We start from the raw sequence: 71,554 nt of genomic DNA on the forward strand, positions 1-71,554 counted from the left end.
GAATTTCTAATTCGCCATGACCATTTCGAGTGTCTGCCTGTCTGCCGGAAGCCCCGCAGTTTACAGGCCTCTTTTGTGTGTGTATGTGCGTGTGGGTGTGCGAGTTTAGAGAAACCCTTTTCTCAAATGGGACCTAGAGGAGAACTTCCACGAACCCGCAACGCGCAGAAGAGGCGGACAGGCGTCTACAATTCCAGGAGGCGGGACGACCTCTTCCTTTCAGCAGGCTCGGTATAACCAGAAGAGGAGGGGACCTCTTTCTGTACCGGTCACGTGACGTCGACGGAAGCAAGATCCCGCCCACTATTGTAGAGAGCCTATTTAAGGGGCTCCGAAATTTACTTTTGATCTCTTCATGCTCTTCTCATTTACCTTCATCTACCTTTGAATAAATCGTACAAGTTTCGCACTAGAAATCGTCTCGCCCTTGCTTGGTCGCCATGGTCTACCGGATGCCTGCAGCCCGCCGGCAACGCCACGCTACCCAATAAGTAACGTCGGTCGAGCTTCGATAGGCAGGCGCCGCTACTTCTCGGCAGCAGTACGATACGCTACCCTGCAGTACGCAACAAACTGACTGGCAGCGATTGGGATACGGAACCCTGGAGACCCCAACTTGGACGACAACTACGAGATCGTAGCCTCTTCGTCCTAGTGACAACGTTCGGAAGGAAGGTGTCTTGATTCATGACTGCATATGGTGAGTGCACGGCTTTTCTTCACTGAGATATCACTTGGCCTTTACGTATTTTTGGAAAGTACAGTGGAGTGATTTTTCTTTAACCGTTGACGGAAGTTCTGAGTACGTCAAGGTTGTTATAGAGTGAAGAGTTAGCAGCACTAAGGGCAGCCATGAACTTGAAGACACTAAAGAAGCCGGAATTGTTGAGCTTGGGCATAGAGTTGGGCATCCAAATTGCCGAATCAAAGAGAAAGCCGGAGATCATTGAGGCGATGAACTGAAGGAATGCCTAGAGAGCATCGCAGAGAAAGAGGAAGAGCGTAAGCGCCTAGAGAAAGAGGAAGAGCGTAAGCGCCTAGAGGAAAAAGAAGAGCGCGACCGTGTTGCACGTGACGCACTCGAAATGAAGCGCCTAGAGATTGAGCTCCTGAACGCCGAAAATAGTGAAAGACCTAGCACAGAGGCACGTGAAAGTGAGCGCAGAATGACAGACTTGATGGCACCCTACGCAGTAGGAGGGGACATAGGTCTTTTTCTGGTACAGCTTGAGCGCACGTGTGAGAAGGCAAAATTCGCGAGAAACACGCGGCCGCAACGCTTGCTTACGTTACTGCCACGTGAGGTAGCTGATATCATTGCCCGCATGCGGAAAGAAGAAGCAGAGGACTTCGACGAAGTCAAAGCGAACCTGCTTAAATAGTATAGGTTATCAGCAGAAGCATTCAGTTGAAAATTCAGGGAAGTCAAGAAAACCAAAAGTGAGTCATACTTAGATCTTGCATACACATTGGAGGTAAACCTGAAGGAATGGCTCAGAGAAGAGAGTGCACTCGTCGACGCCGAAAAGACAATGCTGTGCGTTGCTTTAAAACAGTTTTACTGCCGGCTGCCAGTTAACATCAAGCATTGGGTTCAGGATAGGCCAGGCGTAGACACTATCATGAGAGCGGCTAATCTCGCTGAGGAGTACGTAACTCGCCATGCAGTCGAAGGCAACGAAGCTCCTAAGAAGGAGATCAATAAATACAGACCCGACGAGCCAAAGCGATGGTCAAAGTCGAGTCGGTATAAAACAATGGAAAGGTCTGATTCGGTGAAAAATAGTGACGAGGACAGCGAGGGAGAAAAGGAACCACTCGAACGGAGTGCAGAAAGGCAGAATAAAAAACTTTCGAGGCAAAGAAACCAGTAGTTTGTTACAACTGCCAGCAAAAGGGGCACATCTCCGTGGGGTGCAGAAATCCCAAACTAGTATTGATGTCACTAAGTAGTAACGTAGAAAATCTGAACTTGCTAGAACCATACATTCGAGACCTCGTGGTAAACGCCAAACCGTGTAAGGTGCTTCGCGACTCGGTAGCCACAACGGACGTAGTGCACCCGTCGTACGTAAAGGAAGGCCAGTTCACGGGAGAATGTGCTTGGATAAGGCAAGCCGTGGAAACCTCCAGTGTTTGTCTCCCTGTGGCCAAAATTCGTATCGAAGGCCCTTTTCGAGTACTGGACACTGAAGCTGCCGTCTCGGCACATCTCCCGCCTCAGTATCCATATTTGTTTTATAACAAATCAGAGGATTTGCTGCGACGCAGGGGAATCGGGTTTAGTGAAGGGATAGTGCAAGCCTTAATTCGTTCCAAGGCAAGGGAGCTCGCGGCCAAGGCAGTGTACGAATGTCCAGTGGTGGAGGAAACCGGTTTGACGGAGGATTCGTCAACCAGCACCAAACAGGACAGGCCTATAGAAGATAATGCGGAAAGTACACAAGCTAATGAAGAGGTCAGGAAAGCAGCAGAGCCTGAAATGTCTCGGGAGGCAGAATGCAGACAAAGGTTATTGAATGTAAGCCCTGCCACATCGATTGCTGAGCAGGAAAAACATTCCACCCTGCGTAACCTAAGGCCGGACGCTAAAGAAGGTGTGGCCAAACAGGACGTGAAGTTCCTCAAAAGGGCAGGCGTCCTCTATAGAAAGTACACCAGTCGAAAGGGAGTGCAATTCGACCAACTCGTGGTGCCGCATCCCTATCGTGAGCAGCTCCTGCACCTTGTTCACGGGGGCTTTTGGACAGGGCATCTGGGCATTCGTAAAACAAAGTACCGCTTATTGCAGGAATTTTACTGGCCCGGCTGCTTTCGAGAAGTAGAAGCATTTGTAAGAAGCTGCGACACATGTCAACGCATAGACAAGCCCGGAAATAAGGCTAAAGCGCCAATGAGACTTGTTCCCATTATCACGGAGCCATTTCGCATTCTCAAAATAGACACAGTGGGACCACTTCCCGTAACGCAGTCTGGTTATCGACATATTCTTACTGCACTATGCCCCGCAACGAAATTTCCCGAGGCAGTGCCTCAAAGAACTAAGCTCGGTGGAGATCATCAGCGCGCCTTTATCTATCTTCGCGCGAGTAGGGTTTCCCGCAGAAATCCAGTCAGATCAAAGATCCGTCTTTACGAGCGCACTGACCTCGACGCTTCTGCAAAGGTGCGGTATTAAAATTATTCATAGCTCAGTGTACCACCCGCAGTCAAACGCGGTAAAGAAAGTCCATTCAGTCATGAAACGGCTTTTGCGAGCCCTTTGTTATGAACACAAAGCCGACTGGGAGAGTTGCTTACCTGCAGCAATGTTCGCGCTTCGAACTGCACCGCACGAATCAACAGGTTTTTCACCTTAAGAGCTCGTTTACGGACGCTGCCTTCGCTCCCCTCTTCGCGTTGTTCGAGAAGCCTGGGAAGGCCGGGCAGACGATCCTTCGGTTGTGGCATACGTGCTATAGCTGTTGGACCGTCTGCACGCTTCTCAGGAATTAGCAGGGCAGGAAATGCTTAAGGCACAAAGCAATGCTAAGCATTACTATGACAGGACGGCTCGCACGCGACGCTTTGAGGTGGGGGAAAAGGTAATGATCGTGAAACCCTCGTTGAAAAACAAACTGGAGGTTCAATGGGAAGGAATAGTTGACATAATTCAGAAATTATCTGAAACAAACTAGGTAATCACGGTACCGGGAAAACGAAAGACACCACCAAGTGTACCATAACAATCTACTTAAACCCTACCGGCTGAGGGAAGCCATTGTGAACATGTCCCTTAACCAACCTGAGGAAATGCCTGTTGACTTTCCAGAGTTAACAGCAGTGACGGAGACAAAAGACATTCATGAGACCATTGACAAGTTAATAGAACAGGCAGAGTTGAATCCCAATCAAAGGGCCGAACTGAGGGAACTCGTGTTTGAATTTAAAGACGTATTTTCAGACACACCGGGCAGGACCACCGCGATCGTTCACGACATCGAGTTAACCTGATCGGACCCAGTTCGTTCGAAAGCTTATTGTGTTTCACCTCGTCAACGTGAAGTCATGATCGCTGAAATAAACAAGATGTTAGAGCTAGGTGTAATCGAGCCAGGAGAGTGACTATACATCGCCTCTTATCTTAGTTGAGGTCCCAGGAAAGGAGCCGCGACCATGTATCGACTACCGCAGACTCAATTTATTCACGAAGTACCAGACTTATCCAATACCGCATATCGAGAAAAGGCTTGAGAAAGTGAGCAGCGCTAATTTCATCTCTACGCTCGATTTAGTCAGAGGGTATTGGCAGGTTCCGTTGACCGACAGGGCCAGCAGGCTTGCGGCGTTTATTTCCCCAATGGGAACCTTTCGTCCGAAAGTCCTAAGCTTTGGATTGAAGAATGCTCCGTATTGCTTCTCTAGCCTTATGGACCAGGTGCTACAAGGAATGGAGGACTTTGCACTTCCGTATCTCGATGAGATAGCAATCTTTTCTTCATCCTGGGCGGACCATATGCAACACCTGCGAACCGTGCTGCGTCGTCTACGAGAGGGCAACTTAACTGTTAAGGCTCCCGAATGCCAATTAGGGCTCGTGGAGGTAGCTTATCTAGGTGATGTAATAGGGCAAGGTCATCGTCGGCCTTCCGAGGTTAAACTGACCGCAATGGACAACTTCCCGCAACCACGCATTAAGCGGGACATCAGATCATTCCTTGGCTTGGCAGGTTATTACCAAAGATATATCCCGCGGTATTCCGAGATTGCGAGTCCTTAACGGATGCTCTCAGAAAAACAGAACCACAAACTGTAAAGTGGGATGACGCAAAAGAAAAGGCTTTTAGTATGCTGAAGAAAGCATTAACGAGTCAACCAGTGTTGAACGCATCCGACTACTCTAAGCCATTCATTCTTCAGTGTGATGCCAGTGACAGGGGTATGGGGGTGGTGCTTTGTCAAAAGAGAGATGTCGAGAACGAACACCCTGTACTGTACGCCAGTAGAAAGCTTTCAGTTGGTGAGGAAGCATACAGTGCATCAGAAAAGGAATGCGCCGGCGTAGTATGGGCGGTGCAGAAGCTAGCTTGCTATATCGCCGATTCAAGATTCACCATAGAGAATCACCACTGTCCCCTCACATGGCTGCAGTCCATGTCTACGAAAAACGGTCGTCTTTTGCGCTGGAGCTTGGCTCAACAGTACAGCTTTGATATTCGCTACAAGAAAGGTAAGCTTAACGGCAATGCCAACAGTTTGAGTCGTTGCCCATAGAGTAACGAAAGCCTCATGCTCACCCGGGTTTCCGTGGCATTTTTACGTTCGTTCAAACGTTTTTCCGAAGTGAAGACGATTGTTAGCTGATTTTAATAACCACGTCTTAACGCTTCCAAGAAATGGCTGTTTTTAGTGTTCAGGGGGGGAGGACGCGCGTAGGGAATGGGAAAGGTGTAGCGGGTTTTCTTTTTTCTTTTTTTAAGCCGGGTGTGTCTTGGGGGAAGGTGGCCTTGTGCTCGCTGCTTTGTGGTTGTGGGTCCAGCACTGTTCTGGGGTGATTGCTTGCCCACGCAGGAGACGAAAAGTTGCGAGACCTGCTTGCAAGACCTATTTCACCGGACCGGACCAGGGAGAAACGTCACAAGTGCGCCACGAGGACTGATGACCACTCCCAGGAATCTACCTGCTACGAACTAAGGGTTCGTCACCTCTAAGGGCAATTCTGCTACCAAAACGCCGATCTCTCGTACAGTGGCTGCTGGCCCCTACACGTCGGGATCTTCCTCCCCCGCCGGAGATGCTGTTAGGGTTGGCGTCTGACACCATGTGGCAAAAGGAATTTCAACCAACCATCTCACCCTGCCTCTTCGAAATAAGGCGTGACTTCGCCTGCTATTGTTGGCGTCCCGCTCCACGTGCAGAAAGAACTGTCTCTCACCTGAGCTTCTTCCACCAGGCCTCGTCGAAATCAAGCGTGACTTTCTAATTCGCCATGACCATTTCGAGTGTCTGCCTGTCTGCCGGAAGCACTGCAGTGTACAGGCCTCTTTTGTGTGTGTATGTGTGTGTGGGTGTGCGAGTTTAGAGCAACTCTTTTCTCGAATTGGACCTAGAGAAGAACTTCCACAAACCTGCAACGCGCAGAAGAGGTGGACAGGCGTCTACAATTCCAGGAGGTGGGACGACCTCTTCCTTTCAGCAGCTCGGTATAATCAGAGGAAGAGAGGCCCTCTTTCTGCGCCGGTCACGTGACGTCGACGGAAGCAAGATCCCGCCCACGATTGTAGAGAGTCTATTTAAGGGGCTCCGAAATGTACTTTTGATCACTTCATGCTCTTTTCATTTACCTTCATCTACCTTTGAATAAATCGTGCAAGTTTCGCACTAGAAATCGTCTCGCTCTTGCTTGGTCGCCATGGTCTACCGGATGCCTGCAGCCCGCCGACAACGCCACGCTACCAAATAAGTAACGTCGGTCGAGCTCCGATAGGCAGGCGCCGCTACTACTCGGCAGCAGTACGATAAGCTACCCTGGAGTACACAACACCGATGTTTACATCGACTGAAAAATTATTGGCGCTAGGGTTACAGAACACCCTCAGCGAGCTGACAGGAGCATTTTATTTCTCGCGACTACAGAGACTTGCGCGGACTCACACGGGTCGGCAGGTCCTACAAACCTTGGGATTCCAAGCTATAACACGAACCCAAGAAACTTGATCGATACCTCGTCACGTCTAGGGCAGGTATCACGTTGCCCCGATACCACGCAACTTTCACCCAAACCTACACTCCGGAAGGAGAAGATCAAGGGCCCAGTACCCGGAGAAAGCATTCAGGTTCCATACCACCGCCTGTTTTATGGACGCTGCCATGTATGGAACGAAGAAAAAGGGCGCAATGACAGTGGTATGCGACCGCCGCGGCCGCGTTACCTTCGCTGCATCCACCCGCCCCTGCACAATCATGGAAGCCGAACAGCTGGCCATCGCGTTAGCCATCCGCGAAGACCAACATGCAAAGAAACCACTGACGATCCTCACGGATTCCGAGCTGGCCTGCTGCAACTTCCCATGGGGAAGAATCGGAAGACCTGCAGCACAAATCATATAGCCCAAGTACTGAAGGAGGACGAGGAGGACATCACCACCCAAACCATCATCTGGATACCGGGCCACACTGGCATCACGGGTAACCTGCAGGCCGACAGAGCAGCTCGAGGATGTGTGCATGACCTAGCACGCATCACGCCGGCTGCAGAAGACCCGGACCCTGTCGACCTCGAGTATTCAGCCATCGTGAACTACCACAGAAGGAGTCGCTTGCAATATCCACCACCCCATCAAAATATAAAGGATGCCGCTGCCTGGCGTAGGCTCCAGACAGGCACTTACACGAACCTAGACATATTACATCGCATACACCCTACAGCCTACAGGGACGAATGCCCGTGGTGCGGGGCCACACCAACCCTATACTACATTATGTGGGAGTGCGCGCTACACAATGTTGTGCGGGACGCGAGCGCGGCTGCACATCAGCAGAAAGAAGTGAGTAATGCGTCCCTGAAGAACAAGAAACAGCTGACTTTATTTTTGTGTATGTCCAACCTCTACGGCTCGGTTGCGCACCCTCGCACCACTTCCCTTTCCCGCACACTCCGCGATAAGATTTTACCGAGTCAAAAGGGGGAAAGGGTGTCTGACTGCTGCTGTGCGACCGTGAGGCCGCCACAACATCATAGTACACCATGACACGAACACTATGAGGGAGCAATGGGAGGCACTGCTGTCCAGCTCTGCCCTCAGCGACCAGCTCAAGCTGATCCAGAGAGCTGAGAAGGTGGCAAGAGTCAGCGGAGCCCTGGACTAGGAACCCCGACCATTCGCGATTATTCAGATTATTATTTTAATAAAGTTTATCGATCTATCTATTGCGACGTGAATAAATAAAAATTCAGCGGGCAGTAAGAATGATTACTGTCTGTCGCTTGAGAAAACTCGTAACGCAGTGTTCCTGGCTCAAACCTTATGTGTTCTAATAAATTGCTAAATTAAATTCAGATGATCATGATCGGTGTGATACCGTCACGGCGCAAATAATTAATGAAACAAACAAGTGGCATTGCTCGGAAACTACGCAATTTTCATCATGTGTAAGCTCTTAAGTATGTGTGCACGCCTATAGATTCGAGTCAGGTGGACACGTTAAGCTAACCCGAAGAATATTCACATTTTAACCACGACTGTCCAAATGATATTCACTGGACACCATGTCTGTCGGTCACTGACCGTGGCTTACTTGTTTCATTTAGCTAAGAGATAGATAAGAAGTACAGATGTCGTCATCGGTCATGGCGGAGGATTAGCCGTCCTCCATGTAATTGAGAATGCCGTACCGTAAATTTTTACTTTCTTATAGCGGTAAAAAATAGAAAAACTCTGGGTGCCCTGCCACCCAAAAAGCGAAACCATCACGTCTCCGTGGCGGGCGTTTCGCCATCTTTAAACCCATGACGACATGTCTCATTCACGGAGAAAATTATTTTCGGTGCGACATCGTCATGCGTATACAGCACGTACAGAGAGAGAGAGAGTGAAAGGCAGAAGAAAGACAGGGAGGTTAACCAGAGATTATCGCCGGCTGGCTACCCTGTACCGGGGGAGGGGCAAATGGATGCGATAGGGGAAAGAGAGAAAAAGAATTTCAAAGAAACCACACACATACACACGCATACATACACACGATACAGAACTGTTTCTGTGGGCACTGTCACGCAGTCTGCGATGGCGTTCCTAGTGTTACGCAGTGTCACCGTCCAATCCTACGTGACACAGTGTGCAGTCACAATTTGTCACAAAGTCCCGTGTCTTTTAAGTAATGCAGCAGTGCCTTCATAGCGGACCGCGCTGATGTTCACGTAGGTCAGTTTTCAAGGATGTTGTTTTCCGTTATTGGGCGCTTGGCCAGTTGGTCTAGGATGGCTGAGAGCGCTGCTCTTTGCGGGGTAAAACGAGAGCACTCACAAAGAAAGTGTGCGATTGTTTCGTTGCACACGCAGAAGTCACAAAGTGGGCTGTTGGGCATTTCGATAAGAAAGGAGTACTCATTTGAAAATGCTACTCCAAGCCATAGACGGATTAGAAGGGTGCAGTTACGTCGTGGAAGGTCAGGCGGAATACGGAGCTATAAATGAGGCTCCAGGGTATGAAGGAATGCACTTGTGAATTCGGATGAATTCATTGAGGTAATGTTAATTCATGCGCAACTGCGGAAAGTTTTTTTCGCTGCGTCGGCTCCCGAAAGAGGAAATGGCAACGCAGTTGACGCCATCATGGGCAGATCGGGCAGCTGTCGTTGATGACGTTTTTGTTGTATTTTGATGTATCTTACTGGTATCACCGCAGTGGCAGCTGAACTTGTATAGGTGTGACCGAGTCATCGATGTAAACATGTACGCAGCCACTGTGCCCCTCATGTAGAAGTCTTAATGTGGCCTGCTTCAGGGCAAACGACGGCATGTTAGCTTTCTTCGCGATTCCTGGGATGGTGAGGCGTGATGCAGGTTTGTGCAGCTACCATAAAGGTGAGGATGGTCTTTCTGCAGGCATGTATTTCGATGGCAACAAGGTACGATTGCCAACAATTATACGACTGAAAGTTGTGTGTGGCCCTTCTGCAGTTAAAGCAGCAAGATGATGAGAAGGTAGTCGGGCAACGTGCCGAATATGCGCCCTGAGAGCGACGGTGGCTGAGTGCGTTGATATTGGGTGATCTCGAGCTATGACGATCATTTCCGCTGTAGACACGCACTTCGGAAGAACGAGACACGTCCTTAGGGCTTGAGCTTGTAGTCCGTGGAGTATACGCAAGTTTGTTTTGCAGGTGTTACCAAGCATAGGGAGGCTGTATCTCGCGAAACCGAGGAACGAGGCGTTATAAAGCTGCAGCATTGACCGTACCGATGTGCCCCATGACTTTCTGCCGAGAAATTTGAGATGTATTATTGTCACTAACCCACTCTTTAGATAGGTAACGTGCTGGCTCCATGGTAGGTCGCGGTCGATAATTACCCCTAAAAAGCGGTGTTTCCGTGCGTTTGCAATTGCTTGCCCATTGCCACTTTAAGAGTAAGGCTTCATTGCATTCCGAGTCAATGTAACAAGGCGGCATTTCTCTGAAGACAGCACTAAGTTATGTTTTCGCAATTTCAGTGATGTTAACGTAGCTGCCTTCTGTAGCCGTGCTCGTACATGCAGTCGCGCTGCAGCAGACGCCCAGATGCAGATGTCGTCAGCATAGATTGGTACTTGAAATGTGTTGGGCAAGCATCTGATTAGGCCAACGAGCACTAGGTTGAATAGCGTTGGGCTCAGGACTCCGCCTTGCTGTACTCCACGGAACGTTTGGTGTTGAGTCGTGGCCCCATCCTCGGCCATCACGAAGAAATGCCTGTCGGTCAAATAACTGCACAGCCACTGAAAAGTGCGGCCACCGATTCCGGCTTCAATGAGAGCCTCTATAATGGCATAATGTGCTACATTATCATAGGCGCCTTTTATGTCAAGGATTAATGCCGCAGGGAGTCGTTTCAGACGTTTCTGATGCTGAACAAACGCGACCAAATCGATGACGTTATTTATGGATGAGTGCACACGCCGGAAGCCAGCCGTAGCATCTGGGTACATGTGATTTTTCAAGTACCATTCCAGGCGCGTCAAAGTCATTCTTTCCATTATTTTCCCTATGCAACTGGCCAGAGCGATAGGGCGGTACGATGACAAATCTAACGGTGATTTACCAGGTTAAAGAAATGGAACCAAGCGTCTGCACTTCCATTCACGTGGAACCAAATCGTTCCGCCAAGACTCGTTGTAATGGTTTAGCGGCATGAGTCGCGCTTTCGGCACAATATTGCTGAGCGCCGCATAGGTAACGCCGTCCAGCCCAGGTGACAAAGAGCACCTGCAAGTCACCAGTACCGCTTCACGCTTCTCCATTGAAAACATTACATCCATGCGGCAATCCCGAGGCACAGGAGTGCCACATGGTGTGAGTGCGCGTTGGGGCTGCAAGCTGGCAAGCCTTGAGCGAAATTCTTGAGCAATGTCAACTTCTCTACGACCTTGGTGCAAAGCACGTACAAATCTCACTAGAATCCAAAGCGAGAGAGAGAAACAACTTCATTTAGTCGCCTGCAGAGCGACAGAAATTTCAGCCGATGCACATCAACGGTTTATGGTGATAAACCATTTCAAAACACCAGTGCGTGTGCAAAGTGCTGTATCTGTCATTCTTGGATGACAATCATTAAAGTGTTGTTCTAAACATTTTCCAAATTACACTTATACTGTTATAACTTTAACGCATATTTTGAGTTACCCTGCATCACAGAATCATCCTGAATGTTCTGAACGCTGCGGTGCATTATGCAGCCGCTCGGCTCGCATATATACTTATATGCAACCGCCTGCATTGACATCGCTATAGGACCTCCGCGTCCTTGAGCATTGTTATTACGTTAACATCACTGTACTTGCGAAAACAGAGCTTAGAATTGTCTTCATAGAAATGCTGTCTTGTTACATTGACTCGGAAAGCAATGAAGCGTTACTCTGTAAGTGTCAATGGGCAAGCAATCCGCATCTTTCATTTTCCTGTGCTGCTCTCTGCCGCACGCCGCTGAAAACGTTTTGGAAGGGTCCCGGAGCTTTCACCTGTTGATTTGTGTACCTGCGCCCACGCTGAGTGCGCGTCGGTTGTGCGTTTTGTGGATCGCGTATCATTATTAATGGCTTCTTCGGGACAGCATGTAGTTCCTGAAGCCTTGTAGCACTCAATGACTACTGGGTGAGCAGGCCTCAGTGCGCTGTCCTGCAAACAGTGCGGCCGATAAAGGCACGCTGAGTTCCGTTTGGTGGCACAGCTGCCTTGCAATTTGTCACTGATTTCTGCACTTGGAGATCACTTTTTGTATTCTTTTTACACATTATTTAGACGTTTCGCATATTCAAAAAGTCTTCGAGCGCAGCCTTCTGCATCGGATTTATTCAAGCGGTGCACTTGTTTACATTGACATCTACAGCCACAGGTCGTTGTTACCGTCACATATTGTGGAAAAGGTCCATCGCTGATATGAAATAGTGTCAAAATGTAGAAAAACATGCATATCTGCGCATATGTGCCATGTTGTTACACCCTGAGACGAGTCAATATGAGCGGCCGAACCACTTAAACAACGGCAACTGTGATTCAGATACATATACTCGTATTACGGACTGTCAATTAACTAATTCTCGCTTTTCTTTAACTCCATCATACTTACAGTTTTAGCGTGCCATAGAGCATTATTAGAGAAAACTGTGCTCGCATAAGTGCTCATTTGTAGACCATGTTGTTCTCTCACGAAAACGCGCGGATGCCATCGCTCCCACGGCGTTGGTATAAATGAGCGAGGCGGTTGTTTATGCTACTGTATACCGAATACACCGTTTCTTGTTTGCAGCATGAGGCAGAGGCAAACAGTGCATCTCTAAAATTGAGAAATGTGTCCGCAAAGCAACACATACAGGCCCACCCATATACGTAGCGAATGCGGCCGACAGCCTACAGGTACGGTGACGTAGAGATGTTGGCACAGCGCTGTGTCACCGCTTATTGTGTGCGCGCCGTGCGAAGTGAAGTGTAGCTGATTTCAAATCGCTAAGGCCAGAATTGAACTATAAAAGCAGTTTCGTTCGACCTAACTGCTTACATTTCAGTTCAGGTCCGCCGGTAGCGAGTGCACGAACTCGACGGCGCCACGTTAACCTTCGTCGAACAGGATCGACATTGGCTCAAACTTCGTGCGCACGGCTTGAGAGGGTTAAATCTTGTGCATTTCAACTTAATAGGCGTGCTTGACTTATTTCGGGCACGATTAATTAGATATACAAGCGAAGACGCTGTCGCTATTGTGTTGTCGGTTCGACGGCAGATCGCGCGGGGTTAGGTCGAACGATGGTCGGCACGCTGATTTTGCCGGTGCCTTGGAGAAGAAATCCTGTCGCAGTGCAACTCGCGCTCGTCGGTTGCGTCCTTGTCGACCTGGTATGATAAAAAGGTTTCAGTGACGCACAATATAGTCGGTCAATCATTGGAGTGAGCGTCTTGTCGGTCTCGTATTAACTCAGTGTTGCCAGGCCTTACGAGTACGTGCAGTCAGGAACGCAATGCGAACACCACCAAGTGAGGACCGACGCTGCGAAAAGACTTCGTCAGCAACGGGATGTACTTAATGTCGCACTAGTGTAACGCACGGGTTTTTCGTAAAATTAGCGAACCATTCATGAAAGGCGGCAACTACCTGGCTCACGGTGCAGTCCGGAGGACGATGCCCTGGCCGCATTCTCTTTTAAAGTGGAGTTACGGTCTGACGCTACGCATGTTTTCGGCACCGCACCGACGTCGAGCTACCAGTAGAGTTTCAACGTGGTACACGGCACGAGTGTTTGCAGCAGCGCGCGTCCGAGCACTTTTTTTTTTCCTGGGGACTAATTCGCTAGGGCAGGGCGCAAGCGCTGTCGCGCCATGAAAGAGGCGGATTGCAAGCCTTTTCTCTCGCTCACCTATGGCATCCCTTTGCCCCTCCCCCAGTAAAGGTTGCCAACCAGAGATAATCTCTGGTTAACCTACCTGTCTTTGCCTTACTCTCTCTCGTTACTGAGCAACGAACAGAGACAAAAACGCATAACGTGAAATAGCTGAAGAGCTAAACAGACAAAGCGAAGGAACGCACACACGTGCGGTACTTTCAACATGTTTATTTTTCTCGAAGATGGTGTTCGTCTGGGTCCCTTTCTTTAAACATCGAGGGCAGCGCAAGCTAGGCAGACGCCTAAACGGAGAGTAGTACACACAGCAAGGGAGTATCTGGATCGTCCCCGCTTTTGCATGCATCCCGGCCACGCCGCGCACGCTCGGCCGCATTGGCTCGGAGCGTATAAGAAGGGCCGCCGTCCGCCGCTGTGGACACAGGGGATCTCGTCAGCGCACCAGCAGCAGCAAGCAAGCATGTGGAAGGTGAGATGAGCGTCCTCCCGTCGTAGCACGGGCACTCGCACGGCGGCTTTATGAGTCATGGTCTGCGAAACAGCTTCCGACTCTTCGGAGGTCTCGAGCTTTGCGGACGGAGCTTGTCCCGAGATTTAGGCAAAGGATGTCTGAATATTATTATCAATAATATAATTAGTGGTAGTAGTAGTAGACTTTCGAGGTCATCGGGTAGATAATTGATAAAGTGGGCTAATTTCAAACCTCCAGCGATGCGCGGATGCTCAGAGCATCGGGAAGTGGGCGCGCTTTACTTTCGTTTAAATGAACACTATATATACGTGCCTTGTTGGGGCAGTGAGTATAACTTGCAATAAGACACCAAATATGTAAAGAACTTTGTTTAATCCCTTGTTTGCATTGCTTTTGAGTCAACACTTTTAGCGAGCTCATGTTCAGATTCTACACCAGATCTGCAGTAACTCCTTTCCTGTCATATAGCAAGAAAGCCTGCAACGTGCGCCGCAGTCCTGTAGACAGCGCCGCGCGCGATATTTATTAACTTTTAGGTCCAACGCTATTAACTACAAAGCCCGTTCATCTATCGTGAGTGCCGCCGTTAATTGTCGATTTAGAACGCCTCAAAACCCGCTCCGGAACTCTCCTGTTTCGCGCTGTAATCATAACGCAATGCGTGCTGGCAACCATACGTGACGTATTAAATCAAGATAGAAGCACAGTGCCGGCTCTGGCACGTTTACGTTCTACAGTAAGTGCCCATCAGTGTCTGCATTTTGAGTTACATGGTCAAATGAATTAGGAAACCAACTTCTTGGCTCAAGACACGTTCGTTTCGGATTTTGACTAAATCCTCAAAATCCCGATCGCAGAAAGGTTCGACTTCAATATATACTATGCATTTTTAACGGCTCGATAACGGAGACCACACAAAACACGACACACAAAAGATCCATTATCACCTGTTTAATCAAAATTTAAAAAATAAATATTAAAACTTTTACGTGCCAAAACCACGATGTGATTATGACGCACGCCGTAGTGAGGGACTCCGGAAATTTTGACCACCTGCAAATCTTTAACGTGCGCCTAAATCTAAGCACACGGGTGTTTTTGCATTTCGCCCCATCGAAATGGTGCCGCCCGAGATTCGATCAAGCGACCTCGTGCTTAGCAGCCCAACACCATAGCCACAAAGCAACCACGGCGGTTAATAATCAAAGGAAGACGTCAGAAGTGTGAAAAGTACTCGCGCATGCGCAATACATAAAGGATGTCCCACGCAGTGGCGTAGCTAGGTCGTCTGGCACCCGGGGCCCTAAGCTCTTCTGTCACCCCCCCCCCCCCTCGGGTGTAGTCGAGGAAGGCGAGGATATCGACAATTTTCGGGTGTCTTCAGACGTATATGACACCCCCCCCCCTCCTCCTGGCCCCGTGCACCCGGGGCCCACGGCCCCCCGGCCCCCCCTGTTGCTACGGCACTGGTCCCACGTAACTTGATTGTGCCAAACTTTAAAAATATGCGAATGCCACGTAGTCGTACAGAAGCAACATAATGTTGTTTGCCGTCGTTTGGAGATACTCAGATTATTTCCTGCATTCCATATAATTACATAATGAGTCTTAAGTAATCAAGGTCTCCAATATTATAATTAGCTTAAAAGTGTCAATTATAAAATTGTAGAGCCGCATGAAAAACTCCCGGTACGTCCTTGTGTTGCTCAATAAGTGCATAAAAGTGTCTTTCCAAGCGTGAAGGAAGCCCGTGAATACACGAAAAAGTGCCCCGCGACTGGCCGCTCGAGGCACTTTGCGTGTATTCATGGGTTTCTCTCATACTTGGAAAAGCACCTTTATGTACCACGTATTGAGAAACACAAAGACGCATCGGAAGTTTTTCTTCTAAGACTTTACGCTGAGCTGCCCCTTTGCAGCTGAGTGTAAAGGAACAGCAGGCCTCACGTTAACACTTTAATAATGGTATTCCATTGCATACGATACTTGTGTACGGGGCCCTCGCTGAGAGAGGGGCTTTCGACGCTATGCGCAGGCAGCGATCTCATCCGCCCTCTTCTTCGCCGTCCTGGCCAACGCCGGTACTCTCCGCGGTGGATACGGTGGCGGTGCTGTCGGCGGTCTCGGAGCAGTCGGCGTTGGAACCGCAGTCGGCTACGCCGGACGTGGCTACCTCGCCGGTGGCGGTGGAGGATACTATGGAGGAGTAAGTGGCCAAATAAATGGCGGACCACAGTGATTACACCACGGCATGTTCCGCCAAAACGTCATATAGGCCTTTAGTGTAACACATCTATTTCTCACCCCCCCCCCCTTTTTTTTGTGATCGCCGTTCCTGAGCGAGACAACAAGCCGTCGAATAAATGAACTCTCGCTAAAGAGACAATGACACAGGCTAACTTTGTCATGGAGCCATAATTTACCACATGAGTAATAATTAGTGGTAGCCATGCTTGTGGTATTATGCAGTTTGTGTGAGAAAGTGCGTTTGAATTTTATATGAATTTTCTGAGACACCCTGTGTAATCTCTCACCTGCACATTCATCGTGCCACGAGTACACATTATTGTCCGAACTGACAAAGATTCTTGTTAGTAAGTGCTCTTTCCCATTGGATGTCCGCCTTCGCGGACATGTCCAGCATCACAACAGGCCCTAACAACTCTATAGCGTATGAGCTTTTCGGGAATACCGGACCAGTTCCGTCGGCTTCTGACTGCGCATGTTCACAAAGCGTCGTGGGTTAACGTGCCGTGCCTCGTGCAGGCCTACGAAGACAACAGGCCGAGGCCGTACAGCTTCGGCTACGTCGCTCAGGGAGCGGACGGGTCCAGCTCTCGCCAGGAGGTCGGCGATGGCAGCGGCAGCGTCCAGGGAGTGTACACCCTGAGCACGCCGGAAGGTGGCCAGCGGAAGGTCAAGTACACGGCCGACGCGGCAGGCTTCCGCGCCGTCGTCGACACCAACGAGCCAGGCACGCAGAGCGAGAGCCCCGCCGACGTGGCCCTGCGGTCGTCCTCGCCGCCGGCCTACCTGCTCGCGTCCAAGTACGGCGCCGCCGGGTCGTACGCCGGGGCCAGACCGCGAGTTGTGTACGGGGGCACCGCCGGCCTGTACGGAGCGGGCGCCGCCGGATACGGGGCTGCTGGCCTTTACGGGGGCCTCGCAGGCCGAGGACTCGGAGTGTACGCCGGTGTCGGGGTGCTCGGAAAGCACGGCGGTGGCGTCGGCTGGCACTAGTGAACCCGCCGTCTGCCTCTATACATATCCTTGTCTTTGGTACGGGAGCCCTTCTACGCCACTTGCGCTGTGTCACAGTCCTTCTGTCCTCCATGGTTTCGGTGTCTTGCCGTCCGCTTGCCGCTGGGCTCTGAGCAAGAAGCCCCTCCCGCTGGATGCTGGGGCTGCTCAAGGTGTTGGTGACAAATGTGCGATGTGCTCTGCTTCGCTGCGCGTTAAGAAAATAAACGTCCAATCGTTTGCAACAAGAAAACTGCCTTCGCCCTGGTGCATTTGCCGAGCAATGAGCTCCGCGTGGTGAGGCAGCAGACGGAGCACTGACTCGCGCCTTCAATCGTTGTTCGCGCAAGCTCTCGCCTGTGTTGTAACTGCGCCTCGGCAAAGCCAAATCAAATCGCGCCAAGCGTCTCAACGCTCTCGTTTGCCCAGGAGCAATTCATAACTCGAAGTACTACTCAGTGGCGTTCAATAAGTCATTAATGCTTTATATTCTATACGCTCATTTTACACACTCATGGCGTGCCGCCACTTCCTCCCCATTAGCTGCGCCGTCACGTGCCCAATGGCGCACGCACTAGGACAGACTTTTCGACGTGACGTGTGCAGTGACGCACGCACTATACACACCTTTATTCAGCCAGAACCGTGGAGCCGCCGTGGCGTCGGGGAAGCGTGCTCGTAGCGCACCTCGGGGCCGGGATGCGTGTTTCTGCTTACGCCCAAGACCAGTGCTCGACCACTGCGCCGCCATGCGCGGCCCGCACGTACCACGTTTATAGGTGTTCTCACGCCGAAGCGGCACACGCCCCAGATCATTTTAGGTATTTGGTTTTGCGTCCCTGGCTATGTCTGGGCGTGCAGTCTGCTCCGACCAGCCCGCATTCGCAGAGTTTAGGCGGCGTAGGAAAGTCATAATTTTAAATGCGTCAGCATTTGCGTGCTTACCCAACGAGAACACCGCTTTCGGGATAGCGCCCACAGCAGCCAGCGAATTTGCTTTTGCGCTGCCTCTCGCTTCAACGCCAACGAAGCGGCGTGAACAGAGGCACGCACGTTTCCTCACTGTGACACGAAGACAAATGTAACAGGTTTTAACAGAACGCGACATGTTGTGAGCAAAATTAATCTCCTCGTGACCCTGCGCCATGTGTCGCCCCTCACGGCCACAACGTTGGTGCTTGCAACGCAGAGCTACCCTATTTAGGGACTAGAGATCTATTATTAAAATTGGCTCCTGTTACCGTACCTACCACACGTACGCAAGCTCTATGAATGGTGCACCTGTTAAACGTCAGGCAGAGCCATATATACGCTTTGAGGTCAGGCACAGATACTTCACTTCCTGACGATGCTATAAAAAACTGCATTGACCCAAACAGGCTACACACTTGAAGTCGAGAGTTTGATCAAGTATCCTTCTATCCTTGATGAAGTATCAGGGTTACCACGAGCGGAAGCAACACTTCTGTGCCGCCTGTGGCTCGGCGTGGCATTCACTAACTCCTATTCATTCCGCATTGGAATGGCCGACAGCCCTACTTGCGACACCTGCGGCTGCGAGGAGACGATTCAGCACCTCCTTTGTGACTGTCCCAGCTACAAAGTGCCAAGAACAGTGCTCATGACCACGCTCGAAAAACTGGACAATCGCCTCTTTACAGAGGAAAAAGCTCTAGGACACCGCTCCAGACAGGCTTCGGCACTGAAGGCCTTAAGGGCTTTGCTGAAGTTTTTAAGGACATGCGAATTGTGCGATCGCCTTTGAGTGTTGTATCGCGTACTATTGCGTGAATTTTCCGATTTTCCCTTTTTTTTCTCCTCTTCTTCTTCTTTCTCCTTTTATTCCCTTTACCCCTTTCCCCAGCACAGAGTAGCCAACCGGTACTTACACTGGCTAACCTCCATGTCTTTATATCTAGAAGGATCACGGCGAAAAACAATACAGATGCCGACTCAAGGTGAAAAATTATTTAAAACTTGACGGTTCGGCTTCAACACGGTAGCTTTGTTCATAATGAAGCTTTCAGGTCATTGTGAACAAGGCTCCCGTGTGGGGGTGAAACGTCAAGTTTTAAATAATTTTTTACTTTGGTCGGCGTCTGTATTGTTTTTCACCAGGCTACATATTTTAGGGGGGTGTCCGAGAGCTAACATCTTCTCTCAAGATTGGAAATTGTTCCACCGTCCTCGCCTTAGAGCGGACCTGCACCACTAGACCACAGGAACTCTTCCAAACATTCTCCTTGCAGTTCGAGATGTTTCCACGCTTCTATTCTCTCATTCAACATGTATATCTGCCTTTATACCACTCGTTGCAGATTACGTCCGCATTCGCAGTGCCGCACCGCGTTGTAAATACGAAAGTCCTCCAAGTTTGTCTCCGCAAAGATAGTTAACCTGAAATGACTTATTTCGTCAACGTATGCGTTACATCGGTGGCGTAGCCAGGATTTTTTTTTTTCGGAAGAAAGAGGGGAGACGGATATTGTTGCAACGTCGTTTATTGCCAGGTATAGCCTGGCACAAAAATTTCAAGGGGAGAGGCACGGTGCCCGGTGTGACCGGAGTTCTCAAAACCGCTAGGTCCAGTCGCTCGTCCGTATTAACTTGTCCTGAGCCGATGCTGTCCAACTCTCATGACGTCACACGATTATACTACAGGAATTGTAATCCGTAATTTATTTTAGAGCGTTGCTCTTATGTGCCCTTTCTGCAGCGAGTGTCGTCGTCGTTCCTTGGCGTCCTCGTAACCGAGCGAACGAGCACAGCGAAGGATGAAAGAGCGAACGCGGATAAAAGGACGATAGCGAAGACAGCACGAGGAGAAAAGCGCAGGAGGATGGTAGGGCGAAAGCGAGAGAAGAAATGCATAGTGCCGAACAAGGCGGGCTTTGCGGCACCGATGGCTACGAGATGGCATCAGAGTAGCGCGTGTCGTCTGTTAATCGATGACGCCCACCGATACCATATATGGAAACAAAGCGCTGCATAAGTGGAGGTCTGTCTGTACCGGCTGCTGTGAATAGCACCCACGTATCATCCACGCTCTGCCTCTCGCGATCTCACGGTTAGCGAGGCATTCGCGCCGCACTTCGCTCCGTTTGCGCCGTGCCGCACGAGACAGATCGTCCGCACCAGCCAATATGTCGCGAAATGAAAACACGTATAGAGCTGCGCTAATTTTCGCTAATTTCGCATTAGGGAGTATCGTAGGAGTGGGTGAATTTTTTTACGAGTTATCGCAGGCTGTGCGCAATGAAATCGCCAGGCCCTCCACATCCTCATTTCCATTTGAGTATTTCGGCGCCAAATATCGCAGACACTGTGCTCGACCATCTGCTACTTTAAAAATATAGACAGTCACTTTATCTCATATCCCAATGCTTGTCCTGGCAAATCGCGTTTGGTAGAAAAGGAAAGCACATTTACGTCTATAAGTGCACTCTGGTTATAACTTGAGAGAGAGAGAGAAAACATTTATTTGCACCATCGAGGTCGTTGCTCTTGAGGTCGAGTGGGTGATGTCCTCATTCCAGGACTCCACCAGCCATGACTGCTCGACGTACTTGCTGGACGAGAGCGTCTTGTCCCGCCAGGGTATCGCCGGTCAGCTGTACCTCCCACCACTCATATTACGTGCTAGGCGTCTTTAAGTGTTGAGGTTTGCCCTTGCACCCCCCCGAGATGTGAAATAGTGTAGGGCGTGTGTCGCCGCACCAGGTGCAGATGCCGCGATATGTATGTGGGAACATTTTACTGTATCTGCGTAGGTTTGTAAATGTGTTGGTCTGAGTGAGTCTGAGAGCTACTGCCTCTTCAGTGCTGAGCTTTCTGTGAGGGGGAGGATAAATCCTGCGGTTGAGTCGCTGGATCTCGAGTCGTTCGCAGTAGCTGGATGACAGGGGCACGAAGGTAAAGGGTGGGGATTGATGAGACGATTGGTCTTGCCCCGCCCGGTTGATTAGCCCTCGAAAACTGAAAGTTAAGCAAGTTGAACAGATACAATTGTAGAATTTAAAAGCGTTTGGGTGGTCCTTTCGGTTCCTGCACTTGCATCCGTGTTCGTGACCAAAACCATTGTTGCGAAGCAAAATCTGCAAAAAAAATCTATGTTATGGAGCGCTTTCATGATTTCCTAGTAGCGAGAAAAGACATGCTTCTTGCACAGTCAGGCTCATTGGGGTCCCTTAGTTTGTTTTACGGTGTGGTTAGAGGTGATCGAAGAACTGCTGTGAAAGCGAAATATTATTTAATTTTTTACAGATTTGCACGCTTTACAAAAGCCATCTGACCACATCTTTAGAGTGAAGCTGTCTATGACTAAAATCTTGGGATTTCTTCGTCGCGTTAAGTCGACAAGAAGCTAGCATTATCTATAGCTCATACCCCCAAATGCAATAGCTCATACCCCCGTAAGATAGGTAGAGAGAGAGAAAGAAACGTTTATTATACGAAACAGTGTCCCGAGCGAGGACGGGTATCACCCTAAGGTGGGAAGGCTCCTTAGTCCAGGAACCCTCTGGCTTCGACTGCCCTCTTGGGCCTGGCGACGAGTTGTCGTTGGTCTTCCAGGTCACCGAGGGTTAGCTTGGCCTCCCACGTTTCGAATAGGTCGTTTGCTTCTATTGCTCGTTTTGCGTGCGTCTCTGGTTGCATTTCGCTGCCTTCCTGCCACGGGCATTCCAGGAGCAAGTGTGCCAGACTGTCGGGTACGTTGCAGAGTGGGCAGAGGTAGCCGTAGAGCGTCGGGTAGAGGCGATGCATTATCATTCCGTGCGTGTACGTACTACTGTGCAGGCGTCTGAGGATCAGGCTTTCTTTGTCGAGTTTAGGGTGCGGTGGAGGGTGCGGTGAAGCTTTTGTCGTGGAGGCTACGTCTTGCCTCCCAGAGATGGAGGAGGTGCGCGTCGACCGCGGGTGTATCGGCATCGAGTTGTATGATCTTGGTGTAACGTTTTGCTGAGTCTAATACATTTTTGAGCCACCTGTCAATGTCAGTTATGCTTGCTCCGGAATCTAGCTTGTCCCTAAAGGATTTCCATTCGGTTAGCCGTGCAATTCCGGTCTAGGTCTGTTTACGGGTGTGCGCTACATTTAATTGGAGGATATGGTGATCGCTACCTAAGGTTTTCTGGAGTCGACTCCACTCTGCCCAGGGGACGTCCGCAGTAAAGGTTAGATCGGTGTTTGTGTCCCTGGAGATGCTGTTTCCAATTCTCGTGGTCTGGAGAGGATCATTGCAGAGGGTGAGGCTGCGTTGCTGGGCAGCATCATGCACTCTAGCACCCTTCTTTGTGGTGGTATAATAGCCCCATGCCATCTGCGAGGCGTTGAAGTCTCCCACTATGACGAGTTGGTGTCTATTCGTGGATTTCCTGATTTTTCACACAAACTGATCGAAGTCCGGTAGCTGGTCGCGAGGCGGGCTGTACACGCTGGCCACGAATAGGCTTTTCTGCGTCTTTCGTTCCGGTAAAACCTCGATTAAGGTGTGTTCGGTCTGGGTGTTCTCTACGTCATGTTTTTGGGCTCTGAGAGTTTTCTTCACCAGTGTGGCAGTTCGTCGGGTTTGTGCATACGTGACGTATCCTCGCAGTCGGACGTTCTGCGTGTTGGTTTCCTGTGCCGTCGGGTTGATTCAGCTTGACGAATTCTTGTAGATTGGCGGGTCGAGGGCGGTATGATCGACAGTTCCATTGCCATATGCGTATAGTTGAATGCTGGTTCTTTGCCTTGTGGGTAGGGGTCGCCATCGTCGTAGGATTCGAATTCGCGTCGGCGATCGCGAGTGGGCGAGACCGAGCGAGAGTCGCTGTGGCTGTTCGCCCGTGCCTTCTTCCGAGTCGTGGGGCGCGAACTGTGGAGCTGTGCCTTGGTGATGTAGTTGTTTTTTACATGCGCGATAAAATTGTTGAGCTGTGGTGTGATCCCATGTATTTTGACGTCTAACGTGGCGATCTTGTTTTCGAAGGTAGCAGCTGTTTTTTCGAATGTTGATTGGACAACTTTTTCCATTGTGGCGTGAATATTCTTCACAAAGGCTTCTTGAAATATCAGGCACCTTGCATCTACTATGGCTTCAACGTCGGCCTTGGTCAACGTCGTTCCCGACTGTCTGTTTATGTTTTCGAGCTCCTGGCAATTTTGATGCAGCTTGTCTGTGAGTTCTTGTTGTTCTTTGCATTTTTGAAGCAGTTTGTCGGTGAGCTCTTGCTGTTTCTGTTGACTGCGGAGTAGCTTGTCTATGAGGTTTTGCTGGCTTTGCAATTGGCTGTGCTGATTCTGCAGTTTGCTCTGCTGGTTCTGCTGCTTGTTTTCTAGGACCCGTATGACTGCCGCTTCGGCCGATGCATCCAAGCTGCTCGTACCACCCGGGTCGCTCGAGTCGTTTACCGCATCGGCGTAGCTCGCGCGTTTGACTGAGCGGGAGCGAGAGCGGGAACGTGAGCGCGAAGCACTTCGCAGTATTGGCTTGGAGCTGCTGCGCCTGGGGGAGCTGCCCGCACTGACACTGCTCGAGCTGGTGGCCGAGGTGCCCAGCTCCGGGAACTCTTCACTGCTGGAGCTCCAGCGGATGTCTCTTTCTTGTAGTCTGTTAAGGCGCTGTTGCCGTATATTGTAGGGTGGAGGGTTTGGCTTTAGTCTCTTCTTGCACTCTGTACTTGCAGTTTCGTGCGCTTCTCCGCAGAGCTTGCAGGTTGGTTTGCAGTCATGGTTTTGTGGTTGTCCAGTCTTGCCGCACTTGTAGCAAAAATCTGGGATGGGTTTGGGACAGACGTCTTGGCAGTGTCCCGTGTTGCCACAGGTGCGGCAGTGCTGCACTGACTTGCGATATGGTCTGCAGTGGAAGTCTACGCTCTGGAAGATGATGTAGTAGGGAACGTGCGGTCCTTCGAAGAATACGACTGCCGCGGTCGACTGACCCATCATTCGGGCGTGAAGGACGGTGTATACCGTGCCGGTGCTCGGATTCCTGCCATAAGTTCTGCGGTGCTTGTTCCTGGTATGAGGCCATTGATGATGCCTCGGGAGACGTCGTGAGGGGTTCGTATGTTGCCTTTGACGTTGTGGTAAGTGCCTCCGAGCTGTATTCTGTTGATGCTGACCAGCATCTTGGCGTCTTCCTTGTCGGCCGTGCTTGCGATGATTAAATTTTCGATTCTCTGTACTTGTGCGCGTACTTTATCATTGAAGTCCTGCTGCGATAGTTCAATCGCTCTACCGATGGCGTGCATGACTGCGATGGTGTTCCATTTGGCGAAGTCGAGACCTGCTTGCGGGCGGTAGACGATCTTAAAGTCGTCAAGTGGTCGGGGCGGCATCCTGGGTATGCGTTGTTGCTGTGAAAGTGCTGCATTGGGCGTTTGCTCATCGGCTGGTTTTTTTGCCGGCGTCTTTGAATTCGAGGTGTCCTTCTTGGCTTTCTTGTTTCTTGTGATCCAGCCGCTTTCCGCTTCGATTGTTCGGCCACTTTCTGCATCATGTTTCTGCATCATCAGTTTCAGGTACCTTCACCGGTGTTTTCTTCCGTCCGGTCTGTTTGCATTGCATTTGCTTCATCTTCTTTCTGGTTTGACATTTCGCTTGCAGCAGCTGCTTCTCGGCTCATCGTAGGGGCTCTTCTCCGCGGCGTGGGCGAGCGCTCGTGCTCACGCGGCGCGCGGCGCAAGGGTGTTTCTGCCGATGAGATTGCGGGAGCTGGTTTTGGCATTAGGCTTAACCGGGCGGGCGGGCGGTCGTCGGGAATAACGCTTGATATCTTCAGGTAAGGTGCACTCACCCGAATGTGGCTAGTGTCCGCCGGTTACTCTCGTCTTGCCGGTTGCACCGGTGCGAAACTTGGGTTCGTCACTGGCCTTTTTCCGGGTTGAGAAGCACGAGATGCGGGAGCCCATGTGAGACACTGCTGAACACCACGGCTTCATGGCTTCATGGCTCCACGATAGAATAAACTTAATTTTTCAACGGATAAGGTGATCTACCCACCCACCGACAGCAAGGTCAGGGGGCAAGTGCCGCCGCCTCAGATGCAGGCTGGGAGGTCTTGGGTCCCAGCAGCCTCTTCAGCCAGTTGGACGAGCCGGAGCTGGAGCTCAGAGTCCGAGCTGCGCAGCAGGGTCTCCCAGGTGCCTCTACTACCTATTTTGTGCGTTCCCCCGGGAGAGTACGGACATTCCCATATTATGTGGTCGAGGGTCCCTCTCGCCCCACAAAGATTGAACCTATCGCTCCTGGCCTCGGGAAACATGTGGTTCGCCATAACCGGGTGCGGATACTTATAAGTTTGTAGTCGTCTCCACGCGAGTGCTTGTCTGTTGTTTAATTTTGGGTCTGGCGGGGATACCAGTCTACGAGCCAATCTATAATGCTGCGTGATCTCCCCAATATTTTAGCATGCGCTCTCCGCTCCCTCGGTCATCGAGGGGCCCCGTAGCGGCTCGGCGGTAGAGATCTCGAGCCAGCTCGTGGGCCGCCTCATTGCCGGGGACGGCTTCGTGCGCCGCAGTCCAAATTATTTGAAATTTTTTATCTAACTTTCTCTGGCCTAGGATTCTGGCCGCTAAGGGCGAGATCTTTCCCTTGCTAAAATTTTGTAAATGGCAGTTTTGCTGTCACTGATCACAAATTTCGCATCCGTTCCAGCGCAAGCTAATGCGATCGCAATTTCCTCGGCAACTTCTATGTTGCGCCCGCGCAGAGTGACAGCGGTCACGGGAATACCCCGGCCGCTGACGGCCGTTGCCACCGTAGAACTGCCGCTACCTCCCGCCGCGTCTACATAGGCCACCTCATGTTCCGAAATTTTACCGAGTGTAATTTTTAATGCTTCGGCTCGTTTATGCCTCCTGTCTTTGCTATGTTCCGGGTGCATGTTCTTTGGCAGGGGGGGGGGGGGGGGGGCGGATAGACGACTGCACGCCAAGTTTCATCCTAGACGCCAGCGCTCGTTTCTCCCCTGGCGGAGCGATTTCATCTCCAACGGGTGTCGGTTTCCGTCGCCGCTTCCCTTCGCGGTCGCGCCCGCGTTCAGTACGCGCTGCGCGCGAAACGTCTCTTGTTTGCGACGGCGCCTCTTCGGATGACCGGAAATTATTATTGTGTTGTTAACTGTCACGACAGCAATGTAAACATGAAAAGGTTGATGCCACCAGTGAAATTATACCGATTCACAAGAAAATGGTACGAAAGAAGCAGACGACATGCAGACATGGATTACTGCGGTGCGCCGAGCGAAGTAAACATCTGGCAAACGAAGCGAGATCGTTTATTGATCACTCCTGAGTGTATGACGGTTTCTATATCTAACCCACGTGAAATTAATAATTACTCGGTACATAATCCTTTTATTCATACAAAAACTTTAAGTTCAACGAGTGCTTGTCCTGTCTTCTTTCTCGTGTTTCGTTTGTGTGTGCGCTGTCTAAGAATGGAAACCACGTCTGTTGTATGCGCTAGCAGTGGCCGAAGTTCACGCGTGCCGAGAAATTGAATATGTGCATGATGCATTGAACATGACCGGAGTTCATTCCCGCTTCACCACCGCACCGATCGATCGGGTTACTGGACGATACACACCCGCGTCTTGGTTGCGCCGGCATTGCTGAAGCAGGAATGATTAATAATACTTTCAACTTCCGTCTCTTGAGTACTGTTTAAAAATGACCAAGCTGTCTACATTGCTGCCTCTATTCCATATTGTAGGGGACGTACTAGTTAAAGTTGTGTGCGCATGTCGTACTTGTGCTATGCAGCGATATATCTTGTTTATTTCCGCACAGTGTCGATAGAAGTCCGTTGTCGCCATCAGAGACAACACGGATATGTAGCAAACATAATGTGAGAAACTGCAAAAATGACTTTAGCTCGTAGGTGCCGTATGTATGTGCCGCATCGTATGTGCTGACGATTTTTCCGGCGGCACATACGATGTCGTTTCCAATTACCTGCTCAGCGTCCCTTACATAGTTAAGCAGACGCTGCCCTTTCGCCGCATTGCAGCCATAAAAATAATCGTCAAGCGTACCGATCTTCTTAAAGGCAAATATAGCGTGTGCAGTTTGTTTCACACTAAGGGGAAAACTCGGAACGTATTGCGTCGCGATGCGGCAAGCAATGGAGTCGTGCGGCGGCAGCAGCTCGAGCAGGCGCACACGCTTGAGGGGCAGTGTCGTGATCTGCGTCGTCTGCTACGGCGGCGCGCGCTGGCCGCATTTTCGGGAAGCGTGGTACTGTCAGGGGCAGTGCACCGATTTCATCGGTACTGCGGGAACTGAGCTGATATTCTTTACTAAACGTTGTGCGTCGCCACACTCTGATCCTTCATTGGCGATAATGGAGTTCCACAAACTTCTTTTGACAACATGGCTCATTTGTTCTTTCGAAGGGCCGGAGTACTGAGCGTGTGCACGTATATTTCTTCACTGTGTGTGCTACCGTAATGAGCAGCGACAAAACGCACCAAGATGTGCGCGCAACGTGCTCAGTCTTTGTTTGACTCGAAAGGAAAACAAAGCACTCAACAATGGGAGTCGAACACGGTGAAACAAACGGACACGATTAAATGAACGTTTTAGGTTCAGACAATGAGCTGGAAGTGATTTTTCTCGATAATCATTCGCTACACCAGACAGACCCTGCCCACCGGTGGGGAATTGGACACGTCACGCTCGGAACTTCAGTTAGTATCTCGTCATGTCCCCAGCGGCAGCGATGACAGCGCTCATCCTGGAAGGCAGTGAAGTGTAGAATGACTTGATCAGGGATGTGTTGATTCGCTGCACGTCTCAGTCACTGACGATGGTGGATCGAAGCCTATCCTCGGGTGACTGATAGAGGGGATGTTGCGCCAGCGATACTTTCAACGAGCCCCAGACATTTTAAATGATGTTGGCGCCCGGGGATTGAGGCGGCCGCTCCAAGAGAGTGACTGCGCGCTCTTCTAGCAGTTCTTGCACAGCACGAGCAGTGTGGATCGGCGTCCTATCGCGTTAGAATATATAGTCGCCTTCCAGAAACGGGCCGTCAAGAATGTATGGAATCAGTACGTCGTCTATGACTGCCATGCAGCGATGAACTTGCATTCGAGGCGTATCAGTGGGCGTCGCGCAACGCTTAGCAAAGAATACCGGCTCCTTTCACGCAGTAACGATGTGATCAGCGCCCTGCACCTGACAGTAGAACGTTTCTCGACAATGCGGCCAGCGTGCGCCGCCGTAGCAGACGACGCCGTTCAAGATCCCGCTTCTCGAGCATCTGCGCGAGCTGCTGCGCTTCCAGTTTTCCCCTAAATGTGAGAGAGACTGTACACCGCCCTTCGAAGGAAATGTCCACGCGCACACACCGCGCGCGGCGCGAAACGTGCCCAAACACGCGCAGTGCAGGAGGCAATCAAGGCGGCGCGAACGAGAGATGGGAGAGGGGTACCACCGCTAATAGAATTTTGCTCCGCATGCGGCGCTCTCAACGCCGGCGCAGCAGCGCCGCTCTCGGTGCCGTTCTTGTCTATAATCAGATTTTTTCTCGCTTCTCTATCTACTTCCGCCTTTTGGGTGGGGCCTCTGTCCGGATTTATTCCAACTTTGGCCAATATGGCTCTTCCTGTCCTCGTGGTGCTAAATCTCTCAATTTGAGAGGTTCGCACCGCTTCCGCCAGTTCTGCCCATGTGTTGTGCACTCCTAGAGCCACCAGTCTCTCTGTGGATGCGCACACGGGCAGTCCCAGCGCTCCTTTTAAGCATTTTCTCATTAAAGAATCAATCTTTTCTCTTTCCACCCCTTTCAAATCGAGATATATGGCGTTGCATAGCTCACCCGGCTGAATATGTACGCCTGTATTAGTTTAATCAAATTTTTCTCCTTTAACCCTCGGCCTTTGCTGGCCACCCGCCTAATTAGGCTCAGGGTCTGTATTGCGTGATTCTGCAGCCTCTTTACGGTCTCGCCATTGTGGCCGTGTGACTGGAGAATCAGGCCCAAGATTCAAATTTGCTCGACTATTGGTACCTCCTTACCAGCCACTTTAATTTTGATCTCCGACGGTGCCTTGCACCTTAAGTGTTTCGGATTGTATATAAACAATTCTGATTTCTGCGGCGAGCATGCTAGGCCTCTCTCGGCCGCGTGATCGACTATAATGTCGGTGGCAGCCTGGAGCAGGCTTTCGACGGCTGAATCACTTCCCCGGTTGACCCAGAGGGTGATATCATCCGCATATATACTAAATTTTAATCCCTCGAGCTTTGCCGATTGCTCGGGGAGTTCCCTCATAGCCACGTTGAAGGGTAGGGGAGACAGCGCTGATCCCTGAGGCGTACCCTTACTCCCTAGCTCAATTGTGGGGGATTCCAGCGTTTGGAACCTCATGCAGGCAGTTCTTCCCGTCAGGAAGTCCCTGATGTATCGATATATCCTGGTACCTACATTAATCTTGTTCAGCCCTTCCAGGACCGCCTCATGCTTTACGTTGTCAAAAGCCTTCTTGAGGTCCAGTCCCAGAATTGCTTTTGCATCTTTAGACCTTGAGTCTGTTATATCATGTTTGATTTGGAGCATGACGTCCTGCGTACACAAGTGAGGTCGGAACCCGACCATCTCATGTGGCCACAGATCACCCTGCTCCATGAAGCCCATCAGTCTGGTCTGGACGACGTGCTCCATCAATTTCCCCAAGCATGAAGTTACGGAAATTGGCCGTAAGCTTTCCAATTGCGGAGGCTTCCCGGGTTTCGGTATTAAAATAATGCTTGCCGTCTTCCACTGTTGTGGGAGCTCGCCTTTATCCCAACGTTCGTGCATGTACTTCGTTAGATAACTAATGGAATCATCGTCTAAGTTCCTGAGCATTTTCTTCGTTACCCCGTCAGGGCCCGGAGCCGACTTCGTTCTGAGTCTTACAACCTCTGCCCTCCCTTCCGCTTCTGTGATGTGGGCGTCCAACGCCTCGTTAGGCGCTCCACCATAGTCGGGAAGTGGTGTTCGCGATGTATCCCCCACGAACGTCTCAGCAAAAGCACTCAGCAAAATGAAGCGACCAGTGCCTACACCCTTTGGAATCAAGCATATAACATACTGAACGGCATAATTTTCAATAAAGAACAAGCTCAGAACAAACAACCGAAGCACATATCTGCTGATAAGGCCCTCCTGTGCTTTCAAGCAACGCGAAGCACGCAACGCTCCCCGCATACGTTTGCCGGTAAATATTAAAGCTGCCGCGGCGCCGGCAGCTTGACTGTAGCACTTTCGTACGTAAAAGAACCCTCCTAGCAACTGATTTGTGTTGTAATAGTGCTATAGGAAGACCACGTATAGTGAGGACTCTGGAAGAGCAGCGTGCATACGAGGCGCAGTGAATTCCTCTTCTCTCTGGTCCAATCTTTGTAGGTGCACGAAATAACAGCGCAAGCCAGGACGCAGGCCATGGAAACATCTTAGGCTCATAATTAGGAAAAGTGCATGCGAATGTCGCCACGCGAATAATTTCAACCTACGTCACAATGGGTAATCGTGATAGTTCTCGGGGACAGCCTCACTGTCCAACCACCTTCACAGAGTGGATTGGAGACAATATTTTAAAGTGAAGCTTTCTTTGCCTCTTCCCTCAACTTTCCGACTGCTGCTGCTGCTGCTGTCTGGTACACGGCGTGGGGGGGGGGGGGATGTTCAGGGCGTGTGTATGCATGACAGGAGCACGACAGAGAGGAAAGGCGACGATAGAAGCTCGTTTGAACCTTTGCACCACATCGAATGTGCACACTGCCCTCTGGAGCTCCCTGGGTGGCGCCATGTTAGCCTCGTGACAGCTGTAATAATCCGTGACATCTCGCAAAAGCATTGCATAAAATGCAGCGTTAACCTTTCTACTAACGTGCAAGACCAGAAGAAAGCTAGATAGAATGGTAGAGAGGAATGGGGAGAGGAGGCAGAAACCGACGCAGTTGCGATACGAGTGAATAACAGCTTTGCCACTTTCATTCCCATTAATTTACCGTTTCTTTATTTCATTCATTAAGCACAAGTAATTTTCCCTATGTCGTCCTTGGTGTCAGTGTTTGTTGGCTTTTTATGATACGACTAATAAAAAATCCGGCCCCTAGGTTAACTCCCTTTCTTCTCGTTCAGCTTTGCCACTCTTTACTCGAAGTTCCCATATAAGAGGGAAGGGGGGAGGGGGTTGTTGTATCCTGTGTTGGCTTCCAGGTTCGGTTTCGAATCGGTACGCCAGGGCGCCACTCAGTGCGAAACGCTGTAAGTTGCCTGCTGCGTTTCCCCTCGCTGGAATAAAATGATTCTTTGTCTGGTCCCCGCCTTGAGCAGTTCGGCTCTTCTTTGCGGCGCTGAGCGCTCTGGTCTTTTAGGACTCATGCCGTAGGTCCTCCGTCCGGCCGCCCCGTAAAAGCTACAACAAACTGGCGACGAGGTAAACCGTTTACTCTTCTTCCTGCGTGCCCTTGCCGTTCTACTGCTGCTGCTCTCCTGCTTCCGGCATACAAGAAGCTACGTCTACTTCGGCTTCGTCCACCTCAACTCCCCCGCCTCTGTTCTCAGGGCCCAGCGTGGCGTTCGTACCGTCCATGCCGCTTTTCCTGGCGCTACCCGATACTACTGCGGTAGCGTGGCTCACGTGGAAACGTTACTTTTGCACGTTTCTCGAGGCAACCAGAGGCGAGGCACTACAAGATGAGAGGAAGAAAGCCATTTTACTCAGTAGCTTATAGGCTTCGAGGGGCAGCGTCTCTACTACGACCTCGCGTCGCGAACGGACCGGACAGCTACTACGTTCGAAGACATTCTTCGCATCTTCGACCAGCAGTACGAAGAAAGCGCCAATCCCCTAGTACACCACATTATCTTCAGGGACAGAAAGCAACTACCCGGGGAAACCTCTCAGGACTTCGTCACCGCTCTAGAAAGGCTAGCGCCTGCTTGTGCGTTCGGCGCTTGGCACGACAAGTCCCTTCGCGACCAGATCCTACAAGGCGTCGCATCAGCAAGAATACGAGACAGGTTACTCTACGAAGGATCGTCCCTCACATTCAAGAAAGCCCAGGAAATCGGACGAAGCGTACAGCAAGTTCACAAAAGACTTCAAGTCTTCTACAGCTCATCTGTTCAGCGCGTCTGGACGCAACGCCAAGATGGCGTTGCCAGCCATCACCTTGCTCGCCTGGGCGCGCAAGATGGTGGTCCCCGCCACCCTTCTCCCTCGACCCGGCGGCTTCAAGATGGCGCTCGGCAGCATGGCGGGAAGTCGCGACCTGGAGAAGCCGGCCAACATGGCGCCCGGCCCGAACTCCGCGAAGCCAGTCGAGACATCGCAGTCCATTGCTACCGATGTGATTCACCTCACCACATCGCATACGATCCAGGCTGTCCGGCCAAGCACGTTTCCTGCCGTGTGTGCGGAAACGTGGAACATTACGCTTCATTGCCGTTCGAGGAATCGAACGCATCGACAGTTCCCTGCTCGAACGCAGCTTGTTTCCGCTACCGCTGATACAGAATCAGCCTCTACAGTCCCGTATATGCTAGAGCACTTCGGGGCTTCGGTGGCACATAAGGCAAGAGTGTGCCATAGCGTCCGATGTCGATGCGCGATCGCATGTCAAACCTAAACTACGAAACTACTACGCATCCAAAAAACAGATTCGAAACCGAAATTCGTATCATCCTTTATTGCATGAATGCGTACATCGTGATTTACATAAGTCACGGACTTAGCTATCGCTTTCTGTATATTTAATATTAACGTACCATCTTCATAAAGCCATCAGGTATGCGTTTTTAGATGACAAAGCATAAGGTGACCTGTACTTGTTCAGCTCTTTCAATAGTAATTGCGCTGGCCACATTGACCAGTAGCAACAGGGAGGCGGCCTAGAGCATAGAGTTAGTAGAACAACTCTAGAGGAAAAGCTGGGCCGGAAAAGTGGGAACCTCTAGGGCGCCGCCCTGTTGCTACTGGTCAATGTGGCCAGCGCAATTACTATTGAAAGAGCTGAGAACAAGTACAGGTCACCTTATGCTTTGTCACCTAAAAACGCATACCTGATGGCTTTATGAAGGTGGTACGTTAATATTAAGTTTACAGAAAGTGATCGCTAAGTCCGTGACTTATGTAAATCACGATGTATGCATTCATGCAATTAAGGATGACGCGAATTTCGGTTTCGAATCTGTTTTTTGGATGCGTAGTAGTTTCGTTTGACATGCGATCGCGCGTCGACATCGGACGCTATGACACACTCGTGCCTTATGTGCCACCGAAGCCCCGAAGTGGTCTGGCATATACCTTCACATGTAAGTAAACGAATGCATCTCCTTGTTGAGAATATCACGCGAGTAGGCAGCTCTTGTGGTACATCACAATCGTTCGAGAAGCGTCACAGTAGAGCATTTTTCTGCATGCGGAGCGGTGTTTTTATTTGCAGGTTTCCCTTCAGTAGGAAATTGCTGGACAGGCGGACCAGCGCACCGGAATTGTATTGGCGAAGCCACAAGCAACTCAAAGAATCTGTTTAATTGTTGCACTTTGAACAATCATGCTTCTACAAAGGCCACAGCAGAAAAACAGCCTGATGACCGAGTATTTCTGTGCCACGAAGTAATCAAGAGGCGAGTGCCTAATGCGGACGAAATAGAGTGCATGGAGACTTAGAACGACAGAAAGCTGAGCTAGTTCGTAAGGATTCATTATGCAAACCAGAGGTGAGGCGTGCAGACAGGACACAAGAGTAGAGAAGTGGGCGGCGCGCGTGTTGTTTGCTTGTAAATACTCTACTCTTGTTTCCTGTCTGCACGCCTCACCTCCGTTTTGCATAACGAGTGCATCAACCCACATATTAATAGCTTAGGCGTTTTATTAACTATGGAATATTTTCAACACTTCCTTGCATGCCATTTCATGTCACAAATTTGTGCAGCGAATCTATTTGCATGATCGGCTCCGGGCCTGTGGGACCGTTCACTTGCACTTGATGCTGAGTCTTTTACATGTATCCATAAACTGCAGACATGCACATCAGATCCCTGCGAGCACTTTCAAAATTCAATTATTTTCGACAACAGGCACATATGCAATACTGACATAATCTGGAATACCACTAAGCAGCTGGGACACATTTTTGTTGACCATACTCGCAGGTAAAATAAGTACATCATGTGGACAGCTCCAGCTCATTTTCCTTAAGTCAGTGTGTACAAGGGTTATGCAAAAATAATTTTTTTCTCGCGCACCGATTATTTTGCTGTATAAGCAAGAGAACCCACCACGTTAGTGTAACGTATCTTGTGCATCACACTAATATGTGCTTTCATTTACCAAGTGAGATGAGTTACTTTTATGGCTCATTCAGTCATATCACACTGCAAGCTGCATTCATCAATCTTCAATTGGATTTTGCAAATGTTTAATGAAACATGTTTCCCTTTTATGCAGATATGCAATGGCAAGCCCTTCCGTGTGTTCCAAAGGTAAAATTTAAGCTCTAAATTAAAGAAGACATTTCTAGTCAGAAACAAGCAAAAATAGTGAATGCAGAGTATCAGAAGCCCAAGGTACAGAAATTATGAGAAGTGTCGAATGATTTTAAGGAAGGAGTCGTAATTAAAAATGCAAGACCCTTTAGTGGAGATCAAGCAAGTCAATATAGGTAGAATACTCTGCAAAATTATGCGAGTGAGGGGATGTCAAACAATGGGTCAGGAAATGCATTGTTTTTCTGCAAAACAAAAGCTGATTGCCATTACATAAGTCACTTTAGCATCATGATAAATTCAGAAATAAACCAAAAAACAAGACACGCAAGAATAAACAAAACATTTAATGATATTTCAGCAGAACTTTTTGTTGGGCTAGTTGGTGCATATTACTGAAGTACTATAGCGCCAAACAGACGACACAAGAAGAGACACGGACATAAGCGCTCGTCCGTGTCTCTTCTTCTTGTGTCGTCTGTTTGGCGCTATAGTACTTCAGCCATTTAATGATGCTCTCTCCACACTGGGATAAATAAAAACAAACACATCACCTCTAATGTGGACATATCAGATGCCTTAATTGTGAAACACTAAAGGAACAATTCAGTTTCGAGCTATGGCACTTGCCGCATAGATGTGGGGGGGCCTTGCACCAATAGTGATAGTTACCACTGCATTTAGAAATTGAAAGCATTCGTACAGACAAGGATGATTCTTTATATTTTGGCTACCACTTCAAATGCCTCCACCAAGTGTTACAATGCTGCATGCAGCCATACTAAGGATCTCGCAGCAACACCTGCAGGTAAAAAGCAGAAGCAGTCAAAGTGCTGGTGTGTTCTGGACACTATGTTTGAAAACTTTTAGGCAAGAAGAGTGCAAGAAGCAGACATGACTGCATTTATTTCCATAATTCCCCATTTAAATGGCCTTTTCTTTTTGCTTAGACAATGCCTACGCCTAGCCACAGCAGCTCCCTCATACAGACTCCACAAACCAAGAGGCCGTGGAGGCAAATGCAGGTAAGAGACAATAAGCAATAGCACTGGTATCGACATTCATCTAATTTCTTTTTATTTCATTTAGGCAGCCAGCACACCTCGAACAGCCACCTTGACTGCAGGTGTGTCACCCTAGTCACCAAGGAAACATTTGAGGGAAAGTGACAGGCAATGCGAACAGCCACTTCTCCATGTAAACAATACTCTTTCTCTCGGATGACTCCTACGCCTCACCACGCCAGCACACTTATGCACAAAGATGCCGCAGAGGCACGTGCAGGTCAGAGGCAAGAAGCAGTGGCACTGGTGTCGACATTTACCCAATTTCTTTTTCTTACACTGAGGCAGCCAGCACACCTCGAACAGCCACCTTGACTGCGGGTGTGTTAGTTGATTCCTGTTGTACATATGCTCATAATAAACTTCAGTAAACTTGAACTTCATAATAAACTTAAAGGCAAATGGTACATTGATGCATTGTATTTTTGAACATTTATTGTACACATACAATATATGTTATACTTTGCAGTGCTACAGAGCGTATTTTGAAGCTTCCCCCTATATTTTGCACCTTTAATTACGTATGTGTTGTGTGGCCCTCAATGCAGTTCATGTTGTAGCAGCTGCTTTGTCTGTGTATCGCACATTGGCTTAAGCTCGTGATATCCACATACTTCTCTCACATATACAAAATAAAGTTCTATGTAGTCCTCAGTGTTACAACAAAAAATGAAAGTAAATAATCCGATCGTGGAATTATGTTTATTACAGTGATTCCTACGACAGTTACTGACAAGTTGACAACTTGAACTGGTCAATCGGTCCATAGCCGCCTCTATTTTTCAAAAATAAAGGAGGCTATGATCCGTCATGGCAAGGAATTGTATGTATACATAAAAAAGGGGGTATGTGTGTGTTTATAGTGGGGGCATAGGATTAGGGCGGTACGAAAAAATGTACCAACACCGTCCTCTAGACCCATTCCGTTAAGGTACCGTAACAAAGCGTATTATGCATAAAGTTCATACAACCAACTCTGATATTACTACAGACGCCAGGCGACGCGAGCTACATTTGTCATGATGCATTCGCGACTGCACCGGATGCCCTCCACATTATTCTCGTTAATCGTGCTCACTGCGCCGAGGCAAAAGAAAGACAATGGGCGCAGGTGCCTTTAAAGGGCCCCTGAAACGGTTCGGACAAATTTTGTAGGCGCGTAGGGTACAGCTTAAGTAGAACATTCGCACCACAATTTAAGTGAAGTGTTACGTATTAATGGAGCTACAAGCGATTAGAAGTTACCCTCCTCCCTAGCTATGCTTTTCCTCCTCAACTCGCTCGCCGAGCGAGCGGCGCTAAGCTCCGCCTTCACTGGTTCAGCGTCACGATGCGACGTCACATCGCTCACTTCCGGTTGTTTAGGAGCACGCCCCCTCCCGCGCGAGACCTCTCCGCTAGCCGCTGGGCCGTCGACCGAGAGCTATCGAAGCAGCGTGCGTTGCGAGCATTCTGTCGTAGCGCCGAACGTGTCCGGTACTCCGCTAAAAACAGGCAAGCTGGTCATTTCGGCAAATGATTGGAGGCATAAACTCAAGCTGATGAAGGAACTTTAGCGTAGACGCACGTGAGCAGCCTGATCGGTCTGCACGGTCCAGACACTTGCTGGCGCAGCGCTTAACCAGTCAAACAAAGCGCTAATATTGCTCTAACCAAGTGTAAAGCATTTTAAACATTTATAAATCAACGTGTTGATGATTACACTCCTGCGAAAAATACACACCAGCAGCAAAGAATACACTTCGTTGCTGCTACTGTGTATGGTTGAGCTCTGTGCCACCAGGTGGCTGCACCGTGCAGACCGTTCACATTTGCCCTTCTGCTCATCTCCTGGCTTATCCCGGCAGAGTCAAGCGGCCAGACCCTGTCCCCTTGCGCTTGCGTTTGCCCTAATACTGGACTCGCAGTTTGCAGGTCGCTAGGTTTGCAGTCCACAAGGCAACAAAGTCGAATCATAGTGCTCGCGAAAAGACTGAGACCGACTCTGATCGCGGAGCTCTCGTCAAAATGGAGTACGTTGTAACACAAGCAGACGACACTTGCTGTGTGCCGGAAGTGCTGAAGTGTACTAAAAAACTATTCTTGTGTATTCTCTTTAAGTTATTTTCTTTTTGCAAAAACAAAATAACTAACATTCCAACTATTACGAGCATCATTTGTTCACCATAAAGTTGCAAAAATTATCGACCATGCGCCCTGGTCAGCCAATCAGATAGCTCGCCCATGTGACGTAATATGGGTTATTTGCATCATATGGGTAGGGGCGGCTTAAAATTCCGCCGAGCAGTGCGCTGCGATCGGCAGCGATGGGTATTTTTAAAACCTTATAATAAATTACACGCTTTACGTAGAGCACTTAGATGCATCAATTAATGATCAGAAGAACCTACTCTAACGACTCAGTACGTTTGTAGAAAATCGCCAAAATCGTTTCAGGGTCCCTTTAAAGTATCTCGACCTTGCGAGGCACGGCTGCGCGTGCCTGGGGAGCTGTCCGTGCGAACACTCCCTGGCACACACCTGCCTCGGCGGCCCCAACCTACGTACCGTTCTGCTTCGAGCTTTGATCCCCCCACTGTCCCTCGGGTGCCCTGGAGTTCCTGCGCCGCCTGCTCTACTATCATCTCAGGTGCTCTCCTGAGACTTCCGTTTGTGGGTTACATGTGCCCTACAGCTGGATCATTACTTATAATAATAAAAAACCCGATCTATCGTCACGACGATAGATCGCGAAAGCGGCTTTTGCAACATACCGCGCCCGTGCGAAGATAATTACGGAACGCCAACGAGGAATCTGACCACAGCTTCGAGCTCGTAACGTCGTCGAGTGACACTCCTGCAACAGGCGTGACCGCTGAAAACCGCATAACTGCCAGGTGTACGGCCAACATGGACCACACCCACACCATCCCGCAACATAGAATAAAGAACCGACTTATAAAGCCCAAACACACGGCTGCACGCACACATCACAACACTACAAGCGAGACGCCATGCTGCTACGCTGCTACTGTTGCCGGATTAAAACTGACTACTGTCACCAAGTCTAGCAAGCGTCTCAGGAGCTGGCAACCTCGGCGCGTAGCAACATGGCGGCGCTCTTGAGGTTCCCGATTTTAATGCATAGGCCCTATGGGTAGCTTGTCCTCTAGAGTCAGTATAGTAACTCTATGGCCTAGAGGTTCCCACCATAGAGTTTCCTACAAAAATTACTAGAGGGAACTCTGGCGCTAGTGTCTACGGGAGCTGCAATGGGAGCGCTTGTCCCAGCATGGTAATTACGGGAAGTACATGGATTTGCCTAAACTTCGTCCTTTTGGCTTCAAACGGCTTTGTGACTTTGTAAACTCGTCATTTTGAACAGTGTATTGCATAATAAATAATTATATAAAGATTATTAAAATTGCCCACGGCAGGATTCGGACACAGGGACTCTAGCACAGAAGCCTGATATTGAAACCATTAAGCCACGAACGCATGTATCGACAAGCGAATGAAACGCCCTTATGAATTTATCGCGGGCATGCCAGTGCCTTGAGACGCTTGGCGCGTTTCGATTTAGCCACCTGGACAAGCTCAACCGTTGCAATTAATAGCAATTGTACGCGTTTCCTGCGTCTTCTGCACTTCGAAGAATATAGATTGCGCTGAAATATACGACAATAAGATTTATATAGCGTAATATACAAAGCTACAAGAACGTCTGAATCCACAAGCACGATGATCAGACAAATCCACGTACTTCCCATCATTCCCATGGTAGGAGAACGACTGCAGCGCCAGAGTTCCCTCTGTTCCCACTTTTCCGGCCCAGCTCTTCCTCTAAAGTCATTCTACTAACTCTATTAGCGTCCTCGATCACCCGCACCGGTGCGCACCGGGGCGCCTTGGTGCGCACTTTCATCCTCGATCAACCGCACCGGTGCGCACCGGCCATCCTCGATCACCGAAAGCGCACCCTGTTGGAGCGGTTTTCCATTGCCCAGTCTCGCACCGAGAAAATCGGCGGTGCGCCGGGGTGCAATCCCAGCAAGCACTGCGGGACACGCGCGCGCACTGCCGTCTGCAGAACCGCGGATGTTCTGCCCCGATAGCTGCGGTTGCAACAGAGTTGACGGAGTTAGCCAGTGGAGATGTCGGCAATGAGAAAGGAAGCGCTGCTAATTGCCGCAATCGATGAGCTTTCTTCAAATTCGTCTGACAGCGAAGACGGCATGCTGATCGACCTCGTGCAAAAACAATGTGGTGAAGAGCGGCTGAAAGTGGACAGGTTCGTTGAAAGATCGTCAGGAACGGGTCGTCAGGATTAATTATAAAATCCATTGGTGTTTGCTTGCAACCAGGTATGTTGGAGCACGCAGTTTGACAAGGTTCGAACGCTTGCCGCAGATGCCCAGCACCTGCAAACAATAAAATGTGCGCGCGCGCGTGTTCGCGCACGTCTTGCGCGCCAGGGGCAAAGTAGGCTGCAAGGGGTGTAGGCTGCAAGGGGTGTAGGCTGTAGGGGCAAGTAGGCTGCAAAGCACCCTGCAAGGGGTGCAGTTTTGTCCTCGATGTTGACCCTCCGCAGTGCGCCACCACGGCGGTGCAAAGCGCACCATTCTGGTTTCGGGGCAACCCCGGGGCAAGGTGATCGAGGATGCTTTATGTTATCAACAGGCGCACGCATAGGCTATTAGCGGCGAGAATTTGGAGTGGCGCCCTCTCGCGATTGACGTCAAGGCCAGGACGCCGCTCGCTCCGGCTCGCTCGGCTGCCGCGCGCGCTCGTTTTCTGGGTGCGTGCTTGGGTATTGGCGGCTTGAGCCGTATACTTACAGAAGGTTATTTCGGATTATTTTTGTTGCCATGTGTGAATCGCAGTTTCTTCTTTGAAACCGCGTCAGTCATGAAAATTTGCGACTTGGGTATCGCAAGCTATGTAGCGCTGAAGGGGTCTACTGGTCTTGCAATGTGTATATGCACCCTGTGTGTTCATAAATTTTGCTTAAAAAGTACGTCTGCAATTTCAACACGCGAAGTTATTTATGATGCTCCTCTAAACACTTAACATTCCCTTATTACTTAGGTATGAGAGACATAGCATTTTACATGGAAGAAATACCTTGATATTTGGTGTCAACGTTATATATCCGTGTTAGGACACTGCCCAGCGAAGCTTTCATCATAATTCTTATCACTCTCCCGAGTTGTTTTAGTCGAATGTGGCAACTGTATTAAGGCCTAAATGGAAGAGATAGGCGCGCATTTTGTGTGAAAAGCTTTGGTACTACTTTCATCGTTCTCTGAAATAGGCACCCAGAAACGCATTGGCTGTTAACACGACGGCGCATCGTGTAGAGTATATATATATATATATATATATATATATATATATATATATATATATATATATATATATATATATATATATATATATACGTCACGAACACCATGACAGCAATCACATGAAAGAAAATTTTGTGGTTAGGATCGAGAACCATGCAATCACGTGCAAGCGATGAAATGTGTCATAGTGGCCCTCACTAGCTTTTATCGACGATATGGCACACCCCTCCCGCAACGGAAGCAACCGACTGTCGTTACGGCGAAGCGTGCTTTGTTCACGACACCCAGCATTTCACTACACCTTTGAATTGAAACCATGAAGTGGCTCTTTACAGCTCCAATTACAATGCCTATAGCATACTCGAGGCACTACAGCGCAGCTTTGGCTACGTTGTAATGAAAAATGCAAACGCATCCTGCCTCAACATGTCTCGATCCTGCGTTGTTTAATTACACAGACTGAAAACTATTTGTTTCGTCAGTGCATAAAAGAAACCTGATGTACCTGCCTCTTAAAGAAGACACCACAAGTCTCACATGAACACTTGACCTCCACTGAGGAACAATGATATCTTGAATATGTGCAACACTACTAATGAATGGGCCTTAGGCTTCTTGCTGGCTGCAGCGAACCGGTCCAAAAGGCAGATTTCACTCAAATATTTGACCACAGCAGCCTGTGTCAGTTCTCCAAACAGATTCATCATGTTTGTTTCTCAAGCGAGAAGCGCCAGCAAATTGCTCAAGTGAGTTGAACGTGTAGCACGGAAAGGGCATAAATATTGGTACATCCCTTTCTGTGTGCTGCAAACAGCTGTAAACCTCATTCAGCTTTGCTTCAAGTTATTGCCTCTTAAATATAAGCGGCGAAGAACGGCCTAATTTTGAGAACCAGTTAAAAACGCAACTGGTGCTGGCCGAATCTAAACTGCAGTGGTAGTTAAGTCCTCGTGTTACTGCCGAAGGTTTCTGTGAAGAAATAGAAAAATTCGATATCATACCGTGAACTATTCGTCGTGAGCAAACATGTTTTAGCTGGTTAAAATCAAGATAAATGTTGTAGAAGTCATATATAGTCAGCGTTTATTGGCGGCACGCATATTGCACCATGGTGGTTATGGAATCTTAACTAGATTCTTACGCGCTGTGCTTTTGCGTCCATGCTCTTATTATTCACGTGAGCTACCACTGGAAAGTGTAGATCCGCGCATGAAAAACCCGTAATGGGCTGGTCTGTGCTCCCTCGGGTGGCACTATAGCGTTGCCTTCGAGAAATATATTGTCGTCTACGAAATAAGCTCCTTGATTACATTTTCGCGAACGAAGACATCGTAAAATATATATTTCAGAGTCCCGTCATACGTATACAAGCATTGGGAACGAGAGCGAACAAACGGAAACACTCCAGAAGGTGTGCGGACACCGCCCGAACCAACGTTACTAGATTAGTTTCAGTTGTCAAACTCCGCCGCGGCACCTGACCCCTTTCTGTCGCGTCCGCGGGGTGGCGCGCGCGACACTATCGGCCCGAAGGCGGGCGGTGCGCGCAACGTTTGTGCGGGCGGACAGAGACGCCGATGAGCGCAGCAGCGTGCCACGTTGTGCTCGTGTTTCTGATTTGTATGCCAGGAAAATTCTGCTCGCCTTGTGAGCAAACATGCCTGCAATGGAACAATGAAACGGCAATGAAACAAGAAAAACCACGAGAAAGAGATGAAGTGATAGCTAGGGAGGGTGCCGCGCCCTTCCTAACTATCACTTTGTCTGTTTTCACTGCTGTTTTTTTTGTGTTTTATTAAAAACTTGCGAGCATTCTACGACGAAATAGTGTACCAGGCCACCGGCTTTGAACTTCGTGCGCATTTCCCAAGGGCTATAAACTTGTTGCACTAATCATTTCAGGTCATCAAGGATTTTTCGGAACAGCTAAACTTGACAGAACAGAGTGCAATTCAAAAGAACCTGAAGCTTTTTGCATCACAACAAACGACAAAGTCGCTGCGAGTAACTTTGATGTCGACTTTAGACATTGTCGATGATCTGCCGCGTCCAGTTGCGCTCTATGTTTCGACAGTCAGTTAATTATCAAGATTCACTGGAGGTAAGGCACACTGTTCACATTTGTTGTGACTGCATACACGTTGCACTGTTTTCTAGGAAATTCCCTCACTCATGTTTTTTCAGCAATAGATTGGACTAGTGCGTTCCTTCGATTGTGATGAGTCCCATCCTACTGTAATCAACTTCCCGCAGATTCCGCCTTCTAAGCCTGTATACACCTGTTAAAACAGCGCTACCTGCTAGTGTGGAAGGTATGTCAGGCCCTGTCTGTGCTCGTCGGCGTCATCGACACATTTAAGCAGATGAGAGAAGCCTGCCACTAAAAAAAAAAAAAAGTTTTCGCAATGCCATTGAGGCGGCTTTGATAAGTTGCCTGGAGCCAAGCAGCTCACCAGAATGTGCTTGCAATGAGCCCACTTATGCTCGAGGAAACATAAGGGACAATGCTGTTTATTATCTGTGTGGATATGTCATTCATAAAGTCAGAAAGGGCGCACCATGTGAACTATGCATAGCGGACATAAGCTTTGAAATCCCAGCAGTTGGCTGCGACAGTTACTTAATTGAGTGCAAAAGTCTCAAGCAAGCACCCGACGCCAAAGATGCTGGGCTTTATGAAGACTGCTAACAAAAGTGTGTCAGCTTCCCTGGATGAGGCAGGCCTTTGCGGAGAGATATTTTGGAAGGTTTTAGATGATCTAGAGGGGTGCTGCCTTTCTCTTCTTGGTTGTGCAGAGCATTCGTTCGCGTTCACGTGCGAAGTACTGAATTTCTTCATTGTTATGCGGATGCATTTTTACTCCAGGGATACAAACTGTCATCTAGAAAGCAGTCACAAGGTAGCTGTAGCAACCAAGAAAGCGCGTCTTTTGTGAATATCGATGCATCATGCTTAGATTCATCAATCCGGCGTTGTACCGGTCCTATCATTTTTTTCATCTGTACATAAAACATGCCACAAATGAAAAGCCTCACTGTCCCCCTCATTCACCTATTAGCTGCTTTTTACAGAGGGCACAATGTAAAAATGCTATTCTTTGAATAATTAGCGCCACGAAAAGCAGCAAAAGAAAAGAAAAAACTGGCATTGAGTCGGCGGCGCGCTGCTGCCTTGGGAAGCTTCTGTAGCCAACCGGGCCAACCGTGGCGGCAGCGCCACCTCGCGAGAGGAGACGGCAGAGGGTCACGTTCTCGCGCCGCTCCCAGGCGGAGTTTTACAACTGAAAAGTATCCAGTAGCGATGGCCCGAACCAACGTTACTAGACTAGGTTCATGGTCAAACTCTCCGTAGGCGCCGTAAATCGCGGGTGGCCCCTTGTCTTGGTTTGCCGCCAGAGGGCGGGAGCACCGCAAGTAGCTCTACCAGGGTGCAGCTCTGCGTTGGCGAAGGGGCTTGAGTCCTCAGACTTCGCAACTTACGTACTCAGCAAGTGTTTTCACCGATGCGTCTTTAAATGTTTGTATAGTCTCGCGTTTAGGAGATTGATTAAAAAACTTTACGTAGCTGTGAAAATGCTGCTGCGCTGCCCCAGAGTGCGCTGTGGAGTCCAGGGCCGCAGCAGCCCCGGCCGTCCACTGCGCTCTATATTAATCAGCTGTTGCTGATGAAAAGCTGTAAGTAGCTGATTAGTAGTTGTAATCAGCTGTTGCTGCTTAGTACTAATTAAATATTAATGCGAACGCATGAGGCGATGTTAGCGCGACCACACGATGGTCCAAGAAAGTCACGGGAGCCCAAGCGAACGAATCGAGGCAGTTCACGAGGCCACTCAAGGCACAGTGAATTAGGCGAAGTTAATTAAGGCACAGTTAATTAAAATAGAGTTAAGGCCTGGACCTTTGGTGGTGGCAACGAATTACATAAATAGATGAACAAATTAATAATTAGTGAATTAGGAAGTACACTAACAATTATTGGATAATTTTTAATTAATAATGAATTAACTACGCATTACCTAACTGGGCGGATTTATAATAATTTGAATATCTCAAAGCTACGGCAAACATTACCTTGGTTGTGCCCAGCTACGCGGCATTCGCATATTTTAAAACTCTGGCTGAAGTTAGCTGGGACACACGGTATATACACACTCTCAGCACTTCATTTCGGGATAAAAAAAAATGAAGCTAGCACTATATCTTTCATCAGAGCACCGCATTCACAAGTGCAATGTTGAAACCTACGTGAGCTTTGCTCCCTTGCGAGCAGACTTGCTCATTCAAAGTAAGTTATCGCTGCAGGAACGGAGCATATATAGACATTCGCGTCACTAAATAAAATTGGGTGATACGGTCCGTAAACTCTTCAAAACGCACGCGGCATTTAAAACGCATAAGAGTGTCGCAAAAATGCACCGAGACTGCAGCAAAACACGCATATATACAACGCGCCAAAACACATAAACAACGGACAGTGCTTCGTCGCCCTGTCCGCGCCGTGCTGACCGAGCAAAGTGCGACAGCAGCGCCACGAGATGCGAGGATCGGTGGTGGGTCCACGCAGTCACGGGAGTTTAAAAACTGAACCTAGTGTAGTAACGTTGGCCCGAACTGCAGCAGACGACAGGCGTGAGTCTGTGCCCTGACGTCACGCAAGCGGCGCTCGCAGCGCCCCTCTAGGTTGTTCTCGGGGCTAATAGTGCCTAGAAACCTGACGCTCTCCGTACCCTCTGCTGCCCCTATCTGCGATAATAAAAGGACTGCTTACACTCTGGTATGATATGATAAGGTGAGCTGGTATTTTTTAAATTTTGAAATATTTTTTTGCTCATAAAAGTTTGCCACCATCCACGCGCTCCGTGCCGTGCATACCAATCTACAAACGTTGGTGTATGCATCGTCGCAAGTCGCAATGCCAGCGACATCGACCGTGATTGGGCGAAAGTCTTGTCGAAGCGCGGCGTTGTATGCGGGTTTTGCCGGCCTCTTTGTGTTAAGAAAACTCTACAAGGGCGTAGTTTTACCGTTAACGGGCAGCGATGAGTTCAATTGGAACGGGCTACGATCTCTCGGCGTCGCAATTCTCGCCGGACGGGCGCGTGTTTCAAGTGGAGTACGCTCAGAAGGCGGTCGAGAATAGCGGCACGGCCGTAGCCCTGCGAGGCCGCGACGGAGTCGTTTTTGCCGTCGAGAAGCTCGTTACCTCGAAGCTGTACGAGGCTGGAGCTAACAAGCGCATTTTCACCATCGACAAGCACGTAGGACTGGCTGTGGCGGGGCTCCTGGCGGACGCCAAGCAGGTAATGGGACTCGGTCCTGCTCTCGCAATCGGGAAAGATCCGGCATCGTACGCCATGTATATACGTGTTTTGCTCCGTCTTATTATTCCATACCATTCTTTGCAGTCTTACCTAGCCGAGTGGTTGGTGTGGCTCATCTGCAGTCGTGCGTTGCCTGTATTTCGCAGATCAGCGTTTTGGGCTACTTAGCCCCGGCAGAGTTGTTCTGCGGAACCTTGCGTACCCAATAACTGATATTGTACCTTAGCCTTCGTGATGGGTGAGCAGTGACCTTGCACGGCTTCCTACAAACCGTGCAACTTCAGTGCACTAAGGTGTCTCATTATTTATTGCACCGTGCGCAGCTCAGAAATGGTGACTCATGTATGAAGGGGTGGTGTTCTCTGACTTGCAGAGATAATGAAGCAGCGCGCGTGAGTAGTTGGGTGTAGTTTTGAGCTAAGTTCACAGTTCTCCGTTCAGGGTCACTGACTCGTGCTTGGAGGGGGAATAGTTGGAGGCAGCAGAGCTAACGTTTGTTTATACGCATGCGAGCGTGTTGTTAACGGCTTTGAGCTTTGTACAAACTTTATTGATTAGTTCGTTATTATTTGCCGAAAGCTGCGCTTGCAAATCACTGACGCACACATGTATGGCCGTGTTTTTCAAGCATGCACTTTTATATAACACTTGTGGCTTGGTGTGGCATTGACAGCAGTGAGTAGAAATCACTGTGAACTGAACTAGTACCAGTTATCTGTAGTTCCCGTGAAATCCGTTGCATTTCAGCTTCGAGTAGGAAGACACAAATGTGGGCACAAAAGCAAGCTGATGGTAGGGAGTACCTGTGTGCACTACTCAGCTTCTGGAGTGTGTTAGTGAATAATGCTAATGAGAGCACGAAATGCACTTCTCATTTCTTGGGACACAGCTGCAAAGTTGCGCAAGAATACCAGCTCTACATATAGAATGCATGTCGCATGTTATTTTCCTGCACATTCAAGCATGATTTTCTCAAAACTTTGCTTTGAGTATAGTACTTAACTCATAATTATAACATTTTGCTAGTGGCATTATAATATGCATATGTAAGCGTTTATTTTTACACCTGAGAAGTGTTTTCTTTTCTAGGATCTCAGTGTTCCCGTGCTAAAAGGCTGATTTCACAAAATGCAAAAGTAGCTGTTTAGATTTCTCTACAGTTCCTGCTGCATGTAACAGTTCACTTTATAGAAGATGACAGAAGTAATTTAAAACAAGCAGAAAACAATGAAACTGAAATTCGACATTGCAGCCCAGTAATGTGCCTCTCTTCACGTGATGTCAATGGCGACATTAGAGCAGGTATGATGGAAACAGGCTTGCTAGTAGTAGCATCTCTGGACGCTGTGTTAAACTATTACAAATTGTAAATAATCTTGTTCCACGCTTACTTTCTTTTTTTTTGCGGGGGGGGGGGAGAAAAGGAAAGAGACTTTCATGTTGGTCATGCTGCTGCTGGAACATTAATGCCAGCAGATAAGCTGAACACAGTTGCTCATGGCAAAAGGAGATCTGCATGTTCAAAGACAGGTATCGCAAGATGTAGGCAGCATTACTGCTGCTCCTGTGCTGATGTCGGGAGCAAACATAGATGTAGCACAGACTTTTATTGATAAGCTATTGCCTAAACAAACTACGGCAGACACTGTCAAAATATGTGATGTGTCGGAAAGCTCGTGTGGGAACTTCAAGGGGCATTGCCACCCATCTTCTGCTGTTGCATATTTTCTAAGCCTCTATTAACCCTTTCGCTGTCACGGACGTACCGGTACGTCATCGCGCTTCCCCCCCAAAAGTGTCACTGACGTACCGGTACGTTCTCTATCGTGCGTTCAAAATTTCGCGCCAGAGCGCAAAGCTGGCGCTCCTGGATTGGCCACGCAATCTGTTGACTCTTTCTACAAGTTCGTATATTCGCCCCGACCTGTGTTACTCCATGTATTGAAGAGTACGGCGCGACGGCCACTCCCCACTTTCTCTTTGCTGAGTGGCGCGGTGGCTCCGTGTTCGCTGTATCATGCGTCGCGCGCGTGTGGTTATGGGTTCAAGGGTTGCTCTGCCATCTCCGCTGGTTTGAAGGTTATTTTTCTTCTGTTGGTGTGCCTGCTACGGCGCGTTAAGTTCAGGCGCACGTGCCGTTGCCTCTCCGAAAAGAGCGACTCGTTGCTGCTTTCGCTCTCTCGCCGCACCCTCGCTTTCGACTTGCAGCAGTGAACGTAAAGCCCTTCGAACTTTGTTTAGCCTTTTTCCATCTCTCTCTGTCATCTTGATCACGCAACGTCCCATTTATCTCCGTTGTGCGGGCGACTGAAAGCGCATCCTCCCTGCGCGCGGTTACTTTCGGATGGCTCAGCGCGCGGGACCTTCGTCTGCTCATTGGAGCGGTGGCTCAATTCCGATTCAGAATACGAGCCGAGCTCGGATTCGGACTCGGACAGAGTCGCATGCGAGGAAGAGGGTTCCTCATCGTCAGATTCGGATGTTGAAGGGATTTTATAGTCAGGCTGATGATGATGATGATGATGTTTACTAACAACAGCTGCAGAACACTGAAATGTGTATATTACATTGACTATGTTATTTGTATACCAATCATAATCAAAAATAAATTGCTATGTTCATTCCCTGTTATGCTCGTTCCCTGAAACCAAGCCGACACTGGGGGTGCGTCACGGTCAGAAAGGTCCGCCAGCGAAAGGGTTAATGGTTGTAAGATTTTTGGCATTCTAAGAACATAATTACTAATGCTGCTTTACTTAAAATTCCTCATTAGTGTTCCTTTAAGAATGCATGTACCAGAGAGGGGTCCACTGCTAAAGAGAGTGAGTGTATACCATGTCTAAACTTTCCTCTTTTGCAAGACCAACATCACTGAGATTTGCAGCAGATAACTTCTGGCTGGTAGCTCTGAATCCTTTCGACACACCTGTGCAGTGCACTGACATTGTTCATGCCACCACTTGCAGCTAGGGCGCCAGCAAAGTGAGAGCCATACATTTGAGTGTTTCCTTTAAGAGTGGACCGCACTGTACAGTCATGACTGAAATTAACGCATCAATGCAAGTGCTTTTTTAATTGCGTCACCACGTTGCCCAGCAGCACTTGGGCTTGCCTGGCATCAAGACCCATGCCTGTGTGTGTGCGCATCCTATACTACCTGCCAGCATGTTGGATCGCTCTTTCTGGCATGTTGAGCTATCCTTGCCCATGTTTCCTGTGAATCACCGCATTTTGCCAAGTATGGCTAAATGTTGGCAGTGTGTTACCTCATTGCTGGTGCTGCATGTGAAACCATTCCTGCGATAGCTGCTGCCTCGGTCACTGTGCGTCTGTGCCGGGCGATAACGACACACCAGCAATGATGTCACACATTGCCAGCCTTAAGCCATATTTGGCAAGGAGTGGTGAATTGTGGAAAATATGCTCGAAGATAGCTTGAAATATTGGAAATTGCGAACTGCCATGCTGGCGGGTAGTGTAGGACGCATATGCACACTGGTGTAGGTCTCGACACCAGGTGAATGAAAGCGTCGTGGCACTAGGCAGCACTCGCAGGGGTGAGTTGCAGCTGTGTGTCTGCTCAAGTGGATGAAACACATCGGAAACGGTGGCCTCATACAGCATTAGACGCATTTTATACAAGCGTCTTCCTTTGTGAATGTTGTCATGGCTGTAATTATCTTGGCTTCCAGCTCTTTATGGGTTTCTCGTCTAATAAGGTAAAATAGAATTGTAAAATTACTGACTGATAAAGGTGCAATGTCTGCAAGACTGCGTTGTAATAGGACTGCAAGGTATGACGCTACTTTTCTTCTCAGTACAGGTGGTGGAGACAGCACGTGTGGAAGCATCCAACTACCGCTCTGAGTACGGTTCAGCCATCCCGCTAAGCTACCTGAAGGACCGCGTTGGGCTGTACATGCATGCGTACACCCTGTACAGTGCTGTGCGTCCCTTTGGCTGCGGCGTCCTTCTTGGCAGCTATGACACGGACGGGCCACAGCTCTTCTGCATTGATCCATCGGGCACATCATGGGGCTACTTTGGATGTGCCATCGGCAAGGCACGGCAAGCTGCCAAGACTGAGATGGAGAAACTGAATTCAAAAGACCTGGACTGTAGGCAGCTCATTAAGGAAGCGGCCAGGATCATCTACGTTGTCCATGACGAGGTCAAGGACAAGAACTTTGAGCTGGAGCTCAGCTGGGTCTGCAAGGAGTCTGATGGGCAACATGAGTTTGTGCCCAAGGATGTCTACCATGAAGCAGAAACGCATGCCAAGACCGCACTTGAAGAAGAATCGGACACAGATGATGAAATGTGATAATTTTTTTACCAGCAAAGTGGGGAAATAAAGAAAAGTGAAAGCTCTTGGCCCATAAACAAGCAAAGCATGCCTGCAAGGTTGCTTCCATACCAGTAGAAGCAACCTTGCATTCTGTGTAACAGGTCTCGGCAGCCCTTTCACACAGCCGATTACAGCTTATTACAGGTAGACTGTACATGCAGGTGTATAATGAACTGGAGCCGATTTGCGATGTCAACTGCAGGTGTAGAATTGACACAGTTCTCAATATTTGTGTCTTAAAGTACAGCTGAGCATGAAAGGGCATATATGCAATCCCGTGAGGTTCTTTCTTAAGACATTTTGCATTGGCCAAGTTAAAGTGTTCCTTCTCTTCCATTTTCCATAGCGTGCTAGAGGGTGCACTCGGTTGCCATTTTTCTTGCTGTTATGCTTCACCTTTGCTTTTTAGGTGTTTGCTTTGTGTACGGTTATGCTCCAACTGCAATGGCTCAGTGGTTGCAGTAGTCTGCTGTCACCGATGAGGTTACATGTTAAATTTCAGGCCATGGTGGCTGCATTGTGATGGGATCAGAATGCAGACCTGCTCTTGTCCTTAGCTTTGACTGTGCATTAAAAAAAACCTGAGTGGTCACAACCGAGCCAAGGCTCTCCACCTAAGGTTGCCAATCGTATCGAATTTAGCAGGACTCCTGACTCTAGTGTACATGTCCCTTGTCGTGAGTTGAACCAGTCGAGGTGACCATATACTGGACTAATGGTATAAAAATAAATAGGCCTAATTTCTTTTTATAATGCCCGACAGCTTGTTTACACATTCTTTTTTGTGTTATGATGCATTGTCAAAACATAAAGGTGGTTTTGTTTTTTTGTCGTTCTTCTGGGTCTGTTGTAGGCCCTAACCATTACAGTACATCTGTCTGTTTTGGTAGCCATGTTAGGCAACTATACTACATCTTGTGAATTGCGACTCGGTAGCACTAAGAAAATTTTTTCACCTTCATTGCACGCACAGACTGGCGGCTCCTGTCACTGACAGAATCGGTTGTCACCAGCCTCCCACTTTCCCCCTCCTCGCCACCCGTCCAGACTTCATCCACTCGAAAGTTGGCCATGCTATCTCCACAGTGTCTGTCATATACCCTGTGCTAGCAGCTTAAAGGGAGTTCTTGCGGCACAACGAAAAGCTCATCCTCGGAAGTGTTTGTACCTGCAGTGGTTACTTTGAAAAGCACGTGGGCATCTAATAAACAGAATTTTTCAATCTGAGTAATCTCTAAAAAAAAGTAGGAGTCCCGACAACAGCAAGATTGAGAAGTGCTAGCGATGCCGATAGCCTGTCTCGCAAACTAAGAAAGCAGAACAATGGGCGGCTTGCACAGGAGTGAGTGCAACTTTCGTTAACCATCTGCATTTCGAGCTTTTCAGCCACTTTAGAAAATAAGATGCTGCTGCAACAAGTTAGCATTGCTGTACAGAGCTTAAATTTCTATTGCTTTTTTTTCACCAGTGCATACCTATGTTATGGCTTGCTCCAATGTCCTGATTCTGCTGATGGACAAGCAAACTCGTCCAAAATGAAATCGCGTTTTTGCTCGTGATGGTGTGGTAACACCATATGTGATTTCACTGTGTTCACATTAAGAAACGTGCCATTGCTTGAAAGCCTCAGTGATTTGGGAATTCTAGTTTGCATGTGAGAGCAGTACCTAAATTCGTACGAACAAGCACTTAACCACAATGTTTCCATGGAAAAGGGCAGCGAAAGCGATGACCCAGATTTTGAAGAGCCTGCATCGCCACATGCTGTTGCACAAAGCAGCGCCACTTTTCTACTTGTAACAATTGAAGGGTTGGCTATGCATTGCAAGTTACAAAAAATAATTAACTTGTAAAAAAATGTATTGCATTTCACTCTTAAAAAAAACAGGCCCAGGAACTGCATACGTTAATGCAAGGTAACAGAATAAGGCATCCTATTTGTGATGTTTTTGCCACGTGAAGCACCAAACTTTTTTTGTGTGTGTGACTGGCCGTGAAGAAATAAAAATGGAAATCTTGGTTTAATGAGAAAAATTCAGTACGTATGAGAGACAATCTCAATCAGCGGGGATATCTCTATTAATTTTCGGAATGGTTGTCCACCCCTTTAAGTATGTTGAAGCCAACAATCCGTCAACCATTATTTTCACCATGGCTCGATATCACTGCAAGTATGTAGCAAGCCTGTCAATAGCTAGCGTTCACAAACATCATCCGACATGTTGCTTGAAGAATGGTGGTAGCTCCAAAAAGTGGGATGTAAAGGCAAGCAATATTTTGTGCAATGTGGTAGGCTCTCTGCTGAGTGAACAACTTGTTCACTTTGGCTTTTCACTGCATTATTTATGGTGGGTTTGTGTGTAATGTTCGGAACGTGCTTTGGGCCACATTGCATTGATTTAGCAACACACTAGAATTTATTTTTGCTAATGTTTGCCATAGGTATGCAAGGCAGATGCCAAATTATAATCGAAGAGAGATGTACAAATTTGTCTGGTATAGTGAAGCTGTGAAAATTTCTTGGTGAGATGGACAGATTTGAGGTTTGTATTCAGGGCTGTGAAGGTCACAAACACTAAAGTGCAATGTGTTCATCGTGTGACTGCATGTTTAGCAACTCCACTTTTTTATGGCTTCCATGTTCCAGTATGTTAAATAGGCAGCTGTACAAGTAATGTTGCTTGGGTGAACGAACTGAGGTTTACTATTTTTCTGTAAAATACTCAACTGTGAGAAGTGCGGACTTTAAATGCCAATGGCAACAAAATTTTGCTTTGGCTAAATTTGTTATGACTAGTATATACCACTGAAGCAATCTTGGCAAAGCTGCAGGGCTGGTTATTGTGTAGTTTTCTTGTTGGCAGCCTTTAAACAGCACCTAAGCAGATGATGCATGCACCTGGTGGTTATCACTAAAACGCAAGTCCCAGCACGCTATGGGCACTTGGGCTGTATCGCGTTGCCATGCACCTGGAGCTGTGTCGCTCGCAAAGACTAATTGGAGCATGTGGTTGTCCCCGCCTCTGGACGGCAAGAGGGTTTGTGGCACCCCGCAGTGGCCGCAGTATCTACACTACGCAGTGGAGGCTGCGATGTGCAACTGTAGTGTATATGGTGCATGGCAAGGCTGGAGTATGCATTCGCATTTGTGTGCTCCAGTCTGGCTATGTGGTGAGGAACGGCTTTGTCCTGCATGAAGCACATAGTAGCCATATCCAGATTGAACAGATTGAAGCGCTAACAATAGGCAACCTACATGTGACCTGGGCTTTTCTCGGAGGTAATGTGGAGGAGCCGTGCATTCTGGGTCAGGTGTTGCTTCTGCCGAGCGGCAATAGGAATCTTTTTTCAGTTTTGGTATCGAAAGCAGCCATTTTTGCAAGCTCTGCATGATACTTCAGTTTGTCAAGCGTTAAATTTTGTACAGAGGCTCCTCCATATCGACATTATCTTAAACTATAACTTGTTTCATAAGTAAGGTGGTTTATAGACCAGGTGATTTAATAGGGCTTAACATGACAAGGCTAAGTGCTGGGCGAGTTGGTACATGCGGCCCGGAGCTGGGTCTGGTGGTCGTCGCTTCGCAGGGCGTCCACCCGGTCTTCATCTTTAGTGAACACGGCGCCGCTTAATGCGGAGCATTGCCAGAGCATGTGCGCTATCGAGCAGTACGATTCGCCGCAATCCGGACATTGCGGCTCTACGTCCGGTGAATAACGGCTCAGTCTGCCTCTCGAGGGGAAGGAACGACCTTGTTTGCAGCATTCTGAATATCGATGACTGTGGTCTGGTGAGTTTAGCGTGGGGGAGCGGGAAGGTCCTCCTCGACAGCTGGGAGTGCGCTGTTATTTCGTTGAAGGTGAGCAGCGGGTCTCGGTGCTCCCCTCCCTCCCCGCCACTTCGCTCGCCGCGGTGCGCGAGTCCTCGCGCGCGTCCGTGTGCCAGCTCGTCGGCGTTGGGAAAGTCGGGGTGCACGTCGGCCCCCATGTGGGCTCGAAACCATTTGACGATGTGCTGACCCGCGGCTCCCTCGCTGCCGAGGACGGCCGCCGCTTCCCGGGATATCGAGCCCGAGGCGAATGCTCTGGCCGACGATCGCGAATCTGTGTACACGTATGGACGTTCGGGGTCCCTCATTGCCATGGCTATTGCCACCTGTTCGGCCACCTCGGACCATGGCTATTGACCGATGCTGCGTTGATGATCGTACCGTCCCAGCGTACGTATTGAGACGGCCGCGTACCCGTCGCTGCGCCCGTACTGGGCCGCGTCTACAAATGCTGCCAGTCCCGGGCAGTTGGCGGTCGATTTCAGCAGTGCTCGGGCCCTCGCCTTTCGGCGCCCCTCGTAGAATGGCGGGTGGACGTTTCTCGGAAGCGGTTCTACCTTGAATGTGCCCCTGACCGCCGCGCTGAGCGCGACCTTGCGTGCGTTGCACCCTGCCTCGGCATTTATCCCTGCTTCTAGGATGCGTCTGGCGGCCCTGGTGGTCGACAGCCGCACGACCTGTGCCTTGGTCTGCGCTTCGATGATTTCTGATAGTGAATTGTGGACCCCTAACCGATCGAGCTGCTCCGTGCTTGACGTGATCGGAAAACCTAGCAACCTCTTGATGCTCTTGCGCATCACTGCCTCTTGGCCGCGTCCCTCTTGATCCATTTTAGCGCCGAGGCTACATAATTTGCGTGACTCATGAGGAAGGCGTGGTAAAGTCTGGTGAGATTGCTCTCGCTGAGCCCTCCCCTGCGGTTCGTCACCCTGAGGATCAGCCGGAGCATGTTCTCCGTTTTGGACGTTAGTTTCATCGCAGTAATAGACAGTTTTAGTTTAGCGTACGCAACTTATACCGTACACTATACGCTATTAGCCCCGAGAACGGGCACGGACTCGCGCCTGTCGTCTGCTACAGTTCGGGCGTTGTCCGGGCGCTTTCTGCGGTGTTTTCGTTTGTTCGCCCTCGTTCTCTCTGCTTGTATACTTATGGTGGTCGTATCAAATATATTTTTACGACGCCTTCCTTTGCGAACATTTATTCAAAGAGCTAATTTCTTAGACAACAATGCAGCTCTCGAAGGCAACGCTACGGTGCCGGCCGAAGCGACGCAGACCAGCTCATTGCGGGTTTTTCATACGCGGATAGACAATCGCAAGAGCATAGCCTATAGGAATCCAGTTATGATACCATACCTGCCGCGGTGCAACAAGTATGTCACAAAGCTGGCTATATATGACTTCTACAGCAGTTACGTTGATTTTATTCCGCTAAAACAGGTTTGCTCACGACGGGTAGTTCATGGTATTGGCGGCGAGGAGTTACGGAGTCGCCCTCTATCGGAAGCGCCTCGATGCCGTAGTATGAGGGATCACGTGACGCGCTCCTCATAGGTTTTGCTGTCAGCGCTCACTGAAAACACCACGCGCGAGCTCTCCCGGACATTTTTGTAAGTACTTTCGAAACGAGAGAAGTTTCTTACTGTCTAAATAATAATCTTGGGCAAGCTGAAAGCACACAATCGTTTACAGCCGCTATCTCTTTACCGAATACGTACAGTGAACGCCACTGCGCGCGGTCGCCGCGATGGAGTCTCCCGAACCGGCTTCTTGCGTGAAAGGTAGGTAAACGCCGAGAGCAAACTATGTGAAATATGTTCTTATAGTGTTTGTATAACTAAATGGAGCGTAATAGAATGAAGCCTCAATGCAGCGATCGCGCAGATTCGCAGCGACCGACTGCGCGTCTGCATGCTTGTCCGCGCAATGTTTCGCTTTCTCCGCGCGCGCGTTTTCGCACCGTGCCATGAGCTTTAGCCCGCAGAATATGAGCATTTGACAGTATACAGGCAACCATTGTTGCGTGGGCGCTATCAGAGCTGTTCAAAAATAATTTCATTGTAGAGACTTCGACGCCTACGGGGACTGTGATGTGCCGTCGCGACGATGCAATCTTTTTTTTCTTCTAAATTCTTTGACCTTTCAATACTATTTCTCGAGTTGCGTTGCACTGTATGTTTATCGGCGTTCTCAGCGTGCAATTTCCCGCTGCTCCTTTTTTGTAATCCAGTGCATTAATTCACAACACAAACATGACCATATGCTATGCTTTCTTTAAATGTGCTTCTCACCGCTGCCTTTCCACTCCACTGAACTTGGCAGTATCTATAGTATCGACAAGTTCATAGACCAAGCCGTCATGACATTAGTCGGGCAGCGGACTCAGGCGAGCGTCTCAGTGCGCGTTTTGAGAACATCGCAGACCGGGCGCCGTAGCAGAAATCTTCCTCGCGTCTGTGCTTGCTGCATACCCGAGTTGTAGCCGATGACTGCCGGTTTTATGTTTCGCGAGCCAAGCTTCACACAGCTTCTTGTCCTGCGGCTACGTGTGAATAAGGCCGACACCGGCCTCCGTTACGTGCGTCCGGCCCTGCGGCACCGAGCAGTAGCCTACCATGTTGCGCGCCTTCAAAGGCAGCCACTACCTATTGTAGTGCTTTCAAGCGTTGTAAAGGAGACACTCGAAGCGGGAAAATTTCGCCACTAAATGAAAACCGCAGCGTACGAGGGAATTTAAACTCGTTTTCAGCTCGCTTCGGCGCGCCCGAAGCAGCCGACGCGGCCGCTATGTCCACGTGATCCCTCCTAGCACGTCACGCCGACGGTGGCGCCAGCTTTTCCAGTGGTGGAGCTCGAGGCCAATAATATCGAATTTTTGCATTTCCTCACAGAAACGCTCGGCAGTAGCATGGGGACTTAACTAATGCTGGAGCTTAGATTCTACACGCCTCACTTGCTTCTTTAACTGCTTGTCGACATTAGGCGATTCTTCACGTGGGTCATTTTTTTTTAAGCGGTGGAAACTTGAAGTAAAGTTAATGAAGGCTTACAGCTATTTACAGAGTACAAATAGGAATGTACCAATATATATTCCCTTTTCCATGCTACACGTTCAACTCACCTCTTTAGAGCGCGTTTGTTAATGATTAATAATGTATGTTATGTTCCTCTTTTTTTGTCTATGTTACCTAGTGTATATCATTTATTTATTTCAATGCCGCAGTGCGTTTTACATTGTTATTGTGGAAATATTTCACTGTTCTTTCATATATTGTATAACTGCAATGTTTTATGGCCACTATATAAATGTAATTTATATGGCGCTTGATGTGTTACCCCATGCAGCCATATTGTACCTAAGGGGGTGAGGTTACCTCAAGCCGCGTCTGTGCGACTTTTTTCCCTCATCCACCTCCACTTACCACTCCTCTGTACATGTGTGTGTGTAAATGGAAATTAATAAATCAAATCAAACTCACTTGAGAAATTTACTGGTGCTTGCTGCTTGAGGAATATACATGACGAATCTGTTTGGCGAACTGACACAGGCTGCTCGGCCCAATTTTTTTAGTGAAGTATGCCTGCTGGACCGCATCGCTGCAGCCAGAAAGAAGTCGAAGCGTCAATGATTAGTAGTATGGGACATATTGAAGATATCGAAATTCCCCCGGTGGAGGGTCAGAAATCAAGTGAAAGTATATGCAAGGCTTGTGGTGCTTTCTTTATGAATGTTTGCGATTGGATTGGAGCAAACTTAATTTGCCTGCAAGGTTCTCTTTTATGTACCGACGAAGCGAATAGTTATCCGTTTGTATAATTGAATAACGCTGGATCGAGACATGGTGAGACAGAAAGTGCTTGAATTTTCCTTTTGTATACAGGAAATCTAAGCTGTGGTGTAGTAGCTCGAGAATACTTTAGCCATTCCAGTTGGCGCTGTAAAAAACATGCTTTATGGTTTTAATTCGGAGTTGTAGTGAACTGATGGGTTTCGCGAACATAGCGTGCCTCGCCATACGGACAGTCGATTGCTACCGTTACGTGATCAGGGGTGTGCCATATTGTCGATAAAGGCTACTGAGGGCCACTATGAAACATTCCATCACTTTCATTTGAGTGGCTCTCGATCTTAACAACGAAACTTTTCTCTCAGGTGATTGCTACTATGGTGTTTGTGAATTAACTATGTAAATACTCTACATGACGCGCCGTCGTGTTAGCAGCCATGAGCAATTCGTTTTTTTGGAGGCCTGTTTCAGAGGGGGATGAAAGTAGCAACAAACTTTTTCATAAGAAATGCGCGCCTAACTATTTTTTTACGCATTAATGAATGGCCATATTTGAATAGAACAACACACCAGAGTAATAGGAATCATGATGAGAGCTTCGCTGGGCAGTGTCTTTCTAAAATCAGATAACATGCTGACGCCAATTACCAAATTTTTCTTCCACGTAACATGCAATGCCTCTCATAGCTAAATACTAAATGAATGTTCAATGTTTAGCGAAGCATCATACACAACTTCGCGCGTTGAATTTGCAGATATTCTTTTTTTAGTCAAAATTTACCGATAGACACGGCGCATATATGCATTGCAAAACCTAGTAGACCCCTTTAACGCTACTTAGCTTGCGATATCCAAGCCGCAAAGTTTCTCGACTCACACGCTTTTGAAGAAGAAACTGTGGTTAAGGTATGACAGCTGAAAGAAGCCGACGTATTCTTCAATACGTACGGCTCGAGCCACCCGTGCCCCAGGCATACACGAAGGGAACGAGCGCGCGCGGCAGCCGAGCGAGCCGGAGCGAGCGGCGTCCTGGCCGTGACGTCACTCGCGAGAGGGCGCCACTCCTAATTCTCGGGGCTAATAGTGTAGCGTACGCTAAGCAGCGCACGTTTTTTTACAATTTTAGTTGACCAGCGAGATCTCCAGATCTCAGAGGCCATATGCCGTCGTTGCGGCTATTTCCAGACTCTAGCGATAGGTAGCGCTGACATCTCGAATGGTTTAAAGCCCCTCAATTTTCCAAAAGTAGCGCCATTCTTAGATCTTTCCGCCACCCCGCTCACCCAGGCGCTTCCTCCTCCACTCCTCCTGTCGCCCCAGCCTCCTCCGCTCCCCCATTGGCCAATCTGTGTCACGTGAAAGCGGGCCCCGCGCTTTTGTATATTTTTTTCTTTCCGGCGCAGAGCAGGCGCCGCGCTTTTGTATATCTTTTCTTTCCAGCGCGCTGCGACCCCCAATCTTGGGCCTGCGACCCCCATTTTTGGGCCTCCGCGACGAAGTACGGCAGGCGGTTTGAAGGAGCGCGGTAGTTTTATACAATGTGTTAGGGCCGAGTGCTTAATTGCGATGCCGTGCTGCTGCGCCTACGGTTGCCACAACAGACCCAGTGACGGCAAAAAGCTTTTTGTTTTACCATCCGCCGGGCGCAACGCAAAACGAAGAAAAGTGTGGATTCACAAGATCGGGCGGGCTGACTTCGAGCAAGTGGCAAAGAACGCGCGGCTTTGTTAAGTGACACGGCTCCTCCAACCTCTTCTTTTGACGCCCGTGTCAAAACGGGCCCGTGTCCAGTGCATTGGGGGTGCGTTAAAGAACCCCAGCTGCAAAAAAAAATTAATCCAGAGCCCCCATTATGGCGTGCCTTATGAGATCGTGGTGTTGGGATGTAAAACCCAAGAATCAACTTTTCTTCTGTCTTGTGTGCCTTGACTGTTCCAGTTAACGCAACACTGCTTCCTTGTGAAAACTTACAACGCAAAAGAATACAGACGCACGTAGTATACAGAGATAAAATTAGCACTTCAACAAAAGTGTTGCTGGTGCCAATGAGGGAGGGGGATAATTATTTTCTGAACCTCTTTCCAATTGTCCCATCAAGTTCCTTCTTTCTTTTCTATCAAATTCTAACCATTTGCGCTGTAATAAATAAATAACGATTTCATATGCTGGTAAGTTGTTAAAATTATCTATACCGCCTATGTGTGAAAACGTTGCTCATGGCCACCACAACCTGTGCACGAGCTACGTACATCTGTAAAAGGCGCGGAACAGAAACGGCCCTGCTGCCAGGCATTGCTGACCGCAGACAGTCGGAATCTCTCACGCGCCGGCCGAACAAAAGCATCCTGCAGGTACGTAAATTAACCTACGAAACCACGTGCACATACTTTGGCGCTGTCAAAACCTGAAACTCTGGTAATTACTCGCGTGTCTGAGCACACCGCGTGCTTGTGTCGTGTTTCAGCAACACGAACTTTCAACGTGCGCGCGCTTTACGCCTTAAATACGCCTTGAATAATGGTGCTTTTCTCTATTTCTTCCGCAAATCCGACACGACATTCTTAAGGCCAGTTACCGACTGACAAAGCAAGATCTAGATTGAAAAAACTGCTCCGCAGGACTCGAACGAACTTTTCCGCGGATTTCCTCCCGTAGCGTGTTAGCCGTCGTCTGCTACGGCAGGCCCACTGCCGGCGGCGCCACCGTCGAGGCCGCGCCGAGCGGAGGAGGAGAGAAGTGAATGGCGCTACTTTGGGAGATTGAGGGGCTTTAGAATGGTTCAAATAGCAAATACAATCACTAGAGTTGAGGAAGAACTTGGCAAATGGCCAAGTAAAGAGTGGGAATATGGTGAGCTTATAAGTGTAATAAAGACAGAAATAGGGAAAGAGAACCAACATGTTCATTGAAAAGGAAAAAAGAAACCGAAAAGCTGGTGGAACAACGAGATACGAGAAGCGATCGCCAAACGACAGAAAGCATTCCGAGAGCACAGGCAGGCAAAAAAAAAAAAAAGCGCAGTTGCCGCAGGATGAAGTAGTCAGTAAATGGGAAATATACCGGGAGAAAAATCTATGATTCAAGTACTGCTGCAAGCAAAGATAGAAGGTGAAAGTGAACGTTAGCTGACAGAAATACGTGAGAAAAAGAAGGCCGCACCTAGAGCATATTGGAACCCCATAAAATTATTAGGCAGGAAGTCAACAACAATACAACATATCCTAGACGAAGGTGGAAACAAATTGGAAGTGGTATTAAATTACATCCGAAAAATAACAGCCGAATCTTTCCAAGGCAATTACGAGGTTTTACATGAGTGAAAAAAGTGCATGAAAGAGAACCAGATAGAAAAGGAGCTGGTGCGGACAAATTTCATCTGGAAGAAAGCCGAAGAGAAAATTCCTAAGCGCACAGCCACAGGGCTATACGTAGTTCCCGTTAGGCTAACTAATGAACTAGGACCAAAAAGAAGGAAGCTCTGGTGAAAGCAGTGGAAAGAACTTTAAAAGATAGACGAATACCAGACAGTTGGCGACAAAGTAGAATGAATTTGATTTATAAAGGAAAGTGGGAGAAAGACAGAATTCACTCGTATAGACCGTTGACCATTACATCGGTAATATACAGGCTAGCAATGCAGGCAATCAAATTAAAGCTTCAAGCATGGACAGAGAATAATGGCATTTTCGGAGAGCTTCAGAATGGCTTCAGAATAAGTAGGCGTTTGGATGACAACTTGTTTGTTCTTACTCAGTGTATTGAAATATAAAAAGCAGAAAACAGACCGTTGTATGTGGCCTTTTTAGACATTGCAGGAGCCTACGACAACGTGGACCGCAACATTTTGTGGGATATCCTGGAAGGGGAAGGCTTAGGTAACGATTGTATAGAGCTTTGGAGAGAGATTTACCTAGAAAATACCGTTTGCGTTGATTGGGAAGGGATGAGGAGCGAGGAGCAGTGGCGTAGCAACAGGGGGGGCCGGGGGGCCGTGGGCCCCGGGTGCAAGGGGCCAGCGGGAGGGGGGGGGTGTGTCATACGCCTGAAGACACCCCTTTTTCCGCCGGCTTGACTGGGCGCAAATGGCAAAGAATGCTCCGGTATCCAGTAGCCCGAGCTCATGTACCCGATGCGTTGCGCCGCAGAATTGTCGGCTGCAGCTCTATCAACACCCCATAAAATAATTGCAGGAATGTGCGGGCTAAAAAAAATTTAATTCCCAAAATGGTCGCTAAACTATTCGCCTTAGCGGAATTTTTCATGTGGGGTGTGCCGTGCGTTCATGCTGGCAGCAGGAGTCGCTAAACAAACGCTCTTGGGTCCCTCTTCCGTTCAGAACGCGCAGCGAAGACGAACAAAGACAGGAGGGCGTTCAACGAGCGCTCCAGCGTTCGTTGAGAGCGACGTTGCATAAGTGCGGCCGTCAAAAGTCGCGAATGGGATTCTCTGGATCGTCTTCAGATTGGGTGCGGCCGAAGAGTTTGGCGGCGTATGACTCGACAGGCTGTATATAGTCGCGGGCGCCGCGATGTTCAGCTCGCTTTTACTTCCCCTCTCCCGCTCGCTCCGAGAAGCCGCTGCGAAACCTGCCGTTATGTTTCACGCTTTCCTTCTTACCCTCGAAAGTTTCAGAAAACTGTTGTTATTGTGTGACTTCATGTCATAAGTACAGTGTCTGTGTCAGCTGCACATCATCGAAAAAAAAACGTGAATTTTGTATGGATATTTCCGGATATTCTAGGAAGTTATGTGACTGTGATTACTAGGAACTCGGTAGCGTGAAAAATATGGCAGGTAAGTAATAACCATATCCTTAATAATGCCCTAATTAGTACTTACAGAGGAAGCACTTCAATTCCAGAATTGAGGATTCAAATTCATATTATTAACTCAACAAAAACTTCTTAAACAAATTCGTTTTGGGTGCTACAACCTACAGTACTTTGGCACTGCGGGCGGCGCCCAGTATGGCAGTAGCGAAAGAAATATGAAATAGTGGACCAGTGAGGTTGAGCCCGCAACCCTCTCCATTGCGAGTGCAGACCAACAGGTTTCGCAGGCACGGGCTTCATCGAGGTTCTTTTCTTTTTATGGTGACGCCAAGAGTCGACACGAAGCGTGCTCTATTCTGTTCCCAATCTTTTGGTGGTACCGCAGCTAGGATAATCACGTTCGTCCGTATAGCAGCAAATAAAAACAAGGCTTTATTGATCAGAATAAGGAGAAGTCGTAATTGTCATAACATTGGCGCCCGGCAGCAGGGAGGCAGGTGGCATTTTCCGTTATCCTAATATGGTGGGGAGATCAGCGCCACTGAAACACAAGTGAATTTTTGTTTTCGTTCAGGGCTGCCCACAGCCAAAATACTGCGGGCCATAGAACCTACGACGATTTTTGTGAAGTTGTTGTTAGGCAAGATATGAATGTCGGCCTTCAATTTTGCAAATGCAATGTTGCCGCTAAAATTGGTAATTAAAGCTTTATAAATTTTTTTTTACTTGTGACGTGAGCCGTATTTGCCACGAAGCCGCATTTGTTTTGGTTGCCCAGCCTTACAGTCTGACAGAAGATGTGCACATGCGCTTATCACAAGTTATCAGTGCAGCACACTGTGTTATTTGGGGCAGAAAAAACAGCGTGTATTGGCCTCGAGTTCCACCACTGGAAAAGCTGGCGCCACTGTCGACGTGACGTTTTATTAGGGATCACGTACGTGGACATAGCGGCCGCGTCGGCTGCGTCGCGAGCGCCGAAGCGAGCTGAAAAGGAAAGTTTAAGTTCCCTCGTACGCTGCAGTCCTCATTTATTGCCGCGATTTTCCCGCTTCGAGTGTCTCCTTTACAACGATTGAAAGCACTATAGAATAGGTAGTGGCTACCTGTGAAGGTGCTAGTACCTTCAAAGGTAGCCACTACTGCTCGGTGCGGCATTGCCGGAGGTATGCAACGGAGCCCGGTGTCAGCCTTATTCATACGTAGCCGCAGGACAAAAAGCTGCGTGAAGCTTCGCTCGCGTAACATAAACTGGCAAACAGTCATCGTCTACAACACGGGTATGCAGCAAGCACAGACGCGAGGAAGATTTCTGCTTCGGCGCCGGGTCTGCAATGTTCGAAAAACGTGCACTGAGATGCTCGCCCGAGTCCGCTGCCCGACTAATGTCATGACGGTTTTGTCCATGAACTAGTCGATGCTATAGATACTGGCAACTTCACTGGAGTGGAAAGGGAGCGGTAAGAAGCACATTAAAAAAAGCATAGCATATGGTCATGTTTGTGCTATGAATTAATGCACTTGATTACGAAAAAAAAGCAGCGGGAAATCGCACGCTGAGAACACCGATAAACATATAGTGCGACGCAACTCGGGAAATAATATTGAAACGTCCAAGAATTTAGAAAAAAAAAGATTGAATCGTCGCGACGTCCGGCCCATCAGTCCCCGTAGGCGTCGAAGTCTCTACAGTGAAATTATTTTGAACAGCTCTGATAGCGCCCACGCAACATTGGTTGCTTGTATACTGTCAAATGCTCATATTCTGCAGCTTAAAGCTCATGGCACGGTGCAAAAACGCGCACGCGGCGAAAGCGGAACAGTGCGCGGACAGGCATGCAGACACGCAGTCGGTCGCTGCACTGAGGCTTCATTAGGGAGTTTTAGAATAGGGGCCCCAATACTTTGGGGCCCCAAAGAGCTTTGCGGGTGTTAGCGTTGGGGCACGTAGGACTGAAGAGTTTTAGAATAGGGTTTTACGTTTGCGGATACCGTCTTGCGCTGACAGCGCCACTACGGCGTCAAAGAAAAGCTATTAGAAATAATTAAATAAAATGTACCATTTTGTGATAGGAATAATAACTTTGACTTGCATGTATTCGCGTTTAATTACAATTTAGAGGTTATTCTGTAAGCAGCAAGCAATTAGTTGCGCTTAGTTTTGAGCAAACCAACTTTACTAGCCTTCACCAGCCAAGCTGAGCCGTGTTAGGCCTACGAGCCATAAAATCCACAATCGAATTCAAAATCAGCGGCGTCTAATGAGTCAATCTTCACAACACACGCTCGTTGAGAGAAAGCGATAACCGCAGTCACTTCTCCTAGCTTGCGAACTTCACGCGTTACCGCGAATCGAACCCAGTTTTGTGCTAGGTTAGAGCCGTCGCTTCGATGGGTGCCGCCATGTTTGCCGACGCAAAGTTTTTGGGGCCGCTATTTGGGCTCACGCTAAATCGGTGAAATAGCGTTCCCAACGCAAAACCCAAACGGAGTTTGCGTCTTGCGCATGCGCAGTGGCTTCGACGCTATTTCTTTGGGGCCCCAAAACGTTTGGGGCCCCTATTCTAAAACTCTCTATTGTATTACGCTCCATTTAGATATACAAACACTATGAGAACATATTTCACATAGTTTGGTCTCAGCGTTTGCCTACCTTTCACGCAAGAAGCCAGGTCGGGAGACTAAATCGCGGCGACCGCGCACAGTGGCGTCCACTGTACGTATTCGGTAAAGAGATAGCGTCTGTAAACGATTCTGTGCTTTCAGTTTGCCCGAAATTATTATTTAGGCTGTAAAAAACTTCTCTCGTTTCGAAAGTACTTACAGAAATTTTTGGGAGAGCACCCGGGTGGTGTTTTCAGTGAGCGCTGACAGCAAAACCTATGAGGAGCGCACCGCGTGATCCCTCATACTACGCCAGCGAGGCGCTTCCGATATATGGCGACTCCGTAACTCCTGGCCGCCAATACGTGCTGCATTCGCGACCTCTGGGAAAGAAAGCGAAGGAGAGGAGACCTGGGGGATGTGCGTGGTGTCCAAGGCGGCTGTACTGGTGCCGAAACCCGGAAATTGTCGATATCCTCGCCTTCCTCGACTACACCCGAGGGGGGGGGGGGGACAGAAGACCTATGGGCCCCGGGTGCCAGACGACCTAGCTACGCCACTGGCGAGGAGAAAGTTCATATCAACAAGGGACTGAGGCAGGGATGCCCTTTATCCCCGCTGTTGTTTATGATGTACATGGTGAGGATGGAGAGGGCGCTAGAAGGCAGTAATATCGGGTTTAATCTCTCATACAAACAGGCGGGTACAGTAATAGAGCAGCAACTCCCAGGTTTATTTTATGCGGACGACATTGTGTTGCCAGCTAACAAGCAAAGTGATTTGCAACGTCTGGCTAATATCTGTGGACAGGAAGGCAACGATTTAGGTTTGAAGTTTAGTGTTAGAAAATCAGGTGTTATGGTATTCAATGAAAACAGTGCAGACAGTGGAGATACAGGGCCAAGAAATACCTCGGGTAGCAGAATATAAATACCTAGGTATATGGATAAACGAATGCAATGGATATGTGGAAACACAGGAAAAAACCATAACAGTAAAGGGGAAGAGAAATGCAGCCATAATGAAGCACGGAGCGCTATGGGGATACAATAGGTACGAGGTCCTCCGAGGTATCTGGAAAGGTGTGATGGTTCCAGGACTTCCTTTTGGAAATGCGGTTGTTTGCTGTAAATCAGGGGTACAATCAGGACTCGACGGGAACCAAAGTTCAGTGGGTCGCCTCGCATTGGGCGCTCACGGGAAGACTACAAATGAAGCTGTGCAGGGTGATATGGGCTGGACTAGTTTTGAAGTGAGGGAAGCTCGCAGTAAAATTGAGTATGAAGAACGGCTGAGGAATATGGGAGAAAGTAAATGGGCTGGGAGAGTGTTCAGGTATCTGTACAGGAAAAACATTGATTCACAGTGGAGGAAAAGAACTATGAAGCTTACCAGCAAGTATGCGGCCTGTAGGGTGGACAACACAACAAAGGTCAAGCGGAAAGTCAGAGAAGCTGAATTAATCTCATGGGTGGCGGCAATGCAAAAGAAACCTTCCATGAGTAACTACTTAAGAGGAAAAAACGAAATCAGGAAAGAAACCATTTATGATAACTCAAAGGGAAGCTCATTACTTTTCGAAGCGAGATCAGGATGCCTTAGAACACGCACCTATAAAGCGAGATATAAGAAGGAAGAGGAAGCATGTGCTTGCTGTGGTAAAGCTAGGGAAACTACGGAGCATATTTTATTAGAATGTGCAGACGTCTACCCAGCGGTCGATTTAGGCACCACTGGCCTCCTTGAAGCCCTTGGGTTCAGAGGGAGCAGTGGTAAAGCAAACATGTCCGCAATAGACATTAGTAAGAGGCGACTGGAGGATTGGTGGAAGAAAAGTAGGGAAACGACAAAAGACGGAGACGTACAAAAGCACAGTTCGCAATAGGAGATCAGAAAATTTGGGCGTGGTAGTTCATAGTGTTTTTTTTGTCTTTTTTCATTGTTTAACCTAGGTAGAATATTAGGCAGTATAGTAGCAAGAGCTTGGTGGCGCAACCCACCGCCCCGTTCCAAAGGGGACGCTCATAACATCCATCCATCAATTTTTTTTTTTCGTTAGGCTTCGACCTGTTCGAAACGAGAAGCGATCTCGAAAACACTACAAGGTTATCCATAATACTCTGTCGTCGAAGCGGCCTGAGACTAAGCGAAAGCCGTTTACACAATCATTTGCTGCGAACGAAGTGCATTTTACAAAAGCAACGCCAAATTCAATTCGAAGCGGGCAGCCGGGACTGCCGCCATGTTGGTGGCCAATTCCTTCGCATAATTCCTAATGCGACGATCCTGCGTTTACATGCTCCGCGGGAGTCGACTCGCGCCCGAAAATCTACCCTCTCCTGGCGCATTAATGCGATGCGCCTTCCTAGCGCATTACTGCTGTTTACATGAATGTGATGCGCTAGAAATGCGATGCGACGTTGTCGCATTCATGTAAGTCCCGTTTACATGAATGCGACAGTGGCGCATCGCATTTTTGGGAAAGGCGATGCGACGCCGTTTACATGTAGCGCCTTAACTCTCGCATAAACGTAGCGCCATGTGGTGTCGTATAAGTGAAGTGCAACCGACTTCCGGTGTAACTGGTTTCCGGTAGTGGGCCGAGTGCACGTTGGTGGTTGAGTGCCGAGAAATAGACAGTTTTAGTTTAGCGTACGCTATACGCTATAGTAGACAGTTTTAGTATAGCGTACGCTATTCCATTGCGTACGCTAAAAAATAGCGGGTCGTCACTGCGCATGCGCTGAACGCTAAAGGAAATAGCGGGTATAGCGGGCGTACGCAACGCAAACGAGTTAGCGGTAGAGTTTTTGCGGGGTTTGCGGAGTTTGCGGGAAACATGGCGGCGATCCCGGCTGCCCGCTTCAAATTGAATTTGGCGTTGCTTTTGTAAAATGCGCTTCGTTCGTATCAAATGACTGTGTAAATGGCTTTCGCTTAGTCTCAGGCCGCTTCGACGACAGAGTATTATGGATAACTTCGTGGTGTTTTCGAGATTGGTTCTCGCTTCGAACGAGTCGAAGCCTAACGAAAGAAACGTTCCAGATGTCGGCGCCACCTATCCCTACAGGCGCGAAATAGCCGCAACGACGGAATATGGCCTCAGAGATCCGAAGATATTGTCGGCCAACTAAAATTGTGGAAAACGTGCGCTGCTTAGCGTACGCTATTTTATAGCGTATAGCGTACGCTATAGTTGCGTACGCTAAACTACAACTGTCTAGTGTAGCGGACGCGATGCAGCGCACGTTCTCTTGCAGCTTTAGCTGGCCAGCGAGATCTTCGGATCTCGGAGGCCATTAGTATACCATAGGCATATCAGCATAAAAATCGAAGCATTTCAAATTGGTTCGTCTTGAATATGTCCTGAACACAAGACTTAAGTGTCTTCTATATTTTTATGTATGTTATCGTAATGTTTTGTCTCGCAATTATTTACAGAGAGTAAATCCTTTCATAGCCTTTTCCAGGGCAGCAAACAGAAAACGTTTTCCAAGGCAGCAAATAGCGTGCGATCATAACGAAAGTAAGCTTTCTACAGTGCCTACGCACTGCATCTTTCTTTCTCGCAGGAGCTATACAGCATCGCTCAGTACCTTAATTTGACCTTTTCGCAGACGCTTCGAGCAACAAGCGCGCACTAATAAATGTAAATAAACGCGATATTTTTTTCTTTACACACGTGCATTACTTAGCAATTACTCATCCAGTGCTCCTACAGCAACTTTATTGCTTACATTTGAAAAACGCAGTGGAGCAGGCTCAGCACATTGCGAAGCGTGCTTGTTGTATCGGCGCAGGACATGCAAAATACCGAAAGTAGAAATGAGCTCGCGATACAACGATGCTCTAGAACAGGATTTTGAATTCATAAACGAACCAAAATGTTTGGTTAAGCTGACCTGCCAAATCTCCGTTCCACTTGTTGAGTCAAGCAGAGGCGGACGTCTGTTAAAAGGTGGAGATATCGATGGCACATAAGCAGGATGGTTCGCAACGTTGTTTTTTCTGTTACCGACAAAGTGGCGGCTGCAGATTCTTGAGTTTTCGCTTGGTTACCACGGTCCTCCGTCAGGGCTACTCAACACAATTACAGAAGAACAAAATTGTCGCACTTTCTCATGCGAGCCGCTTTGTTGTGGGGAATGAAGTAATCCGATTACCCAACAGGTTGAACGGCCTGTATCCAGCGCTGTCGCCTTACCCCTTCATACGATCGCGATGGAAATCGGTAAAACTGAACGTTGTTATTCCGTCCTTCACGTTCATGGCAATTTACAACACAAGCGTCGATTGCGGCGTTTCTTCGTAGCGCGCGGAGCTATCGCGGTTGCCGTCGTTTCCGCCATCAGTCTGAAGAGTGAGCCAGCAAGCGCTTTATGGCAGTTCGGCGGCGCGTCCGACTAGCGTAGAAATTCATAGCTCTCTGTCTGGGTGTTAAATGCGCAAAACACTCGCCATATGGACCAAAATCTAGTTAAATCGTTGTTTCGCAGTCGCTAGCTGCATAGGCAACTTAGCAAGGGAGTCGGGCTTCGCACTACTCAATTACTGCCTCTTCGCACCGGCAGGTGGCGCTACGCGTCTTGCAAAACTCCAGAGTCTGACGTCCATAGTGTCCACTCTGGGAATCGGCTGGCCGGCACTCGTGTGTAATTTGATCGGTATTTGATCGATCGGCGTCAGATTCCTCATGCCTTGTTTCGAGGGCCTGTACAGCAACAGTTCCGATTTGCTGGGTGACGGACGGAGTCCCGTTTCCTTCAGGTACTCTTCCGTTGTGTCCAGCGCCTCTTCAAGAGCTCGGCTTCTGCGTCGAACCCTCCCGGGCACCACACCGTGATGTCGTCTGCGCACAGGGCGTGAATGACGTTGGTCACTCTCGTCAGCCGGTCCGAGAGCCCTTTCATTGCCAGATTGAATAATAGTGGGGAGAGCACCGCCTCTTGTGAGGTGCCCCTCGCGCCCAGCGTGTACCCATCGGACGTAGCCTGTCCTATTTTGATCGTGGCTTTCCTGTCTTTGAGGAAGGAGCCTATGTAAGAGTGGAATTTCCGGCCGAGCCCCATCACCGAGATCGTTTCCATTAGAAATCTGTGTTTGACCGTGTCGAACGCTTTCGTTAGGTCCAGGGCCAGTATGCCCCTGGTGTCTCTGGTCATGCCGTCAATTATATGCTTCTTGAGTAGTAACATTATGCCCTGTATGGAGAGGCCCGGTCTGAAGCCCACCATGTCATGTGGGAGGAGGAGGAGGAACTTTATTATTGCAGAAACTGTTGCGCGGTTTATTCCTGGGTGGTTCCCTCTGACAGGGCTCCACTGGCGATCGCGGCTCGCCGGGCCTGGTCGAGGGTCGCCAGTTGGCTTCCCAGGTCCAGTTCGGAGGGTCTCGCCTCCCAAGACCACATAGTGAGTGTGTGCGTTGTGACTCGTGGCGAAATTGCGTCGCCCGGACGATCGGTACATTCGTGTGTTATGTGCGCGAGTGTCGCTGTGTGGTTGCTACACCAGGGACATGTCCGGGACGTATAACTGTCTGGGGAGATTGCATGTAGACGAGACAAGTGTGGGTACGTGTTAGTTTGCAGGCGGCGCCAGTCCCTTGCCTGGAGTTTATTGAGAGCTTTGTGTGGGGGAGCGTATTGCGTTCTTCCGAGACGTTGGTCCTGTAGTATTTGTTGACCTGTCGTTAATAACTCGTGGGTCGCTCGTCGGTCTGTCGGGGGCTGAAGAACGGTGTGG

The 71,554-nt window shown here is 48.9% G+C and overlaps 2 protein-coding genes and 1 long non-coding RNA gene across 3 annotated transcripts; all 3 read left to right on the plus strand.

Moving 5' to 3' along the window:
* The first annotated feature begins 13,923 nt into the window (after positions 1-13,923).
* LOC135913880 (adult-specific rigid cuticular protein 15.7-like) lies at positions 13,924-17,533 on the plus strand. Its single transcript, XM_065446560.2, has 3 exons — positions 13,924-14,037; positions 16,076-16,246; positions 16,807-17,533. Exons 1-3 carry the CDS (start codon positions 14,029-14,031, stop codon positions 17,278-17,280), a joined length of 654 nt encoding a protein of 217 aa, XP_065302632.1. The 5' UTR covers positions 13,924-14,028; the 3' UTR covers positions 17,281-17,533.
* A 15,959-nt stretch (positions 17,534-33,492) lies between these two features.
* Positions 33,493-35,870, plus strand: LOC135913879 (uncharacterized). Its single transcript, XR_011510001.1, has 3 exons — positions 33,493-33,579; positions 34,718-34,752; positions 35,706-35,870. It is a non-coding gene; the product is annotated as an uncharacterized lncRNA (long non-coding RNA).
* Positions 35,871-46,010: 10,140 nt separating this feature from the next.
* Prosalpha7 (proteasome alpha7 subunit) lies at positions 46,011-50,836 on the plus strand. The gene is made up of 2 exons (XM_065446575.2): positions 46,011-46,446; positions 50,291-50,836. Exons 1-2 carry the CDS (start codon positions 46,186-46,188, stop codon positions 50,789-50,791), a joined length of 762 nt encoding a protein of 253 aa, XP_065302647.1. The 5' UTR covers positions 46,011-46,185; the 3' UTR covers positions 50,792-50,836.
* The last annotated feature ends 20,718 nt before the right edge of the window (positions 50,837-71,554 follow it).

Source organism: Dermacentor albipictus, unplaced genomic scaffold (genome assembly GCF_038994185.2).
Source record: "Dermacentor albipictus isolate Rhodes 1998 colony unplaced genomic scaffold, USDA_Dalb.pri_finalv2 scaffold_28, whole genome shotgun sequence".
NCBI classification, from domain to species: Eukaryota; Metazoa; Arthropoda; class Arachnida; order Ixodida; family Ixodidae; genus Dermacentor; species Dermacentor albipictus.

Coding starts and splice junctions, on each gene's coding strand:
- LOC135913880 (XM_065446560.2), top strand. Junction 16,247..16,806: donor GTGGAGGATACTATGGAGGA/GTAAGTGGCCAA, acceptor TGCCTCGTGCAG/GCCTACGAAGACAACAGGCC.
- Prosalpha7 (XM_065446575.2), top strand. CDS start 46,186: ATGAGTTCAATTGGAACGGGCTACGATCTCTCGGCGTCGCAATTCTCG. Junction 46,447..50,290: donor TCCTGGCGGACGCCAAGCAG/GTAATGGGACTC, acceptor TTCTCAGTACAG/GTGGTGGAGACAGCACGTGT.